The sequence below is a fragment of the Chroicocephalus ridibundus genome, chromosome 20 (genome assembly GCF_963924245.1).
Source record: "Chroicocephalus ridibundus chromosome 20, bChrRid1.1, whole genome shotgun sequence".
NCBI lineage: Eukaryota > Metazoa > Chordata > Aves > Charadriiformes > Laridae > Chroicocephalus > Chroicocephalus ridibundus.
This window is the reverse complement of record NC_086303.1, coordinates 4,279,787-4,348,563: the sequence shown is the minus strand read 5'-3', so window position 1 is coordinate 4,348,563 and position 68,777 is coordinate 4,279,787. Positions and strand designations below refer to the sequence as shown.

The following is a 68,777-nucleotide window of genomic DNA, read 5'->3' as shown; positions in this document are numbered from 1 at the left end:
CAAGCCTGGTCTCCATCTGCAGTGTATCTGTCCCAGCGTGGTCCTGGGTGCTACTGGAGTGCTGCTCGGGTCACCAGCCCCAGGCATCTCTCCTCCCGTGCCCCCACCCACACTGATTGGAAAAGCTCGATGGCACCTGCCAGGAGCCTCTGCAGGTATTAAAACCTCTGCACCTAAGAGCACCTCTTTAAAAATTAAAGCCTCAGTGAGAAAGAAATGAGTCATGACAGGGAGAGATGAAGCTCAACGGCATCTGCAAGTCGCTGAAGAAAGGAGAGGCAGCAGCAGGGCTAGGGCTGGTGGGAGCCATGGCCATCTCCGACGTGCTGGGTGAAAGGATGGAGATTAAATGGAAAGCAGCCAAGGCACGGGACACCCTAAGGGACGTGCTAGGGGAGCTGGATGGATATTTGGGTGACAGCCACTGTACAGGTGAGGACACCTTCTCTCACCCTGTCTCACGTGTCCCCACCAAGCTGAGAGCAGAACTTTTCTCCGCAGCCCTGCAGACGCCGAGCCCTGGCTCGGCATCCAGACGCACCAGACTTGGAGAGGCAGATCCCCACCTCCTTCGGAAGGGTGATGGGGGCCTCCCACCCGCCTGTCGTGCAAGGCACTGCCCTCACACACGGCACCGGCGACGGTCAGGCTCCAAACGCCTCCCCTGGATCCTGCCCAGCCGCCCTCACCTGATGCTGAGCTCCATCCCCAGGCACCCGCGTGAGCGAGCAGCGTGGTAACACCGGGGTCCCCAAAGCCATGAGGATGCCGAAGGCTCTGTTCCCCCCTCCCCAAACCAGACCCAACCTCCTGGCCACCAATGCTTCCCCCTAAGCTCGAGACCCCGCAACGCAGCCGCCTGGGGAGAGAGGCAGTGGAATGGCCTCAAACCCTGGATGCCCACAAACAGCACTGCGGTGCCTGATGCTAACACCCGAGCTGGAATAGCTTGTGCTGCAAATATGGCACAGATGTATCTCTCTGCAAGACGTGCATGTGTCTCACATCAGCGGTGACGCCAGCAACTTATTTCCCGGCTGACTGCTGAGACGGCTGATCCGCTCCTCAGCTGTGACGTGTGAACCTGCCCTTAATTTCCAGTGGCACCAATATGTTTTCTTCCTTCCCTTTTTTCTCTGCCAGCCCCAGTTTGCTCCATGTAGGACATGACAGGCAGAGATAAAGCACCCTGAGTGATGCTGGGAGGCCCAAAGGCTGTCACATCCCAAGCTCCTGAGGAGCAATTAGCTAACGGAGGCCAAGGGCTGGGCTGCCCTCACCAGCCAGCAGTGTCCCTGGCAGCTCATGGCGAACCCGGGACATGCATGACACATCGCATACATAAAGGATGTGAATGCATTTGCCTAGAGCAGAGCTCCCAGAAAAAAAAAAAAAAAACCAACAAAAAAATCCCAACAGCTCGCACTTTGGGTAGGGAAGCCAACAGGGTGTGTAGGCAGGAGGGTGAGTGAGCATCCCTCCCTAAGCCCAAGCACACAGCTGCATATATAAATCCAAGGGGATATTGCAGCAGACAGGACAAGGGATGAAGCTGCATACATCTCTGCAGGCCTGGGATGCTGCGTGTTTATGTTTAAGGGTGCTTATATCCAGGCCAGGTCGTGGCCGGGACGCTCGAGTGCTCGGCTGACTGGTGCAGCAGTTGCCAGGGCTGTGTGCTGTGTGGTCTGGCAGCCGCGGAGCTTTGTACGCGTATTTGTAAATACATTTAGCCCATGGTTTGCAGAGGAAGATGTGAGCCAAGGGCCTGCAATTGTCTGCACGGGAGCATAGCCTTTGGGGAGCTTAGCCTTTGCGCTCTTTACCGAGCTCCACAGAAATGGTTCTGCTCTGCCGAGCTGGAAATTGGCGTCAGATAACCATCACCCAGGCGTCGGGTCTGAAGAATAGACTCTCCTTTCAGTCATTAGCCATGGGCAACGCCACAAGCAGATGGGGAGGAGGAAAAGGACTGACGCGGTCCCTCGGGTCCACCTGAGCAGCAGGCGTGGGCTCAGCTCTCCCCGTGTAAATCCAGCCGCAGGAGGAAACAAGGCGAGGAGATGTTTGCAGCAGGGAGAGGAGGCAAAAGTGCCTGTGTGCCACCAAGGAGGGTCTGGGAAGGCTTGAGCCCTCCAGCCCTGCTGGACTCATGGCCCCATCACTTATCCTTTGTCCTGGTCCCCCTCCGAGTAATCTCCTCCCATTCATCCTGCCCTCCTGCTTCCATCCCTGCCCGCAGCCCCAGCTGACCTGCACGGGGATTGGGAACGTGGCTTTCAACCCGAATCCTAGAGCAAACCAAGAGGAGACAAAGCCACCACAGGACCGAGCTGACTCCCTCCGGCAGCTCAGGAGATCAGCGTCCAGCTTTTTGGACAGATCGGATGCTTTTTTGTCATTCGTTATCAGCTGATGAACAGCACAGCAGCAGTTGGGCAACTGGAACCAGGGGAAGGAGCGTTTTGCCGGTAGCGTAATTCAGGCACTGCCTTTAAAGGGAAAGGGCTCGGCGGCGGCTGGAGGGGCCCGTGGAGGCAGCACCATCTGCCCGCGATGACTAACTCGCTCCCTCACACACCCTCTGCTCCGGGGCCGTGGCAGGAACCGCTATCAGAAAGCAGAAGCTTGTTCCTTCCCTCTTGCTCCCCACTAAGATTTTCCAGTGACCGATCATTCTGCAGCGCTAACGGAAACTTGCCCAGTCTCCGGCTGTTTCTTCTCCAGGGCGTTTGTTTTGGGGTGGTTTTGGTTTTGTGTTTGGCCTTTTTTTTTTTTTTTTCTTTTTTCTTTTTTCCAGCTGACTCTGAGCATCATCTGCCCTGAACTGACTGCCCTGGGAGGACGAGCATCACCTCTGGCATCTGTTGCCTCCGAGCAGGGGACTGGCTTGGTTTTGCTCCGAGCACAGGAGACACACAAGGACAAGTGCCCCATTCCCCTGCACCCAGCTTCGACACAGGTCACGGGGGGTCCCCAGCGGAGGGGACCATCCCTGGGCACCGCACGATACAAAGCACAGCCCACCATAGCGGCTGGGGCTGGCTCCAGCATCACCTCTGCTGAGGGCAGGATCCAGAGCTGCAGCGCAGAGCAGCCGGGGAGCAGGGCGGGAGGTGGATGCAGCAAGCTCCCCCTTCCCTGGGATTTGTTCGGGTGAGCCAGGAGCAGCAGCACGAAGCTGCCACCCGAGGGGACAGGCAGGCCTCCAGCACCCAAACACCCGAAAGGGACAGACCGGTTTGCCCCTGCCCTCTGGGTACCAGTCTGATAACACAGGGGAGAATGCAGACACTCGAGCACATCTGGGCAGTCTGAAAAACAGCTGGCAAAAGCCTCACCCTTGCTCCAGCTCCCCGACAGAGCCTGACCTGCCCAGCCGGGCGCCCAGCAGCCCCCAGCCACCTTCACCCCTCCTCCTCTGGCAGCAAAAGGACTCCCAGCCTGGCTGGACCCAGCCCGACCCCTTGCCCAACATCACCAACGCAAACCACAGCAGCATCGACAGCTCCACAACTCACCCTCACGGCGAGCCCGCTTCCTCCAGTGCGCTAAATCAACCCAAATCAGCTCCTCAATTATGAATTAAAAAGCCCCACAGACTGTAATCCCCAGCCCCTGCTCAACTAGAGGCAGCCAACAGCCAGAGAGCTCTCCTAGTGCTCGTTCCCTAAATCTGTTCCTAATTAGGAGTGGACTTACCCCTGCAATTAATTGCTGGAGTCATTCATTAGATATCACAGATGATCTGTTTGGAAAAGGAGGCAGCAGAGAGGCTAATCAGCTCTTAATGAATGGAGAGAGCGTTAAAACAGTGGTAAAGCCTCTGTACCTGGCTGGGGGACAGCGGAGGCTGGAGGTTTCCAGCAGAAAGTGCCTGGCTTTGGGACAAGTGGGATTTGGGATTTTTTTTTTTTTTTTTCTTTTCTTTGCGTGGCTCCGAGAGTGCTGCAGAGATGACGCTCGTGGGGGCTGTCACTGCAGACCGAGGAGCTGCACCCAGCGTGACGCAGAGCCCGTGTCCCGGCTGACCCCGGCCCCGTGTCCCCGGCTGCCCGCTCCTCCTCACCGCGTCCAGGCCCCGAGGGGAGCTGGGACTGAAACAGCCCTTCCAAAGCAATTACTCTGAACCAGCTCTTTTGACTCCTCTCCAGGTATCAGCAAGCCTTTGGGAGGGCGATTCTGCCCAGGGCCGGCGCTGGGGTGCAGGACCCCCACCTTCTCCCTGCCTTCCCACCAGACACAGGGTTTTCTCTACAGACCTGGGAAATCAGCGGGGTCACCTCGTGTAACCCGGCATCAGGCAAGGACAGGGAACGTCCCCCTTTGTGTGGCATCGCCAGCCTCACAGGAGGCAGCAGAGTGACAGAGATGGGGGGTAAGGAGAGCGCAAGCCCTTTCCTAACCCCCCGCCTTAAACCAGCTTAAGGTCTTCCATGCCTCAGTTTCCCCAGCTCCCCACCGCCCTGGAGGTGCAGGAAGCCTGTTGGCTGCAGTCAGCGCCGACAGCGTTGCATGCTATTATATCAGCCTTAAGGGAAGTGAAAGTGTTTCTGGGTCTCAGCATTTAATTTTCCCTCCTAATACAACATGCGTGGAAACAAATTAACCCCCCCTACACCCAGACCTGCCCAGGACACCACCAGCCTGCAGGTGAAAAAGCTGCAGGGCCATTCCCTGGGCCTGGGGAACAGCAGCTCAAGCCTCCCAGTAGGTCAAGGCTGCAGCGATGACTGGTTTTTAGCAGTTTTACCATAATCAGGCTGTTTCGGTGATGCCCAAGCTCCATGCTCCCTCCACCGCTGCCAGGTCATGGCGAGGGAATAGAGCCCTCGGTATCTTTGCTACCAAAGCAGTTCCGCGGTTTCTCAGATGAAGATGTTTAGCAAAAAAAAAAAAAAAAAATAAAATAAATAAAATGTGTTAAGCGACAGAGGAGTCGAGCTGCATTCTGGGCTGGTGAAATTACATTAAAAAAAAATGGAGCAAAGCAAACCCTTGAAGGTAGACGACTGTAAACAGGGAGAGAAACTGGGACGCAACTTCTAAGCGGGAATAGCTGTTTATTGCTGGTTGACAGGGGAAGAAGCTCGGGTGACTCACGCTGGGGATGGTTGAGAGGTTCCAGCTCTCCTGGGGACTGGTTCCACTCCAGGCTGAGTGACCGGTGACCAGCGGCCCAGTGATGGGCTCTGTGACAAGGACCCGGTGGCTCTTGGCCCTGCTCTTAGCGGGGACAGATTTCTGCAGAAGGCAGCGGCTCCGGGCTTGGCCAGCCTCGCGAAACTGCGTTTCCCCCAGCAGCTCATCAACATCCAAACGCTTTCCAGCCACCGTGAGCCAGGCCGGGGCTGAGCCGGTCGCCTCGGGGCAGATGGGCTCTGCAGTCCCTCACCGTGTCCTTTGGGGAGCTCCAAAGGAGGGTTATTTGCTGCTTCTGTCTGGCAGCTGAGGAGGCAGCTGGGGACAGCGAGGGTACCCTGGAGAAAGCGCGGGAGAGCACTCGGCCAGGGAAACAGCGTCCCCTAAACACCCCCTTCAGCCCCACGGCAGCACGTGGGGGGTGGGAGGTGGAGAAATAGATGCTGCGGGGAAAGCGGTGACTGATGAAGGCGGCTGGGCATAAGACAGAGAGAAGTGGGCAGAGTGCTGGATGCGGAGGGACAGAGAGACGAGAGGGCGGCCGGACAGACGGCTGCGGGGGCGGAAAGGCATTGGGTGCAGGGTCCGTGGGTGCCCTGCGCATGGAGGGGAGAAGGGTGGGCAGAGGCGGCGCGCGAGGGGCACACTTTACCCGTGCTGCCTCCGGAAGAGAGAGCCACCTGATGAATAATAATGATGAATTATGATAATGAATAAGCATTCAGGCTCTGCTGGGCGTCCATGCCAGGCTCGTAGGGGCTGAGGGAACAAGGTCGGCTGCAGCCCTGCCCGCCCGCTGCTGTCCCTGGCCCCGTGCCTCAGCCAGCCCCGAGGCCACCAGGACATTAACCCGCTTTTCCACCAGCGGCTGCTGGCCACGTCAGCCAGCTTTTAATTAGACCGAGCACTTCCGAGCATCCCCCGTAGCCCTTTTGGGAAGATCCAGGGGCTGGCAGAGTCCAGCCTTATGGCCAGAGCCTGCACCCGAGCAAAGGCAGCGCTCGGGACTCTTTGCGGCTCGGTGCCAGGTCTCCAGCAGAGCTCCATGCTCTGCCTTCCCCTCCTGCACCCCCAAACCTGCCCTGTCCCCCTTCTGAGGGCATCCTCTCAACAACCGCTGCCTTCCCAGTGCTTCTCAGCGTTTGCTGCTCCCTCTCCCCGAGCTGGGACGGTGCCACGACCCGCGGCTGACTGTCGGAGGAGCCAAGCTGCGAGGAAATCTGGTGCATCTCCCAAAGCCTCCGGTCCCAGAGCCCTGTGATTATGGGGAATTTCTCTTTCCTTTTCTTCACTTTAATTCCCCAGCCTCTGCGGTTGCGGAGCTCCGCTCCACCCAGGAGCGGCGGCAGGTCCCTGGGAGGGAGGGGAAGGCACCCACCCCGCCAAGGCACACACCCCGAGGCAGGGCTCAGCCGACACAGACCATCCATCCCTCAACCCCCCTCTGCAAATGGGACCCCCCACACACACACCCCAGCCACCTATTTTCTGTGCCGTGCCATGCCCCCCCCCCCCCCCCCCCCGCCCCATGCCCAGCCCCACGTGCCTCTCAGGGGAACTTGGCAGCAGGTACCCACTTCTCACCGAGTAATCTTGCTCCCTGCCACCGGCCAAGGGCTGACGGGAATAAACACATCCCCGAGCCCGCTCGCGACATGCCTTTCCATAAGGGGAGCGAACCTGCCGGCCCCGCACGCTGCTGGCGGAGGTGCCGCTCTCTCCCGGCTCGCTTCCAGCCCCGCGGGTCAGCGGGGGCCAGGCGGGGAAGGGGCAGCGGGGGCTCCCGCAGGGCCCAAACCCACAGTGTCTGCTGGGCACCCCTTGCAGGGTGCTGGGGGTGAGAGCCCACCCGTGGCCCCCATCCTCCCAAAGGACCCCCCCAGCAGCGCATCACCTGTGGTGAGTGCAGCCCCATTGCTCAGCACCCCTGAATCCAGCAGCAAAGAGTGACCCACTGGGCACAGCACCACATGAGCTGAATGCAAAGAGGACATTAAATAAACTAATTAACGAGGCTGTTAATTAGAGATGAGAAGGCTCTGGGAGAGCAGGTGGGAGGGAAAGGAGCTGGCTGACCTGTGTGCCCCTGGCAGCAGGGTCTACGGGACCCCCCTCATGGGCCGCTCTTGCTGCGGCAGGGACACAGTGGGGCAGTGGAGGGGATGTGGAGGGGACACAGCGGGGGGCGGCTGGGACCCCAGGGTGCCACAGTGGGTTCCAGGTGCCACCTCACCCTTCAACAGGGATTCCCCTGCAAAGTCAGTGTTCGAAGCATCACTTCCAATATCCGTCTGTTTTCCCACCCTGCCATGGAGACGCCTCCTTATATAAACCCTGTTAAGTAGGACGGCCTTTTATATCTCTTTCTGCCATCGTTGCTGGTGGCTGTGGAGGCTCCAGGCCTCCGAGCTGTCCCCACTGCCTGCTTGGCAGCCGAGGACAAAAGCGATCCCAGTGTGTGCAGCTGGGCTCCCCTCGCACCCAGCCCCAATGCCATGGCTGTGCCAGCGCTGGAAGGGGCTGCACCCAGCCCAGGCACCAGCCACCACCATCATCTGGGTGCATCCAACACCGTGCTGGGTCCCAGAGATGGTTTTGGGCCGGCAACAAGGGATGAGGAATTAATTGAAGTGGCTGAGCTCATGCAATACCCTCCCTGGGGCAGGGGGTGTTGTAGCAGAGCGGATGGAGTGGGTGAGCATGAGATGGTGGCATCACCATGCTCAGATGCCTTTTGATCCCCCATACTCACCAAGGAGAACCCCATCACTGGGGCAGCCCCCTGCCCAGGTCCATGGGACCTTGGCATCCCCTAATTCACAATCCTTTATGGCTCTCTCTGGCCAGAGCATCCCCCCCTTGCTGCCCTCTCCGTGCCTTCCCACTGCCTTCCCCCCAGCCCTGTCAGACATCTAAAATGATGGCTTTAACAAGGGTAAATTTTTGATGACCAAGATATTAAATATTTGTGGCTGTTGCTTGAGCTTTCAATTATTCAGCATGAAAGTGCAGGCAAGGTGTAGGCAGCCCCCGCAGCGGTGTCCTGGGCTGCCGCGCTCTCCCTGCGGCAGCGAAGGACGCGGTGGCCGTGTGGGACATGGATGCGCTGGACGCGGCTGGCGAGGCCAGGCAGAGCCAGCTAGAAACCCTCCACCCCGCACTGCGGGGAAAAACCTCCGCAGACAGAGCTGCTTCACTGGCAAAATCATTTTAATTCCCGTGAAAACTCTCCCAGGGAGAGAGAGGCCACTGGAGCTGGGCGAAGCCTCGCTGGGACGGAGGCAATGCTGCGACATCTTGCTGCAAACTTAAATTTGCTGCCTGGTTTCCACGCTCATGTGTTTTCCGCTGCTCCTTGGATTTGCTGCTTGGGCTGTGGAGTCGCTCCCGGCAGCACAGCTCCGGGCTCACGGCGTGTCCTCATCCCCAAGGCTTGCTCTGAGTGGGACCTGTGGGGACAGCGGGAGCTGGGACACCGATCCCCCTCCTCCTGAGTCTGGACAAGGTGAAGATTTCCATTGCCCCCATCTCTGGGCTGGTCTGGCAGAGCTGGCAAGCTGGGCAGGGGTCTGAGCCGCCTGTGAGGAGAGGCCAGACATCCCTGCTCATCTCCTGCCTGGGGGAGGTTTGGGAAAGGCAGGAAAAGCGGCAACGTGACAGACATTCGGAGGATGCTCGTTGTGTGCTCGGGATGCCCAAGGCCACGATTACATGGACTGCAGCTCATCAGGGCACTGGCCAAAGTTGTCTCTGTTCCTCTGGCACCTTCCTGCCCGGTGGGACAGGGGCCAGCATGTGGCCGGCCAGTGTCACCCACCGGGAGAGCACAGGGCAGTCCCCAAGGGGAGTACGCCGGGCCATCCTCGGGATGCCAACAGCTCTGCTGGGTTCCCAGCTGACGATCAAACCCCGGGCACTGTTTGAATCAAAATCCCATTTTCAAATGCCGTCGTTTCCCACAAAAGAGCGCTGCGGAGCTGTGACCAGCTGGAGCCTGGGAACAGCCCAGCGCCGCATTGTTTGCAGGGACAGGGGCATCCCACCCTGCCCTGGGCACGCTCCAGCCTGCGTGCTTCTTATTTCCCTACCCAAGCTGCCGCTTCCATTTCCTTCCCGTTGGCATGTGAAGGATATTTAACAGCTCCCGAGCCTCACCCCTCCTCTGCCTGCTTCCAGCTTTTGGCAGAAGGATGTCAGCATCCACAGGGAGCACCGGGGAGGTGCAGAGCATCCCAGATCCCCCCCATCCCTCGCTGCAGCCAGCGGTCCTGGGGAGAGCTGCTGGTCCTGCGAACTGGGCTGCGTTATTGGGGGAGCTCATTATCGCACCGGGGCTCCATTGTCAGCCCTCGTGAGCCGACGCTGGGGGCACGGACACCACCCAAACCCGGACCCCGCTGAACTCGGGGCCGCTCCTGCTCAGCGCTTCGCAGTCGGTCAGTCCTGGAACATACCTGGGGGAAGCAGCCAAGAGGCATAAAATCCCTGCTGAGCCTCTGCCAGCCAGAGGAGCGGCAATTAAAACAAAATGATTAATCACAAACAGTGAGTGGCTATAAAACTTTCCAGTAATAGGAGTGAGAGCGGGATAAGCAGCTCAGGAGCCGAAGAGGCTCCCGGCTGTAGCAGGGGAGTGGTGCTGGGTTTCCAGCAGGTTTAGGAGATGAACGTTGCTCCCGCCGAGCGGAGGGATGGTCCCCAGTCGCTCACTAAGTGCCGAGTTCCCTTTTGGCTTCGGAGAGAGCCGAGCTCCTTGGCTGGAGACATCCCCTTGGCCAGGAGACGGCGGTGCTCGCTGGGCTGGATGCTCTTCGCCACGGCGCCCATGACATTGCCGTCTGCTCGTGCCAGGGCCGCTCTGGTTCAGCTGGGCCGAGGGGGAAAGCCAAGGGTTTTGGTTTAGAACCTGGGGTTTGGGTTCTATCGGTAGCGGATGCTTGGGGAAGGCATATTCTGGATCACCTTTCCCTGAGCATCACGTCGGCTGCATCCACACCCAAGCTGCATCCCCATCCACGGTCTGCTCGGAGCCCACGGGAGCATCCTGAGCTTAATTAACCCCAGTGCGGTGCTTGATTGTCCCCTCCACGGGATGGGGAAGGCAGGGATGAGGGCAGGGGTGTAGTGCAAATAGACAATCAGTGACCACAAAGGGCAGGACTGGCCTTGGAATCCCGTGCAGCTGCATCACCCAGCATCAAGTAGCAATGGAGAGCAGAAGCGAGACTCTCTCCCCCTCCTCGGGACGGATTCAGTTTGCTTTTACTCCAGCGTGTGTGTGTGTGTGTGTGTGTGTGTGTATGTGTATGTGCAGGCGTGGGAGGGCTGGCAGCGCAGAGACCGAGCATCCCGCCGGGCCGCTCCCGCCTGCGGTCAGGTATGCAAACTTTCTTCCCTTTGAAGAAAGGAAACCCAAGGATTAGCCGAGCTCTTTCATTGCCATGACAACCCTAAAACATTTATCAGAGCTAATTGCTGAGAGGCCCGATCCTGATCTACTCCGGGCACAACGCTGCGACAGGTTGCCTTCTGCCCGACTGCTCCTCTTGTCTTTGAAACCTGCATCTCCTGAGCATCGCCATCCCCGCTGCTGCTGGGCTGGAAACTGCAAGCAGGGGCCGAGGACGCGTCCCCGACACCCTCCTGTCCCCAGGAGGTGCTGGCAGGGCTCCGGCAGGGGCTGAGGAGAAGGATGCTCTTTCCATTTGATGGCTGGCTTAATACGAGGGGCACCTGTTCTGCCCGAGAGCCTGCCCACGGCAATTGAGCTGCATCACCGTGGTGGGAAAGAAGAATCCATTTCCAACACTTTATTATTCTTATTAATAATAATTTAAAAAATTGCCTTAAAATGGCGGTGCTGACCTTGGCACAAAGCGTGTGCTGGGACTCAGCACCGGTTGGGGTAAATGGGATTTTTGGCTTCATCTCAAGTCATTAACTCCTCCCAGCCAGTCATTAATCCCCAGGAAATGCCCTGTGACTTGGATCGTTGCTGCTTAATTAATACAAGCTCCCATCCCCAGGAGCTCGGGGCCAAATCCTGAAGTCATTCTGTGCAAAGCTTCCCCTCGGCTGCGGGAGCTGCTCTCCAAGGCCATGGTGTCCGTGGTGCCAGCAGGAACCGAGACGGTGCTGAGGGATGCGGATGCTGCAGGATGCGGATGCTGCGGGATGCGGATGCTGGTGTGGCCAGCACAAAATCACCCACAGACTGGAGCCAAGGACAGCATTTTCTTGTGGGTTTATACAACACCAAGCACCACGCCACGGCCAGGACAACCTCTCTGAGGCACGAGCACGACCCCGAGCAGTGCAATGTATTATCCTAATAACGGAGTTGTATGGGAAGCCTTCACACACGCTCGTGTTCCCTCCATCCCCAGCAAGGGACACGCAGCAAACGCTTATTTCTTCCCCTCTCTCTTCAAACAGCTCTCGTGCAATTAGCTTTATCCCCCTTAACTTGTCAAAAATAGAAAACGCAACACCTCCTGTTCCCCGCTCTTCCTTGCCCTGGTCTTTCACGATCCCTCTTCTTAAAAGAGAAATAAAACCCCATTTATCACAATAATGATTTTTATTTCCAAGCATCGCTGGTGATTTATGGACCTGTTTCCCGAAGCCGCTCTCTCCCACAGCAGAAATAGATGAATGTATTTTAGGGGTGGGCTGGGGGTGCCAGTGGGGGAAACGGGGATGGGTGGGAGGGAGAAGCGGGGATGCCGTGGGTGGGCACGTGCCAGCGAGTCCCATGGCAGCATGAGCTGGAAGAAAGGCTTAAAATAAAAGAGGTGGTCTGATAGGAAAGGGAGGTGCTGCCCATCCAGCAGCCTGAAACAAGCCCCTGGTGCCATATGGATGCTGGGGCACCATGGGATGCAGGAGCATCACGGGGCAGCCCGCACCATCCTGACCGTGCCCATGGCGTGGGCTGGGCGGCATCGCCCGACCCCGCTGGCATTTGAGGCCGTGGCGATAAATGAGCCTGTAAAAACATGGGTGGTAAGGGGCCATAAATCCCCTGCACGAACCTGGGCAGGAGCCGTGCAGGACGCGCTGAGAAAGGTCACGCTGCCTGGCATTTCCCAGCGCGGTCATTACCGGTGGGCAGAGGCGATGCGAGGCTTAAATATCAGCAGGATTTCAGTCGGGGAGCAGTCACAGCGCTGGGCAGCCGGGCAAAATCCCACCGGCCCCATCCCACAGGTAGTGCCACTGCTCGTCCTCAGCCCCCTGGGCCACTGGAAGCCTTTTGAGAAGACTCTTTACCAGCCCCATTGTAGAAGTCTCCAAATCCCAGCTCTTCCCAGAATTACTAGTTGCTTTGCAAATTTAGGCTGCCTGTATATTTATTTTTGCCTGCATTTATTTGCCTGCATCTCTTTTTTTTTTTTTTTTTTCCTGTTTGTCTGAAGTTATGGCTCAATTTCAGGAGTTAAAGAAAACTCAGTTTATAAATAGTTTGCTCAAAGCGCTGCTTTCCAGAAAACGAGAGGAGTCAGCTCCCAGCGAGTGCCGCTTCCCCAGGGGAGGGTCACCGCCAGGGGAGGGGGGATTTTCATCTTTCCCACATCGTCTCCGCGAACAACCTCTAACCTTCCTGAGAAAGCTGGCAGGAGGATTTTGGGCATCCGCTGGTATTGCGGCCAGCACTTTTCCCTGCTCCGAGCATGACGGCGAAGCCGCGGTGGCCAGGGATGGGCCGACCAGAACGGCAGCATCCCCTCTCCGCACAGGTCACATCGCCCTGCTTCCAGCAATGGAGATACCCGCGAGCCGGCATGGGATGGTGGTGCTGGGAAAGAGGTGGTGAAAGGAGGAAATCCGTGGGGAATTGTCACTGTTGGAGCGTCCCTGCCTCTCCTCCCAGCGTGGGGCTGCTCCTGAGCCCAAGCCGGTCATGCAAGAGCTGGGCTGCTGCTCTTGTCACCCCTTTTAAGGCTGTCGCTGCTGTCCCCGGAGCCGCCCGCGCCGCAGGGCTGGGACCGGCTCCAGGAGGAGGGCGGTTGCGTGCCCACCGCTCCGGCTGAGCCGGGCAGCCGGCTGATGGCTAACGTGCGAGGCTGTCCCCAACCAGACACCCTCTGTACCCTCGGGCAAAGCCCCCCCTGGCCCCAGAGACACCAAACCCTCCGCAGGAGAGCGGGCTGGGGCAGAGGAGCCCCGTTTGCTGCCTTCTTGCATCCCAAACCCGTCCCTCGCAGAGGGCGAGGAGTGATGCAGCCAGATACGAACCTTCAAAGGAGACGGCTTCTTCCAGGACGAGGTTTTTGGGTAATCTTTGGAAATGAGCATCTCGAGCCAGGGTAGCTTATCACTCCACACGCTGATTCCTGAAGCCATCCCGAAAGATTCGGCACCGGGAGGCTGGGATCCAGCCCGCTGCTGCCGTTGAACACATAGGGAGGGTCCCCTAGGGACAGGCCAGCACAGGCTCAGCTGCTCTTACCCAGTTTTATTCCTTTTCCCCCTTCATGGGCAAAATAGCAAAAGCAGGTACATCATTTAAAAATTACTGGGATGGAGGGGGTTTGCGGAAAAGTCACATAATTTGGATCAGGTTTTAAGGACACGAACCATCGGGGCTGAGCGGAGTTGATGAGAAACATATAGCGTTTTTGTCAAAGGAGAATTTATGTCAGCGTGACTAATGGGAGCAATAACGAGAGTGCTCGGGATGAATCATGTAGCAGAAGCAGGACGGAGGGCACTGCTAATGGGAGGAACCTATAGCCGAGATTTTGGGAAGAACAGGTTCATCGCGAAAGCCGATTGACGGTGGAGGAAGCCAGGCAGATCCAGGCAGGTCCCGGTGCTCTGCCAGCCTCTCGGCCACTATCCCGCTGTGCCAGGACACCGGCACTACTTGTACGGCCCAATTTTCCTTCTGACCCCTTTTCCCTTGCTCGGACTTACTCAATTTCCAGGGGCCAGGCTGGCGTTTCCCTGGACTGAGGACCCCGCAGGTATTTAGAGAGCAGCAGCAGCAGCAGCAGCAATGGGCGGACGCTGGCGTTGGGCTGTTGGAGCTGGTTTTATATTAACCTGTGAGGTGGCTTCAATTGGACTTTGCTTTTTTTTCCTTTTTTCTTTTTTTTTTTTTTGGATGCTGTTAACGGGCACCTCTGCACCAGAAGAGAATTCACCAAAAAGCAAATTCAAGGATACATCCTAAAAAAATACTTACGGTCAAGAAACCGAGAGCTCTTCGTAGCTCCGTGGGGTGCCCTGGAGCGAGCCCGCTTCCATGGCGCGTGGAGAGCCAGCGCTGCCGGACGGGGACCGTCGCCCCCACGTGCATCCAGAGCCTTACCCCCGCAGGCCGTGATTCCTCGGGACCTCTGGTTCCCACAGCAATGTGGGAAAAAGTGCTGCCGATAGCCAGGACCACCACTTGCAGAGATCACTGGCCGGCATCCTGCGGGGACCCGACTCCCTCCTGAGCCCCTGCCGGGCACCCTGGATTCGAACATCTCTACCTCCCTCTGCAAAGCTTCAGACCACAGCTCTCAGACCATTTCCCAGCCCAAAAGGCAGCACCTGATACCCGTCTCTCCCGCCCAGTGTTTCACCACAGCCCCGGCTCCTGGCATCCTGAAGTTTCTCAGGGACCTTCAGCTTTTAAACCCCATTTGTGTCTCTCCGGCCCCCGAAGCAGCCAGGAAACTTGCACACAACCGAGCAGTAAAACCCCTTAAACACCCGTATTTCAAGGCACCGGACGCACGAGAGCTGGCTCCCAGCACCCCTCGCACCACCGTCCCGCGCAGCAATTAAAAACACAAATATTTGCTGCAATCTGGTTTCTATCTCCGCATCCCTCCTGGGCTCAGCTCACCCCTCCCAGCCCGAGGAACGCCGGCATCTGCTCCTGCTTAAAACACACTTCTGCAAACTCACTGCCTTGTTCCAAAAAGGAGGGAGATGGGGGAAAGACAGCGCTCGGCTTTGCTGGCTTTTGTGTTTTGTTGGTGTTTTTTTGGTTGTTTTTTTTTTTTTTTTCTTTTCTTTTTTTTTTTTTAAAGGAGGGTTCATACTTCTCCCTCTCTCTTTCTGTTCCTGCTCAGTATGGAAAGTTTTGCTTCAGCTCGCCCTTGTGACTGGAAAAAGAGCCAGTTCATCGCAGCAGAACAAGAGGGCTGTTTCTTCTTTCTTTTTTTAATTCCAGAGCTCTTAGGAAAGCGGTTTCACAGGGAGAAAGGCGGGAGCGAGGTCCCTGGGGAAACCCCTGGCGGTGACCTGGGCTTGAGAAATGCTGAGGACCAAGATGTGGCGGGGATTCAGCCCGGCGGGTTTGCAGGGGTAACGTGGGAGAGAGAAGAGCCTGGGAGAAGGGGAGAGAACCATCGTGGAGGGGAGCAACGTCCCAGCGGCCGTGGCAGAACCGTTGCCCTCCCGGGAAAAATCTTTGCTGGCGTTTGGGGCTGGGGCTGGCAGCAGGGTTGCTCTGCCAGGCAGAAATGCCAGGCGGCGATCGCGGGTGTCCCTGGGGTGTTTGCTGATGCAGGGACACACTCATGTGCGAGGGACACGGGAGGGCTCAGCGCAGGGAAGGTGACGGGATTTGCCCCTGGCCACAGCATGGGCTGTGTCGGAGCTGGAGCAGATGCTCCATCTGTTGAGACCTGGGCTCCAGGGTTTTAACCCCAGGTCCACGTTTCTTCCCCTGGATTTCCCAGGAGGGTTTGGGAAAGGCGACAGGCCCTCCAGATTCCTCCCCCAGATTCCTCCCTTGCCTCCTCCCTGGCAAAACCCGGGGAGAGGCGAGCTTTGCATCAGCACCGAATTTCCGTGCTCTCAGCATCTAACTTCAGGCTGACGGAGGGGTGTCCAAGGGGGAAGGCAGAGCCAGCGTGTCCTCCCCCACCTCCCCTGAGTCCTTTGGGGCCAGGCAGGGATTTCCATCCCCAGGACGTGACCGCAGCCCTTCCCAGGACAGCCGGGCTTTGTGGCCAGCTTCCCGCTGCAGGCGCAGATGCTCCTGCCCCAGGTGCCTGCGCTTGTGGAGTCAGAGACTGTCGCGACGGCAGGAGCTGGCACAAGCCGTTATATGGGGACCCCAGGGGACGGTGACACGTCTGCGTCACGGATGACAACACCAAATCGCCTCAGCATCGCTGCTCAGACCCTCCCCGCTGCTGGAAAACACTCCAGCGGCTACCAGAGGCCACTCGAGCCTTGTCAGGCTGCCAGCGCTTCCCCTCGCCCTGCGAAGGCAGGAGGAGGGGGGAAAACAGGGAGCACAACGGGACGCTTGTAAAGCCCTGGGTTTTGCCCATAATGGACTCTGCTCCTTTTTTCCAACTGCACCCCAAGTGCTGAGCATCCTTGCCCCGCTCCAGGGTTTATCCTCCAGCATCAGAGGATATCCCTATCCCCTCTGTGTCCCTGAGGCCAGGGATGCACCAACCCTCCTCCCCCAGCTGCGGGAGACCCATCTCGCTGTGGGTGCACGGAGCAAGACGGCGCTTTTCCAGCGAGGAGGCAGAAAGCCAGCCGGCTGCGATTCTCCAACCCGCCAGCTATCGCTGAAAAGCGGCAGGAGGACGTGGTGGAGCCTGCCAGGGCTCTGCTCAATGAACCAGCCCCGCCGCTCCGAGCGGGATGCGTTTGTGCCCACTCCTCTTCTTTTCCCCTGCAGCCACTTTAGCATCAAAGGGATTTCCCTGCGCGGGGCAAGGCGACGATCTGCTCTCGTGCTGCGAGCGCCGAGCATCGCTGGCACAGCTCCCCGTAAAGCATTTGTTAGCACTCGAGTTGGAGCAGCAGGAGGCAAGGGGGTGGCACAGGCAGCTGAAATAGCTTCTGGCTCTTCCCTGCGTCCCTCCACCCTCCTAAAACCTTCCCTGGCTTGGAACTGGATATCCCAGCCCATCCCAGACTCTCTAACAGATGCGATTATGGGCTTGTTATAATTGCAGGTTTCTATTTGATTGCAAGGGAGGCATCAGACCCAAAGCCACCGAATTCCATGCGGACACCAAAACCCAGCCCTAGGTCAGCTATAAATGGCCCAGCGCTGGCCACATGCCCCTTCAGGCTGTGAGTGCCACCAGGCTCAGGAGGAGGTGATGTCCCCTTCCCTGTGCCCTGGGCTCTGCTGCAAATCCCTGCACCACTCCAGGACTTGTCCCAAACACCCCAAAACTGGCCACTGGCTTAGATTCCCTTTTTTTCTTAAAGAAAGGAAAGCTTGGAGCGCACTTTGCAGCCTTAAGAAGTTTGCAAACAATCCACCCGCATTCTCCGAATCCTTTCTAGCTCTACAGAGGCATTGAAACATTCGACTAAAGAGCTGCACGTGATCTACAAGCAGCGATAATAAAGAGAAAAACAGGTCAGATTTTGGCCGCTCACCCACACGGCCACCATTTCGCTAACTCAAGCTGAGTCATTAATGCAACGGCCAGCGGGAACCCGACACTGTTTGGGGGTTCCCAGACCCACCTCCACCCCATCTTCCCAAACCCAAACCCCTCCTGCGCCTGGAAAAGCTTGTGCAGAAGCTTGTGCAGGGGAGGAGGGGGCTATTTTAGCATCATAGGATCATTTAGGTTGAAAAGGACCTTTAAGACCATTGAGCCCAACCATAAGCTTGACACTGCCAAGTCCACCACTAAACCACGTCCCCCACATCGTCCCATTTTTTAAATACCTCCAGGGATGGTGACTCAATTACTTCCCTGGGCAGAACTCTTTGAAGGAGTTCTTTGAGTCCAGAACCAGTCCAGAGATTTCTCTGGATCCTCCTGCATCCCTGCGGCTCTGGCTGCATCCCGCTGCGAATTCAGGGAGCCCTCGCTCTGCTCCAGCATCTCCCTCCACCGGGTGCAGCCCGCGGGCTGGGCTCCCCCCTCCTCGCTGGGAAAGCTGAAATCTGGAATTAAGTTATTAGTTTGATTAGTACGTAAGGGGCAGAGAAGGCTGCAAAAATCTACAGAGAGTTGCTCTCGGGACCAGCAAGGTTCCCAAGGAAAATCACTGCGGTGCCCTGGGCTCCCCGCTCCGGAGGCTGCATTTCCAACCCACAATTGCAATAGCTCGGATAAGACACAGACTCATACGGATGGAGGAGGTCCCTATTGGAGATGCCATCCCATGTCCCATTGAAGGGAATTATTGCTGGATCAGTGCGACAACAAGATTTTCCAGCGGTTTGGCCACAAAGCATCACCCGTTGGTACGGGAGAAATACCTGCGGTGGACAAGACCATCCACCAGCATCCTCTCCCTGACCGAGGGCAGGAAAAATGCTGCAGAAGTAGGACAAATCAGAGAAAAACAGCACAAAAATGAGCTATTCTGCCCCCATGTAGGGTCCCCTGCCAGCCCTTAATATTTGGTGCCTGTAGATGAAGCAATTTCCGCACCAGGAAGGGATTGCTGGTATTAACCATCCTGCAGCGGGATGAAAAACCATCATCGAAAAGAAAGGAGAAAGGACGTGGGTTGAAAAATCCAGAGCCCAGGCTGGAACGAGTTAATCCCCGTCTGTCGCCGAGGTCCTCCCCAACCATTTCAGAAGGATTTCAGCCCCCTTTCAAAAGGGGATTTTGCAATACATTTACTTACATTGCAAAATGAAAAGTAATTTGGAGCTGAGAAATGGATTATGCTCTGCCGAGAAAGTGTTCAACTGGGGTCTTTTGACAATTTGGAAAGCTTTCCTTTTTCTTCCAAAAAAACATGTTGAAACAGAAATCTGTTGAAACCAATATTTTTCTATAAACATGCCGGGTTTCAACAAACCCTCCATTTTTTAAAGCAAAACCAATTTGTCTAAAAATTACCGACAGGTTCTGCCTGGGACTGCTCTCATTCCCAGGGCACGTGGGTAGATATTGCCCCCAAAACGTGCACAGCCCCATCACTCCGTGCCCCATGGCTGGAGGCATTTCCGTGGCCGTGGGCTTTTCCATGGGCATTTCCAGGGCTTGGCTGGCAGCTTTTTGAGTGTCGGAGGTGGTTTTTGCAGTGGGAGGGGATGAAGCATTGGTCATGGGCAAGGAGCATCGCTCCAGCTTCTCGGGGAAATCCCGTCAGGGAGGCAATAGCGTCCCTCCTGTGAAGAGCGTACCCAGCCCCGTGGCTGCTCTGGTCCCCCATCCCAACAGCTGCTACTCTGTTTTGGGTTTATTCAAGGAAAAAAAAAAAAAATCTATAGTTTTCACCTGAAAAGTGCTTGACATCATTTAATACCCCCAGCTGCTGGGACTCTCTCGTCTGCGACGGTGAAAGCTGATCAAAGCGCAGCGGAGACCCGCAGCGGCGGAGCCACGGATCGATGGGGCCACAATTACACATTGATTTGTATATTTTATTTATTTTTTTTTTCCCCCTAGGCAGCTACTTTCACGCCAGTGGCATTCCCTTCCCTCCCAGCCCTCGCCACACTCGAGCTCTGCAAGACCAATCAGCAGGATGGGTCGGAGCAGGAATTCCCCCTGCTCGATAATCTCAGTCTTTAAATTTTCTTTAAGCTTTGGGGCAGGATAAGAAATTCCTCCGGCTGCACCGAGCCCTGGCCCCTCTCGCACGCTGGGGACACCATTAGCAAAAAACCCAGTAATTAATGGTGCATAGCCAAGTTTCCAGGCTGGGGCAGGCAAGGCGTTAACGGCAGCCAGAAGCAGGGGCTCTGCCCATGCCGGGGACGGCAAATATCGAGACAACTGTGGTCCCTGCCCCTCGCGGGGAGGATGCTGCGGCTCCAGCTGATGGAAGCAGATTCATGGCATTGCCATATTAGCAGCCCTGCACTCTCTCTCCCCCATTTGTTACCCTAATGGGGATTATTATACTTATTATGGTCTCAGCCGCCAACGTTTATTGATTCTGACACTGCAGCGCCTTTAATCAGGGATCCAAAACACGCTATTATCAGCGCCAAAGGGTCGTCAGCACACAAACAGAGCCACGATGACAAGGACAAAAATAAACCCCTGGCAGAAGGCGATGCTGGGCGGACGGGGAGCTCGCGGACAGGGGGACAGACGAGTGTCCCCAAAGCAGGGTGCCGGCGGTGACGCCGGGGAGGGCAGCGGAGTTGTGAGGTTCGCTCGGGAGCAAGTTGCAAACCAGGGAGCACCTGAGCGGCTGATTTTCACACCTCACACGCGCGCAGACGCAGCCGGCCGCCTCCGATTCGCCTCTCCCCCCACCCCCCCCAAACCCAGTGAGTCACCGAGAGCTTCTTATGCAATTGGGGGGGGGGGTGTGTGTGAAAAAAAAGGCTCTAATTGCAGAGATAATGCCACGGGAGTGACACATGCCAGCACCGAGAGCTGTGGTGTTTGATTAGAAATTACCCACATACGTATTTACAAAGCCTGCCGCTGATTCAACCCCTTCCAGCACGGAGCAGAGAGCCACCGTCCCTTTCCAATGTCCCCGCCTTGAAAAAGCGGCAGCCCCCTCCCCGCAGCATACAGGTCCCTTTCCTGGAAATCCCCTGCTTAAAGCAGCTCTGGGAGCGAACGCGAAATAAATACGCTTAAAACACACATAACTAGAGATGCGGAAGGCGCTGCAGCAGTAAGTCGCTGGCCCTTCCCGCGCTCCCACTGCTGGTGTTCATTAGCAATACAGCACGCACGGGGCAGGCGGCATCGATCCGCTCAGCGATCATTAATTCATAAGCGCAGCCATCGATTTTTGCGCATGTCCTCATGCAAGTTTTATCAGCGGAGCCACGTGAGCCCCCCGCCAGGTCCAGGCATGGCCACGCACGGTGCCGGCGGTGGCGTGCGGAGCAGCCGGCCGGGGAATGGCAAACCCAGCTTTGCTGCCCCAGGGATCCTCCTGGCCTAATTAGCCCCTTGGCAAAGCCACCTAATGACCTGCCGGAGACCAGCTCCCTCTGCTTCTACTCTGCCCACTTACCTAAGGGATGCCCCACTGCAGCCCTGTCCGTCCATCCGAGGAGTCCCTCTGTCCCCAGCCACCGGCACGCACGTCCTCCGTCTCTTCAGCAGACACAAGGCAGTCTGGATGCAGGCAGGAGGTTGGCAGGGAAATGGAATAATTCGTGTTTGAGCAGACAAAAGAGCATTTAAGATACTGAGTGGGACCCTGACCCATGTCACCCCCATCCCTGCTCCGCAGTCCCCATCGCTCCCCTCCCATGGAGGACCCCAAGCCCCCGTGCAGGACTCTCCATCCCTGTGCTGAGCCATGGTTCACTGCAGGTGATTTCCTGGTTGGGGGGGAAACTGAGGCCACGGGAGGGTGTGAGGGACTGGTGTCCTCTCCTGTGGCTCACTGAGTCCTTAGGAGATGCCCCTTTCGCTCTGTGCCTCAGTTTCCCTCACCTATTTCACACCCTCTGACATGAGCGCTGAGAGCCAGGGTGAGAGGGACCAGGGCCAGCAGCCGCAGGTTTGGGTGTGTGACCAGCTCATTTCAGAGCCCTTCTAGGATCCAATTCTCCTTTTGCTAACGAGGGGATAAATCAGAACAATCTGGGGATGGAGCTGCAAGGAAATCCCACGAGAGACAAACCCACCCCCAGGCTGTTCCCCCCCAGGGCTGCTCCACATCCCTGCGGGCAAAGCAACCGCTTTTCCAACTGCTTCTACCTTCCGCGGCTGAACTCGCTGTGCCATCGCCGCCGTTACTGCCCTCTCCGCAGACACAGGCTCTGGGAGGCGATGGGGCCCTGGTCCTCTCAGGAGGGACCCTGGTGTCTGGCGTCTCCCGGGCAGCCACTTGAGATGCAGAGCCCATCCCCGCTTTCGCTGGGGTCATTTTTTTTCCTCTCCGCTTGGCTGGCCCATGCAGACACTTGTCACCCGCTCCAACGGCAGCGCCTGCCTGCTGCGAGTCCCCGGCGGGGGGGAAAAGGCGAGGGGGTGCAGCCCGACTGCTTCACCTGGATGTGGTGGTCCAGGTCAGGGATGGAGCTGCCCCTGCAGCCCTGAACTGGGGGGAAGCGTCTGTGGTGCCCCCCCATCACCCGGGTGACACCGGGAGGGCAGAGCTGGCGTGGTGAAGCCCTGGCCACGCTGGGGAGGGGACACGCAGGGAGGCAGCCGGAGAGCGTGGCGAGGTGGAGGAGAGCGCGCAGGCGATCCATTTGCGATGTGCATCGATTCCTAATGCGGCCGGTAGCCTGCCGGGCTCTTTGGGGAAGCATTACGAGACGATGCTTAGAAAAGCTGTCCACGGCCCACTGCAGTAAAACCCTCGATTACCTCACCGCCACGGCGCCGAGCCCGAGGGGGGGGACGGGGGGAGCGGGCACGGGGCTGGACGTCCCCAGCAGCCAGCATCCCTCCGACAGCCATCCATCCCAGGGACAGGCACGGGAAAAAAATTCCTGTCTGCACGCAGGGGCTCTCCCCATGGGTCCCCACTACCCAAGAGGGTGCTCGTCCTCTCCGCCAGGGCAAGGACATCCTGGGAAGCGGCCACCCAAATCCCCCCCAACACTGGTCCACTGCCTCCTCCCTGCCTGTGGGCAAATGTGGCAGCAAGCCCCCACCCAGCAGCCATGGAAAAAGGCAGCTCCTGGGCTGGGGTGGGATGGAAGCGAGCCCCAAAACCCCGCAGGTATGTGCCCCCCCAGCACGCGGGGCTGGCCCAGCTCTTCAGAGAGCCCAGCGGTGCTGCACAACGGCTTTGGCTCTTAAGCGGAGAGGCAAGGGAAAGCAAAACCTCTCCATCCAGCTGAAAGCACCAGGGGAGTGACAGGTAGGTAGAAATAATTACTCAAATTGGAATTTGGGGTAATTATGTTCTGCGTTCCCGCAATTTTCCCTGTGGGGAAGCCTTTTCACAACCCCCCGATAAAACAGATTTATCATCGGCTGAACACCAGGTCCTTTCCCTGTAATCTTCAAACTCAAACATATATTTCTCTGATCATAAATTAGCAATACTCGCACTCGCTCTCTCAAAGCTGTTTCTCTCTTCCCCCTCTCCAGGTTTTCCACATCCTACAGAAACGGAAGATCCAGGCTCCGGCTTGTTATTTTAAAAGACGGCGATCAATCAGGGTTGCCAAGCTCGGCTCTCCTCCTCCCGCTCAGGGTCCACGGCACACCAACACGCCGGCTGCTGCCATGCTGAGCTCTTCCCTAGGGATGCATCACCCCTAAACCAACCTGTGGCCACCCAATTCACGCTTGAAAGAATCTGGTTTCAGGTCAATTAAAAAAAAATAAATAAAAATCTAAAGCTAGGAGCGGGGAAACCCTGAGCTGGGGGATGAATCCCCGGTCAGGAGACCCGCATGCCCAGCAGGACACTGGTCCTTGTCCCAGCAGCTCTGGAAAAGCTGGCAGCATGGAAGAACCATGCTTATTGGCATTTTTCTCTGTTTCATCATTTCTCCCCGGTCAGACGGCTTGGCGCGCTCAGCCGGTGGATGGGAGCCGGAGCAGGAACAGAGAGTCACCTTGGAAATGATGCTGGAGAAACTCTTCCCTCGGCAGCAACAGGCCAGGGCTGCTGGGGGGCAGGACGCAGTTGCCCCTAGGCTGGGAGCCGCACCAGGGTGGGAATGCCCCCGTTTTGGGGAGATGCCAAGCAGCTTTCAACATCCCCCCCCCCCGCCCAAGGAGGTGACACTGTCACTCCTGGCTGCAACAGGGACATCACACGCCAGCGGCTCGAGCATCCTCCAGACCAACCACATCTCCCTGGGAGAGGTGCTTCCAGCAGAGACTCCCCCTGCCTCGGCTCCATCACCCCCAGCATCCCTGCAGCCCCCCCCCGCCCCAAACCCAGGCCCTTCCAACCTCTTCCCTCTGCAGGAATTGGGTTAAGCTGGAGGGGGGGGACGACGACCCCTCCCGGAGGACACGCGCCTCCCGTCGCAGAGCCTTTCCCAGGCGTCAGGGCTCCTGTTGACAAGACCTAACGCAACGCTGCTAATAATAGCTGTATCCTGGTCGCGTCTCCCATCCCAGAGCAGCTCATGGCGAGGACTCCCGCTTGCTCCGGAGCCGGATGGAGGAGGAGGAGCACTGGGAAAGCCCCCCGGGGTGCTGCGGGCACCCCCAGCCCTTAGGAGACCCGCAGTCGGCTGCATGGAGGGGGCTGATTTTCCACAGATTATTTTTTATGCTAAACATTCACAATTTGAGGGGGGGGGTGCAAAGAGGGAAAGAATGTGTTTTCTTCTTTCTCTTCCTTTTGCTGAGTTTTTCCTCCTCCTTTTTCCAGTGGCGAAGTGGAAAATGGGGAGAGGAAGAGCCCAAGCAGGTTTTTTTTTTCCCCCCTCCCCTCCTTTATTTCCATTGTTGAGTTTCCCTGAAGGGGCTCGGGCAGCTGTCTGCACCCCGGTGATAATTCATGAACAGCCCTTTCATCTCCAGAGCCCTTGCAGCTCCCATCTAATGAATCCCAGCACTGGGATCCTTAAAAAAATTTTAAAAAAATAAAAATAATAAAAGGGGCAGATCTGGAAACCGGGCAGCAACACAGCTCTCCTGGGTTGGCTGCTACTAATTTCTCCATTAGTGTTAGGGTTGTACAACCTCTCAGACCTTAAGGCACCCATCGGGACTTTTCCAGAGGAGCTGCTGTGTAAATGTAGGCAGGAAAACGAGTTTCTGGTCAGTCCTGGGGAGCCTGGTCCCCGGCCAGCTGCCTGGGTTGGGGACAGGGAGTGGGACACATCGAACCCCAGGCAAAGTCCTGCCCCGTTGGCAGGCGGTGGGAGCTCGCCGAGGGCTTCAGCAAACGCTCCAGCCATGAGCTGCACAAACAGCCGCCCTAAATGATCGCACGCTAAGCACAAATCAGTGCCTTGAGCCAACAGCCAGTTAAGTGCTATAAATAAAGCTGTTATCATCCGTGCCTCACTCGCTGAGCAAGCTGGGCCACAGCATTTCCTCCCCAGCAGCGTTTAAGGGTGATTTCTAGTCCGGAGGAGGCCAGCAGCTTGTCAGCATCCACAGTTCAGTGGCCTTTTTCCATCCTGCCATTGATTTTTGCACTTGGCCAATAAATCCACCTCGGCACAGGTTGGGGACAGGGCTGGAATAGACATGGCCACTGTCCTGGACAAGGAGACCTGTGTTATCTCCTCTTCCCAGCTTACCTGAGTCCCAGGAGGGCTAAGAGCCTCCATCCTCCTCCTCCTCCCACTGCTGATTCCTGTTCCAAGTCCCTAAACTCAGCCACCACCTCTCTGCTCCTGTCCTGGTCCCCCTAAACCCTGCACTAAGCTGCCTGCGTTGCCCTGGCTGAGAAGCTGCAGAAGGACAGAAAAGGAGAGCTCTGTCCCCAGGTGGTGGCCAAGGGACGTGGCCCAGAGTGGCACAGGGAGCCCCTGGTCATGCTGGCGGGAGGAGAGCAGAGAAGAAATCTGGGTGGGGAGCAAGAAGAGGGACGGGCATGGTGATGGGAGAGGAGCTCCTTTCCCCCTGTGGGGACCAGGACCTGTGGGAGGAAGGCTGAGCAGCAGAGGATGGAGGCAGCTCGTGGACACGCCTTGCAGCACGCTGTGTCCCTGCAAGGGTGCCACACGCTGTCCCAGATCCTCCTAAATCACCCAAAGGGAAGGAGCACGCTCACGTGATGCTCCCCAGGAGACAGAGAGGCAGAGGAGGGCGAAGGCTGCTGCTCTCCAAGGCTCAAAGACTTCCCCGTCTCTGTTTTGGTGCCGGTTAATGATGCATGGCCAGGGCTGGGAGGAGAGCGTGGAGGGGGAGGGCAGGATGGAGGAGGAGGGGGGCCCATATGGAGATGCTTCTCCCAGAGAGTGGCAAGATGCTGAGCTGGCGTGAGATCGGGAGCTCACCGAGACGTTGGCTGGTAGAGCCAAGCAATCAATATGTGAAAATCCAGCCCAGGCGAGGAAGGTGACCTTGAGCGGCAGAGAAGCAGAGGGAGGAGAGCTGCATGAATGCACACGGAGAGGATCTCTGGGGGAGGGAGGAGGGAGGGAGGAGAACAAGAGGGGCAGGACAGGAGCCCTCTGCTCGGCTGCTGCAGTGCCTGCCGTGTGCCCGGGGAGAGGGCAGCCGTGGATCCAGCCGGAGGGGATGAGAGGAGGGCGGTTAGTGCCCGGAGTTAGTCTGCTCCTCCCTGTCCTTCCCTGCATACCCCATACCGAGGGGAGGCAGCTCCTTGCACATACAAAACAGTCTGGGAGCATCCGCTTGTCTCAGCCATCCCCTCCGACCGGGGCTGCTCCTGGTGCTTCCCCCCATCCCGCATCATTTAACTGTCTCCATCCACGGGGCTGCCGCTGTTTCCCATCACAGAGTACTGTGAAGCCCCGCAGCTCCTGCTGTTACTCAGCAAACGCTCCCAAGATCAGAGCGATGCTTTTGCACAGCTCCAGCTCATGGCTTCTAACACAGGCCCTGCTCTAATTCCTCTCTCGGGCTCCTCTGCTCCCTCCCCTGCTGCTGCCCATCCCCGTGTGCCCGCAGCGGCTCTGGCTTCTCTGCCAGCCCCATTCACTGGGCTCAGGCAGTGCCTGGGGCATGTTGGCAGAAGCAGCACATGTATCTCAGCAGAGATGCACCGTCCCTTCCATGCATATATGCACGGGACAGGCTGAGCAGTCCTATAAAGCCTCCACCACAGAAACGACTTTAAAACGCAGGCGACGACGCTGCCCCTCCGCTGGGTAGAGGTGCGGACACCAGGGCACGGAGAGGAGCCAGGACTCCCAGCTGCCCAGCCACAGCCTAAGGGACAAGGGGCTGTGGGCAGGAGGGGTGACAGAGGGGGTGGCCGGGTCTTGGACATGCTGCCGAGCTGGAGCAGGACTGTCCCGCCGGCAGCGGGGCTCAGCAGAGCCCCTCTAATGCCCACTGACACCTCCAGCCCCGGGGAGGGCTCTGTGCCTCCACGACAGCTCCAGGGCAGGATCCATCCAGCCCCGTTGGGGTGCTCAGGGAGAGCCTGGGGACATCCCATCCCCACGGAGGGGATGAGGTGCTTCAGCGGGGTGGGAAAGGGCTGCGGGGCCAGCAGCAGAAGGGGGCTGCTTTTCCCTACATGATGCTGCAAAGACAGGCACTGGTTTCTTCCCCCCACCCTGCTACGTGGCAGCAACAAGGACACGAGAGCACAGTTAATAGCCGCATCAGCAGGACGGTGGGGCTGAGCCCCCAGCAGCCCCCTCCCAAAGGTAGCCCCAGCACGACACCCTCCAGGGCTTTGAGGAAGACCTGCTGCTGCAGCCCACCCCCTCCTCCCAGGGGTGCGAGGGGACCTGAGAGCCACCCGAGGCAGGACAGCACTGCTGCATCTCAGCTCTCCCCCAGCAAAGCCCCCCCAGAACCACCCCATCGCTCTTAGAAAAGTTCGGTTTCTGCAAAGCCAGCAGCCCCCTTCGCCCCCAGAGACATCCCTCCACCTACCTCACTCTCCTCCCCCACGGAGCAAACCCCCCTCTCCTCTCTGCAGCTCCTTTAAATCCCTCCCCTGCCAACACCGAGCACCTGGGCTATTCCCCAGCTGCGTGGGCATGCCCCTGAGATGCTAAAACCACCCCAGAAGGGAGGTAAAGAGCAGAGAGCTGAGTCTGCAGCCCAAAGCGAAGGTCAGGCATTTCCCACCACTCTGCCTTGCCATCTAGTGGGATGAACGCGAAGGACCGGGGCTCGCCCTTGGGAAAAGTTGGCCAACTCCATCCCGCTGGAGCCCAGCCTGGCTCACGGCCACAGTTCATCCCACGGGAGCGGATGAGATCACCGGCGGTAAAGGACAGTGCGAAGGTGTCAAAAGGATGGATGGGGAAGGAGGAGAGATAGAGGGGTAGACGGACAGGGGATAGATAGATCCAGCTGTTTTGAAGATGACACGACAACAGCACTAATAAATCTTAGCATTTTAGATCTTGCCTGAAAGGAAAGGCTGGAACGCCTCCAAATTCCCATTTACAAAGGTCCCTGGCTTTTGGATGGACATAATCCACATCTGAGTGGGGTTTTGCATGGAAAAGAAAGGCAAGAGGTGGTGCGCACACACATGTGCTCTGTGCCACCGGCTGCCGGCACGCTTGTGCCCGTGCTGTGCCGAGGAGGCAGGCTGGCAGCACCCACGCCCGGCGGGCATCGTGGCATGCCCCTAGATGAGAAGCTGGATCTTCTCGCTTGGTTTTCTCCAGCTGCCTTAGTTTGCCTCCCCGAGCCTGGAGGATGTGGGCTGAGCTCAGTGGTTTCAGTTCAGGATTCTGGATTCTCCAGGGATGTGTCATCCCTCTCATGGTATGCGTGTTTGTTACATGTGTATAAAAATATAGAGGGTGAATACATTATATTTAAAATATCTCACCACTGGGCAGCTCTTTTCGGGTGTTGAAAGCTGGGATGATACAAGATATTTTAACTACCTCCGAGTGATTCTTTCCTGCTGGACCTGGGGCCGTTTGGCTGAGCAGGCTCCGGTGCTGGTCCAGCCTTTCTCCGCAGCTTAAGCAGACCCAAACCCAGGGACACCCTCCCTCTGGGCAGAGCTCATGCTGGAGACCCCGTTTGGTACCAGGAAAGCTCCCAGCCCCAGTGGGGGTCAGGGTCCCCCCAGAGCAGGGGCCATGGGGATGCAGCGGGGCTGGGGTGAGGTGACGGAGGACTCCAGTTGCTCTGCGCCGAGGTTTCCTGTTGAATCATCTTTTGGAGCACACGGGGACAGCCCAGCTGTGGCCACAGCTCACACCTGGGTGTCCGACATCCTCAGGAGCCACACAGACCCACCTGATGGACCTGGGGACGTCTGAGGGGACAGTCCGGTCACACAGGTCAAACCTGATGTGGCCAAAGCATCACCTCTCTGGAGCAATGCAGCTCCCGGCCCCTGGCCAGGAAACCCTGAAAGCAGACACGGAGGGGTCTGCCCAAGGCCCCGGGGGGGAATCGAGAAAGAAATGGGACATGGAGAAGTCTCCGTGTTTGCAAACAAGCACGGTTCACAGGGCAGTGCTGGGCTGGGCGAGGGCTTTCCGCTGCTCTCGCTGTTGAGAATAAGACACCAAATGCATTTTTAAAGTCTCCATTTTATTAAAGCTGCCCACCCCCGGCTCCGTTTGGCCCAAAACTGAGTTCACCCCTACACGGAGGCTCAGCTCACACCAGGGTTAAATGTACCTGCCCTAACCCTGCATTTTCCGTGGGGCAGCAGGGTCTGGGGTGGGGGCACGGGGGGTGCGGGGATGCTTGCCCTCAGTTCCCAGCCTTGGGGCCACGGGGCTCAGAAGAATCGGCCCGTGGGCAGACGGGGCAGGCAGAAATAGGCATTGGGGAAGAGGCTGAGGTTGATGGGGTTGCCATCGAGGCGGATGTCCTCCAGCGCCCGGCGGATCTGGCTGTGGTCTTGGCTGTCGCAGAACGTGTCCTCGTGCATGGTCTGGATGTTGTTGTTCTGGCCAGGGAGGCAACGGGCAAAATCAGATTCAAAGGGATGGGGAGGAGGAGGAGGAGGAGGAGAAGGAGAAGGAGGAGGGGGAGGTGGTGGTGGGCTTTGCTAGACTCAGGTACAGACAAGCCTGGGTCCGGGCTTGTCTCACCTGGAGGTGCAGGGAGCGCAGGCTCTCGGGCAGGGGCGCCGGGATATAGTCCAGCTGGTTATCGGACAGATGGAGAAACTGCAGCTGCTTCAGCTCCTGTGGGAAGAGCAGAGAGATGAACCTCCCTGGTCCCAGCCCCGCTCCAGCCCTCTGCATCAGTCCCACTACCCTTGGCATGGCAGGTTTGGGTTAAAACCAGCCTGGATTTATCCACCGGCAGCCCCAGCACCCACCCGGAAAGCTTCAGGCTGGAGGCCGGTGCTGGGGATCCTGTTGAGACGGGCATCCAGCCGGACGATGCTGCGGGGCAGCTCGGGCAGTGCCGTCAGCCTGTTCTCGGGCAGGATGAGCTCCTGCAGGCTGGGGAGCAGGCGGAAGGCGTCCACGTCCGCCCAGGAGATGAAATTGCTGGTCAGGTCTATTCGCTTCAGCTTCTCTGGTGGGAGAGGAGGGAGGGGATGAAGAGGGACCTACGCAGATCCGCTTATCCCCTCTGTGCCCCATTGCAGAGCCTGGCCCTTCCTTTGCCTGCACGTACTCAGCCCTGTGAAATCGCTGGCCCGGATCGTGCCGATGCGGTTGAAGCGGGCGTAGAGGTAGGTGGTCTCCGGCGGCAGCGGCGGGATGTGCTCCAAGTTGGCGTCGTCGCAGTAGACGGAGGTGCCGATGCACAGGCAGAGCCGGCAGCTGGGCAGGGCTGGGGGTGCAGAGGCAGCCCATGGCTCCCCCGCCCCCCCCCCCACGAAGCACCCCAGCACGCAGGGAGACGGCAGGACATGCCCACCCCTGCCCGTGCTGTGGGTCTTTAGCACCCAGAGCTCTCACCGCCCCACCGCCTTCATCAGCGAAACCGCCCAGGGCACCTCAGCAAGGGAAGGGCCAGGAACTCACAGCCAAAAGAGCTGCTAATAAACGAAGCTGCTCAGGGCCAAACACCTCCCGCGGGAGAGGGGGGGATGCCAAGGTTGCCAAGCACAGCAGCGTTACACCCAGGGCTCGCTTGGCCCCCTTGTTTTTTCCCGCAGAAGGAAACGCTACAAAAGAAAACAGTTTTGCATACAGCAAAACCCCCATCTCGGCTGCGTGAGGGTCCCGGCAAGCTGGGAAGGGGCGACAGGAGGGGTAAAGTCGTGTCCCCCCCATGCATGTGCTCCCTCTCCTCTCCCCCAGCGCCCGCGAGACTCGGCATCCATTAGTGGGGGAGTTCAAAGCAGCAAGGCAACAATTTCCCTTTGCCTCCTACTTAATTTGTCCCAGTCCAGAGTGACAGAAAATGAATAAAGATATTTATCTCTCGCTACAGGATTTTAATTGTCACTAATCTAATTGCTACTCTGTCCGACTGTCGCAATGCCTCTGCTCATTAAAATGTTGCTGCTTTGCTGGAGCTCTTGTTTCCCAGAAATGTCTCGCTGCAGCCCCCCTGCCTGCTGTGCGATAAGGCGCACCCCCAACAACACCCCGGGCCGAGCAAACAGCTGCTGCTGTCTGCTGGTGGCAAAAGGATTTGCTCCCTTTCCTCCGGAACACCGGTCCTGCCACCCCTGGGACGCGTGGCTGCATCCCATGGGGACCAAACCCCACCACTGTGGTGCATCCAGGGGTCCGCACTCACCCTGTGCGGGGACGGGTGCCGGGTGGACGGGGCCGGCGGTGGTCAGAGGCGGCAGCTTCGGGGTTTCGGCCGTGGCGCCCAGGTCTGGGAGAGCCGCGGGGTCCTTGGGACGAGGAGCCAGGGTGCCAACCTCGATCTGCAAACACAGCCTGGGGGTGAGGGCTGGGGCGGCCGAGAGAGTCCTCCCCCCCCGCCCCTCCAGGGCAGTAGGCACTGGCCAAGGGGTCATGGGCACTGGGTAGGTCTTGTTGGAAGTCAGCTCCTCCCTGGAGAACTCTCCTAGCTCAGGGGCTCAGAAAGTCCCCTCCCTGTTTGCCCAGAGGGATGCGGGAAGCCTCATGGTCCTCAGTCCTGACCATGAGCTGCCCTGCAGCGATGCGCTGGCCAAGGGGGGACAAGGAAGCCAGAGAAGGTCAGGGCCAGGTAAAGCCCTTCCAACCACCAGCAAGAGCGGTGGAAGAGCCACCAGGGCTCGTAGGCTTGTGCAAGAGGCTGGTTCTCCAACTGTGCCCCATCCATCTCTTGGACCAAGCCCCCTTCTCGGGGTGCACCCAGAGAAGAGCTGCCCTGTGCACCGGGTGCTCTCCTGCATCCCCCTCACCTTCGGACCAAGGTCACCGTAGTCGTAGAGCTCCTCATAGTTGCTCAGGTCAAGGATCTCGCCGTAGTTGTCCAACGTCAGGTCGTAGTTGTCCAGATCCAGGTTTTCGTAGAGCGCAAGGTCAGCTTTTGGCTTCTCTGCCTTCCTCCTCTCTTCCTTGGCTGGGACAGCCCAAGCTGCCCCCAGACACAGGCTGGTGATGCCCAGCCAGGCCAGGGTCCGCATCCTGCACCCGGCTGGGGTCACCGCTCCGAGGGCAGCACTGGGGACCATGGTCCCGGGGGTCACAGGGATCCAACAGGGCCAGCAACACAGGGCAGGACGGGGCTGGGCGCCCTGAAATGGTTGCAAAGCGGTGAAAGCGAAGAGGGATGGGAAGGCAGGACCGACACAGCGGCCGCAGCCAGCCCCGCTCTGCAGCCGTGCCGGGGACCACGGCCACCGCGGGGGACGAACAGCCTCCGCCCCCGGCCCCAGGAACATTACACTGTCCCTTTTCTTTTCAGCCCATTTCACGCTCGGCTGGACGGCTGTGCAGGAGAGGCCCCCGTGGCCGTGCCGGGCTGCCCTCGCTTCCCGGCTTTCCCAGCCCCGAGGACGCAGTGAGGGAATTGGGAGGTGATGAGGGGGTTGGGGACCTGCTCCAGCCCCTCAAGGCGGTGGGTGAAGCTGGTGACCAGCCCAAAAAACCCAGCAGCAAAGCAGAAACGACACCAGGAGTCCTAACATTCTCCCCTTCGGTCCCCCTTGCTCCTACACCTGGGTCCAAAGCCCTGAGATGCTGTTCCTCAGCCTCCAGCATCCTGGGCAAACCAGCGCTGGGGGGACTGGAGGACTCGACCCTGAGCACAGGGGATGGTTCTACGGGGACACCCCCGGCTCTGCAGCCCGCCTGGCAGCCCCCCACCCAAACCCGCCTGGGGTCCATTCCCAAAGGGAGCCTGCTCCCACCTGAAGCTGGCCCCTGCACATGGGTCCCCAGCACCCCCTGTGCACCTGGCGCGGCAGCATCGCCCACCCAGCGGGCTGCACACCCACGCGGGCACCCAGCAGCCTCCCACGTATCCCTCCCAAACCAAATGCCAAAGCAATGACCTGGCCCAGAGTTGTTGCACCCCAGACTGAGGATGCCGCTCCCTAATTTCTGCCCGTTTCCCGCAGACCAAACTTTTACAAGCATGATGAGCCCCCTCACACACACCACCAGCCCCCAACCCTCCCTGCCCCACAGCTCACCCCAGCCCAGCGGGGCTCTGCTCGGCACCGGCAGAGCAGAAAGAAGACGGCATGAACGTACCCCCTTTCCCCTCTTCCTCGGCGTGGGAGAGCCCTGTTCTGCGCCCAGGGGCTGGTGCACTGGCTGGAGAAGAGCTGCCGGGCTTTTAATGCATGGAGAGGAGAGGAGGGGGGGCTGCACAGAGGGGCTTGGCACGGCCACTGCCGAGGGGAGAGGCAGGATGCGGCCAATCCAGCTGGCAGCCCCCCACGGGGACATTATATTGTCCCCAGGGGCGAGCCAGCCCCAGTGGTGGCTGTCCTCCAACAGCCCAGGCTTGCGTCTGGGGCTGTGGGGGACGGGATGGGATGGGACGGGATGGGGAACAGGCTGTGTTCCCTGCCCTGGTGTCCCCATGGATGATGGGGACGCACAGCCCTGGGCAAAGGGGAAAGAGCCAGCTTCATCCCTGCCCCGAACGTCCCAGGTCCTGCCAAGCCATGGAGCAATTTCCAGCTGTGGCCATCCCAAGGATGCAAGAGCGGCACAGCACCAGGCGCAGCCCCCCCTTGCTGATCTGGGTTTCAGTTGGGTGGGACCCCGGGGCCCGGCAAGCACCCCAGCCCTGGGGAGGATGTGGGGGGACCTGCTGCTCCCCAGGGTTTGGGGTCTGCACAGGCCCACCCCAGCAGCCAGATGGCTGGTGGTATTCGGCTCGTCCGCCCCCCTCGCCTCCTGCGGGGCTCAGCGCTGCTCGCCCCTCCGTGCACTGTTGCTTTGGAAACATGGGGGCGGTTTGGGGAGCAGGAGCTGACATGGATGGGGGCGGGGGGCAATGCTGCTCCCCCCACGGCGGTAAGATGGGAGATGTCCCCCATCTCCGCCTGTGTGCACCCACACACCCTCGGGCCAGGGGGCTGCTTGATGCCCCCCGCAGGGGCTGCTGCCCTGCTTCACCCTCGGGGGAGGGAGGGATGTCACTGCCAGGGAGGTGTCCTGTGGGGTTGGGACACCCCAGGACGGGCAGTGTGTGCACGACAGCCCCACGGGCTCCTGGCGGTGCTGGGCAGCCCCGTGCACACGCAGCCACCCACTGCCGTAAAAATGTTCCTCTCTCCGGCAGGCAGCTCGCAGCCCACACGTTCACCCACCCGAGACGTCGCACCCATCTGCCGGTGCTTGCTGGGCAGGCGGGGACACCCTGACACCCTCCCCCCAACAGTGGGGATGAGCCTTGGTCACCCACCCGCAGCCCCTTCACCCCCAGCCCATGGCGGTCCCCCTGCCAGGGCAGCCCCAGCCCTGCTCAGCGCGGAGCAGAGCAAAGGGCCACCGCTAATCTTCATTAAGCCCCTCATTAGGCAGCTCGGCGGCCACCGTGATGGAGGCGATGTGGCAGTTGGGGGTGGCATTACGGCTGAGCCGGTGCCTCTGCTCCTTGGAGGGGCCGCGGGCGCTTCTCTGGCGTCGGCTGCTGAGTTGTCCCCTCCCTGGGGAGTGGGGGCTTCGGTCCAGCGCGGCCGGAGGGGACCTGGCTTTCAGATGGCACCTTCTGCTCCAGTCTGGGGGGAAATGGGGGGTCAGCTCCTGCCCAGCAGCCCAGCACAGGGGAAACTGCAAAGCAAAAGCCTGGGCTGGGGCTGGCGAAGGTCCCTGGGGGCAGTGGTGCCTGTGGGGCAGCTGCTTTGCTGCCCTAGAGAAGCAGCCGGTGTCCTTGTGCCCACTTTCCCTTGTCCCCAGAGGCAGTGGCAGAAATATCTGCGTGGATGGCATCGCCCAAAGGGTTGGTACAAACCCTCATGGCAGTGGATGTCCCTGCTCAGGCCCCCATAAATGGGCTGGGGGCATCACCAGCTGCAAGGGGGCTTGATTTGAGACCCCTCATCCTTCTCCAAACTGCCTCTCACCATCTCTACCGGCTCCCCAACAGGCCCATCGCCTTCTCCCCACCGCCAGGAAGATCGGCACGTGTTTTACTGGGGAGCCACCCTTCAACGCCCACCCTGGCAGCCCCACTCACCCCCCATGAACGAGGGGTTTCCAGCCTTCCCCATGGCGGGGTGGGGGCTTCCCGCATCCGTGTGCAGAGAGAAGAAACGAACCCCCCCCCGCGCCGCTCTGTTTTTGCGGTGCTCGGCTCCCCCAGGAGACAGGGCTGACTTGCCCGAGGAGGCAGCAAGTGAACGCACACCCGGGAGTGCATGATTCACAGCCCAATCACAAAATACGGAGATTTTCTTCTCCAGCACAAAAACATAAGGGGAACTCGCTGCCTTGTGCATGCTCTGCACACACAGACACACAGTCACACACACACCCCGTCACACACACACACACACACCGTCACACACACGCATCCCCTCCTGCCGCCGCGCACGCTCCCGTGAGCGGCCCCACACCGCAGCCCATGCGTTCGCACCCGCGCCCACGGCCGTCCTCCCTCTCCCCTCATGATTCACGTGGGGAGAGAGCAGCAGCAGCGAGAGGAGAGCTTTTTGAAGCTGCTAGCGATGGGCAGAAGAATCAAGGCGCTGCCTACACCCGTTCTGCTCGTGTGAAAAACAGGCGCGCACCCCGCACAACCGCAGCCCTGGGGATGGATCCAGGCTCATTGCTGGGGCTGGGAGAGATGCTTCCCACCCTGGCTGCCCCCACGCACGCCCTGGAGCCCCTCAATGCTGCCCCCCGGGGCAAACTCACCCTGGGGACCTTTGTCCGGTTTCTCTGGGAGCACCAAGGTGACGCGGGGACAGCTGAGCCCGAGTTCACACAACCTGCCCCGACACGTGGCACACGCAGCCATCGGCTTCTCCCAGCCCCTTTGCAGGGATGATAATGCCCATCAGCTGCAGCCACGACCCTGGGAGCTGCAGCCAAAGTTGGGCTCTCTTAATTAGCAGAGATGCTTGTTAAGACAGGGTCTATAACCCTGTTGCTTTGATGTTGGTGCTGCTTGTGGGTCCAACCCAGCGTCAATTTGAGAGAGGGAACACACCACAAACGACCCCCAAGCCTGCCAGCCTCCTGCTGCCAGGACCCCCGGGATCTCCCAAGCTCCCACTGTTGGGAAAGTTGGTCCCAACGGAGGAAATCTGGTCCTGAATGAAGCGGTGGCGGCTCCCACGCAGCGAGGAAGATGAGGATGGATGAGAGAGGCAGGTCCGACCGCGGCGCTGGGTCCCTTGTGAATCATTTTATTTTCACTGCTGTGGAGAGTAGGAGTGAAAATACCATTAAGTTGAAATCAGTCGAGAACTACATATGTCTCTAGATATATCTGTACAGTCTACCAGTATATATACACATTATATATAAATATATACATAGGGTCTCCGGGTTTAATGTTGAAACCTGTCGAACCCAATAAAGCCCACTGGAGGACAATTTGGAGAAGAGACTTGTATCATGAGAAAACACGCCGGAATCAGCACAGGGGTTTAATGAACCTTCTAGCGCTGGGAAGCAGGGAACACCCAGCTCGCAGGGGTGTCCCCAGGCTGTGGGGAGCATCCCTGTCCCATTCCCAGGGAGCAGGACATGGTGCCCGTCCATGCCCGTCTTGGAGAAGGTTCAGTTTTGGTGGCTGAAGGCAAAGGAGGTAATGGATGGTTTCTTTGGTTTATTGCTTTAATGCTTACTTCAGTTGAATTTTTATTTTTTTTATTTTTTTTTCCTCTAATGCTCAACCTTAAATCTAAATCCTGAGAATCAGGAAGAATAAAAGAGTATAACCCCGCCTAAACCCGGACACCCTATATATGCAGGTACAGCTATCAAAGAGGGAAGCGATACATGTGAAAACAGGGAGAAGGGGGAATAAAAAACAGCTTTTCCAAAAAGACTAATTCTCTCCTTTTCTTTCCTTTTTTCTAAAAAAAACCAAAAACAACAAAACCAAACGCAAAACCAGTCATGTGTGTTTGGTTCAAGAAAGGAACAGAGAATAAAACTTCCAGGAGACGGGAGTCAAGGCAGGAGGGCAAGAGGGACTGTGAGAGCAGAGTGGAGATTTCACGGGTCAACCCAGCCCTGGGTTTACACCCACGTCAGCATCTGGCCCCTGGTACCTAAGTATGAGAGTGAGCGTCCTGCTGGCATTGCTACAAAGCAGCTGGCTCTGCTCTGCCCCCGGGGGGTGTCTTATGCCCAGGGCCGGTCGGTGGCATCGGGGTCCCACAGGCTTTTGGTCCTGCGTGGGGGAGGGCAGGGTTTAGCTGGAAGCAGCAGAGTGCGGCCGATGCGCTGAGCCCCGCATCTCCGCAGCACGGGGCGGCGGGAGGATGCAGGATGCGGCACCCTGGACCGATGCTGCCGCGGGGAGCTGGGGAGGGGGGGAAACCTGGCAGGGGTGAGAGCTGGGGAGGGGGCTGGTCTTGCAAAGGAGGGTGCGAGGTGTGAGAGCTGGGGAGGGGGCTGGTCTCGCAAAGGAGGGTGCGCAGTGTCTTGCCGCGGGGAAGGTGCAACCCACCCAGGGCGCAGGAGAGCCCAGCTCCAGCTGCAGGGGCCGGACCCCCTCCCCGCCCCCTCCTGCCAAATTCACACCCCCGCGAAGGAACGAGCCCCTCGGCCTCCAGAGCAATGCGGAGCCAAGGCCGAAGCCCCCCGGGAGGGCCCAGGCGGGAGGAGCGTGTCCCTCGCCCGGGGCCCCGGGACGTGGCTCTGGCCACGAGGTGTCGTTGCCGGTCCTGCCGGCCACCCTCCGCCCGCACGGATCCCGCTCCCCCGGCCGGCAGCACCCCCAGCCCCAGCCCGGGGCATCCCCGCTCCACCTCCATCACAGGGCATTTGTCCCCAGGGACACCGTGGACTCTCCCAGGGCAACGATACGACCCGAGTCCCGCAGCGAGGTGGCCCCTTGGGCTCCCTCATCAGCTCCATCCGGAGATGCCTTTGGCTTGGACCAAATCCAACCTCCCAAAACTCTGCCGGGTGGAAGGGGAGAGATGGAGCCGGCTCCAGGGCTGGCCTGGGTGAGGGCAGAGAAGGCAGAGCCCACAGGCAGGGAACAGGGGTGAGCGTGGCAGCCACCCTGGGCTGATGCTGCGACCTGGATGGCTGCTGCGACGCGGTGCTGTCCTGCAGAGAGTGGTCCCCAAGGATGCCCATGCCACGCATGTCCACGGCGACCGCAGCGGGGGAAAGGGGGAAAGGCAAGAGGGATGAAGGCGGGGTGTGAGGAGGGGGGAGAGGGAGGCAAAGAGGGTCCCACGCGTCAAACACTGAACGGGGGTCGAGTCTCTGTGCAAAGCCAAGTCCTGGGAGAGGCGCGTTGCCAGGCAGGGTTAGAAAACCACGGACTGCAGGAGGCGGAAGCACATCATGAGGTCCAAGGGGATGGGGGGTTTCAGGAGGTTCCCGTCCAGCCGCAGGTACCGGAGCCGGGGCACGCTGTCCAGGTCGGAGGGGGAGAAGTCCTGGATGGACATCAGCGAGGTGGGGCAGATCTGCGTCCCGTTGATTTCTGCAGGGAGGAGAGGAAAAGCGAGATGCAGGTTAGAGGAAAGGGAAGGCAAAGAGGGATGCTAGAGACCCCCTCCCTGCCTGCCTGTTGAACCCCAAAACGTGATAGCTTTGCCACCAAGGGGGAGAATCCCCAGCCTCTCCCAGGAGACGGCACAGCCCCAGCGAGAGGAAAATCTTGCTTTTGTTCAGAAGTGAAGTAGGTCACGTTCAGCCAAAACGCAGTGAGGGATGCAGTGTCATTTGAGAGAGAAGAGGGATTATTTCAAACATGAAACCTGCCGAGCCAGCCCTAAGCCTTCAGAAAAAAAACATCAAGGAAACATGCTCTGGCACCGTTACGCTGAAGATAACGTCAATAACCGGCTCATTGCTCGCTTCTGGATTTCCACGTGTTTCCCCCCACCCCAGGGCCTGAGTTACGGAAAACAAACCCAGGGATTCTCAGGGCCCAGGGCTCAGGACCCAACTCCAGGGACTGAAACCTTATAAGACAGACAAGCTGGGACGTGACGTGCAGAGCCAGGTGTCCTCTCTCCATGGAAAGCCCTGGCAGGACCCGGGTACCAGTGTACATGAAGCCAGCAGCAGTCACCACCTCCACCCCAAGGTCCCCCTTGGCTCCACTTTGGTGTTGTTTAAATAAAATGTAGATTAACCGGCATTTGAACCAGACATTCATCACTGCATCATTGTTCCCCGGGGAACCAGCTCTGGTGACCTCCTGAGAGAAGGGATGTGGCTTTGTGAGGGTTTTGTCCCCGTCCCTGGCACTGTGTCCCACAACGCTATTAGCAATTGCCTGCAAAGAGCATCTTTCTTGCTCGTCCCTTCCTGGCTCCCGTTCAGATTTTACACTAAAGCTGCGCTGTGATTTTACAGCCCCTCTTCGGCAGCAGATCGCTTTTGCGTATAAAGCCACACACCACCACTGCACAATCAACACTGCAGCGTGGAAGTCCTTGTGTTCCACCACTTGTGGGGACCAGCGTCCTGCCCGGCGGCTGCTTTACAGGTGAGTAATGCCCTGGGTGGGTCCTGCAGCCCCCATACGCCCCACCGCAACCAGAAATAGGAGAGCCCAGCGCACTTTTCCCGGTGCGCATGGAGGGTCTCCGGCAGGAGCGCTGCCTTCTTGCTCCCGTGCAGGTAGCAAGGGGAGCAGGTTGCTGGACCTCTAATAGCAGAAACATCTGGGGTGTCCAGGAATGGGTCTCTGTCTTCTTCTTGAATGTGCTAGCTACGTTTACACATTTCACGGCCCAGCACCTCTCCCATGACATTGCGGTGCTTTGCCTGGAACGGTGTGAAACTGCCCCGGTTGGTTTGCCAAGGCAACCTCCATCACAGCCTTGTTCTCCCTGTTCCTTCCCCTGCGAGGCTCAGCTCGAGAGCTAAGCTGGGTTATTTCTAACCATCTTGACTGCGGATTTGGCATCTGTTCTTAAAATATGTGCGCAGACTCTCCTTTTTAAATATCCCTATTTCTGAGCCCTGCTGGGGAAGTAACTATTTAGATGGCAGGTGGCCCCAAAGAAGAGCTGCCCATGACAACGAACAAGAAAATCCCTGCAGCGCCAGGGGGAATTTAGCCCTGGCCCTCAGCTGCCACCCTTATCCTCGGGCCATTCTTCCCCTCATGCAAATCCATCCCCCGCAGGGACTTGTTCACCTACAAAGAGCCCCCAGCTCCTCTCACCACCGCATCCCCCTTTGAAGAGCTCACATCCCGCTGGGTGAAAAATGCCCTTTTTCAATGAAACGCTTGCCATCCCCAACCCCAGACCTCGCAGCGCAACTCACTTTCGATGGAGTTGTTATTCAGGTAGAGGTGCTCCAGCTTGGGGCTGATGAAAGGGACGTTGGTGAGCTTGTTGTGGGCCAGGTGCAACACCAGCAAGTTGGTGAGGTTGAAGGAGTTCTTGGGCAGCCCCTTGTCAGAGATCTGGTTGTAGTTGAGCCGGATGAACGCCAGGTTGGGGAACTCCTTGAAGTAGTCACTGGGGATGTCTTCAATGTTGTTCCTGTCCAGAAAGAGCTGGTGGATGGCACTGGGCACCCCGGGGGGCATTTTCCTCAGGATGTTGTGGGCGAGGTTGAGTTGCATGAGGTTCTTGAGTCCCTTGAAGGTGTTTTTATTGAAGACCCCATCGCTTAGCTTGTTGTGGTGCAGGTCCAAGAGCACCAGGTTTTCCAGCTTGTTGAAGACCCCAGCAGGGATCTTGGAGATCTGGTTCCTGCTCAGACGCAGCTGCTCCAGGTTGGGTGGCAGGAAGGCAGGCACTTCCTTGAGCTGGTTCTTCTCCATGTAGAGGAAGATGAGGTTTTCCAGCTTCTCCAGGACCCTCCTGTCCACCTTCCGGATGCGATTGTTGTCTAGGTTGACCCATTTCAGCCCCGTGGCATTCCTGAAGGACTCCTCCGGGAGGTCGTCGATGAAGTTGTTCTGGAGGTAGAGGTAGTGGATGCGGGACGGGATGATGGGGACCTTCCGCAGGTTGCGGCTGTCACAGTAGAGGGCGGAGGGGAAGTCTGGGGGGCAGTAGCATTCTCGGGGACAGTCGGGGAAGATGGAAGGGGGGCCCGGCGGCAGGGGTGGGGGCAGCTCCGTGGGCTCGACGGGCTCGATGAACTCGGGAGGCGGGCGGGTGGGTTTCCGAGGAGGTTTCCTCCGCTGCCCGCTCACCTCCGAGATCAGCACAAGAACAAGTGGGAAAAGCAATCTGAAGGCCACCTTCATGGTCCAGATGTTTCCCTGAGGGAAGCAAGGAGGAGAGAATCGTTGGGAAGCGCCTGATTTAGGTACCATATCATCTCCCCCATCACCGCAGTCTCTGACAGGCAGGAATTTACCCCACATCCCTATCAGTAACCTGCTATTTTCTCTCCTTCCCCTTGGAAGTTATCTTTAAATCCAACCCCCCTCTAGAGCATGAGTCACTGAGATCCCCTCTCTCTGGCTCAGCTTTATGCCATGAGGGAGATTGTGTTGTGGTTTGTTTTTTTTTAATTTGGCTTGGGGTTTTTTCGCACACCACCCCCAGCACTGCCTGACAGAGCCTGCCTCCCCCCCGCCCCGGGTACCCCAATATCCCCGTGGCCTGTCCCCAGAGGACGGATTGCCCCTTCAGAAGCCTTGATGGATTAGGCTTAATTTTGCACTTGAGCCAAAAAAAATCAATGATTCGGGAGCAAATTGTCTGAGCAACGGTATCAGGAGGCCAGCAGCAGTTAGCGGGGCAGAAAAGATGGATGGTCCTGTGCTTCAGGGACAAGGCTTTAACGCAGGACAGCCCATTTTCAAGGCTGCGTGATAAAAAGGCCATTTGCAAGATTACGCATGGGCAATACCGAAGGCGTTTGGCTATACAGCTCCCTGTGCTGCCCAAATAACCAATCCATCGCCTCCAGTCCCACTGGGGGGTGCTGGGCTCGACTGGTTATTTGGGGAGAGTCCCAGTAGAAGTGGGAGATCTGGAGGGATCTGGTGAGGTTTCTGCTGGCCACTAGCCAGTTTTCTCCTGTACGCCAGCCCAACACCTTACACATACCACCTCGGCCTCTTCCCTGGGTCGTTATCAAACCCATGGAGGCTGCCTGTCCCATCTCTGCCCTCTCTGCCTGCTCTCTGGAACAGCAGGAATGGTCCCTGCAAGCCTATTGCTGGTGGCTCTCCAGCTGATGCCTTGGAGGATGGAGGGATCCAGCTTGCTGCAGACGAGCTCCCCAGAAAGCCCCTTGCAGAGGGTGCTTTGGATGCTCCGACACTCCCCGGGGCCAGCTGGAGCAGACCAGGCTGTGGGCTTCCTGGGCAGGCAGCAGATACCTCGGGTTGTTTGCCAGGCTTTTCCCAGCGGCATTTGTCACCCCAGCGGGAACAGAGCTGAGCTGGATGCACGGCGAGGCAGATGGAGGAGCTCGGCAGAGGCAGGGTGGGAAAGAGAATCAAGTGAAATGAGACTGGGAGAACGCTGGGAAGGAAGATGAAGAGACTCAGAGGAAGGTGGATCTCCTGGGGAAAGGCAGCATCTGCCGTGGGAGCCCGTGCAGCCGGGATGGGAGCGTTGGTGATGCTGGAGAGAAATCAGGCTCTCTGGGCTCATTGCTCTCTCCCATGCAACACGACGGAGCTGAGCTGGCTTCTTGCTGGTGCACAGAGCTGCTGTCGTGCCTGGGGGGTCACTGGCAATGTGGGCACAGCCAGCCCCCCTCAGATGCCCAGTGGGAGCTCCAAACAGGCAGGGCTGTGCCGGGCACATTGCCTTTGCCTTCGGGCAGCAGCAGGGAAATGTCCCCAGCCCTCATGAGACCAGCAAGCAGCAAGGAACAACACTGCTGGGGTAGCCCCTGCCACACCGACCCCCTTTTTGGTTACAGCTTCCCACCGGGTCCGCATCCCACCCAGGGATGCCTTCAGGGCCCCTGGATGGGCCACTGCTCCCAGTCCGCATCCCACCCAGGGATGCCTTTCGAGCCCCTGAATGGGCCACTGCTCCCAGCGCCTCGCCAGCCCGGCTCCCTTTGAAGCGATGCCACGCATTCCTGGGGCTCCGAGTAATTGACTTTCTGCAAGAAAAGATCCTGTTCTCAGCCCCCCCTCTCCAGGCCCAGCCTCTTACTTTCCTTTTTGTCTCGCTCTGCTCCCATCTGGCTCTGTTTAACCCTACAAGCCTCACATGCTTGCTGTTTTCAATCAGAGCTCTGGCATCTTGCTGGGGGGAAGGGAGGAACAGGGGGGGAAGAGCAATGGGGCCCGAATGCTGCCAGATATTCAGCTCAGCAGTGCTGCAGCAAGTCCCCTTTGGGGATGTACGTGCGTGCTTCTGTGCTGCAAGAGCTCAGATTCAACGGCAGGCTGCAGAGGACGGACAAATTCGTGACAGGGAGCTGCTCTACGTGCAGTCCCTTCCCTGGCCCTGCAGCACCCCGCTCCTTTCCCACTTTCCCAGCCACATCCCTCCTTGCACGTGGCTCTCCTCCCCCCACCTTGTCCCAGACCTTTCCACGGGATTTTTGCCTCCGCTCCAAAAACTCAGACCTGGATTTTAACACCCACAATGCCCGGGGGAGCAGCAGGGGCTGAAGTCTGTTTTTGGCCCGTTGTAGAGGGGAGGAGGCAGCTGAGACATGATATTCCAGCCAGTACATGCTGCGATCCGGGCGTTTGGCTCCCTCCGCTTGAAGGGCGATGCTCAGCTCGGGCCACCCAGCAGCCGCCCTGGGCAATGTCACAGGGAGGGTGGAGACCACGGCAGAGCTGCCACCCTGTTGGTCTCAGGAGCTGGCCGAGCTCTCGGCCCTTCCAGGAACACATTGCGCCGTCCCCTCCGCAAGAGGCTTCGACGCTGCAGATGTTTAGGGACTCGGCATATAGCAGAAATAGTCAGCAAGGCAGAAATTCAGGCTGGAGGGCGGCAGCATCATGTGGCATTTGTCAGCACAGAAGGAAAGTGTCAGGAGGCAGATGCAGCCCCTTTTATCCGCTGTACCGCCTGCAACCCGCTGCCACATCCCCGTGGGGACTGTCACAGCCCCTCTGCCCATCGCAGCCGGGCTGGTGGCGTTGCCACCATCCTTCTTCGCTGCCGGTCCCCCCCAGCCTCTCCCTGCAGCTCTCCAGCCTGCTCGGGGAAAGCAGGACCCACTTCCAAACAATCTGCAGGAAACCAGCTCACAGCCAGCGGTTCCCCCAACAGCCCTGCGTCCAGAATAAGGGGGATGCAACAACCCTGAGGCCACCGCACGCTTTACGATTGCCTCCAACACGCTGGAAGGTTCAAAGCCAGCTCTGCCTGGACCCGACACAGTCGGCAGTCTGTTCTCCATCCAGTTTCATGCAGTTGAATTTACTGGCGTGAACGCAAGAAGGCAGATTTCAAAACCCCACACCCTCATTCTCCATGAGCCCCGGCTGCTGAATCCGCGGCCAGAGCCTGCTCCGCAAACGCTCCACTCGACCTTTCCCACCACTCCCCGACGGACGGGACAGCTCGGATCCCGGGTACCCACAAAGAATCCATGCAACTGGAATAAAGTTAAATCATGAAGCAACGAATGCATTCAGGAAACCAACTGCCTGGTGTGGAGAAAAGGCTCGATCACGGACAAAAATGGTTCTGACACCTCCTGGGCTGAGCAGCTTGGCCTGGGGGCAAGACCAAGGCACCCAACAGATGCCAGCCCAAGGTTTTTCCCAGAAAGAGGCAGCTGCTCCCTCGGTCATCCCGTTACAGTTGACAAAAATTCGGCACAACAGCTGGAAATTCCAGCCCCAAATGCCACTGGTGTTTGATTTCCACATAGTTTATCTACTCTGCGTCTCGCTCGCCCACAGCTCCCAAGCGCTGCTCGCTGCCAGCCCCGCCACTGGTGCCAAGGGCAGGCAAAAATCGCAACCTCCGGGGCAAGAGCGAGCTATGTAAAGGTCACGGGGGGATTTGTCACGGGCAGAAGTCCCAGCCTTCTCCCTTGGGGTGCCTCCTGCCCTCCACGCCTCCCCTCGCAGCAGTTAGACATGCAGAGAGCAGCAGCTGGCTCCGGGTAGCTATCACCGATCCATCGGGGACCCCTGCTCCTCCAGAGGGCCTGGGAGGGATAAAGGGAGCTTTTAACTTTGGGAGGAGGGGGGAAAGACTAGACGGCTGGACCAGGGGTCCTTTCCAGCCTGTTGCCCGTAACCCTGCTAGCTCCCTTCACGCCTTTCCTGCTGGGACCCACAATTCCCATCATCCCTGCAGCCCCCAGGCTGGAAAAATGCTCCCACCCAGCCTGGGAACCTGCGTGTTGGAGCAGAACAGGGAGGGCAAGCTAAAAATAACCCAAAGGAGCCAGCAAAGCTCCCTCATCGGCTTCCCTCCGCGTCCAACAGCTGGTTCGTGTCTCTGCGAGAGTCTGGGTCCGATCAGCTGTAACCAAAACAGGGAGCTCTTTATCCAGCGGCGCTGGAGAGCTGGGAATGGTGGAAGAGGGCTAAACACAGCGCAAGCCTGTCCTCCGAGGGGAGGGCAGACACGCTGTCACCCAGGCATCCCCAGGATCCCCTGGGGAGCACAGCCCTGATGCAACGACCTGCTCTTCTCGCCCTTTCCCGGCGCTTTCCCAGGGAGAAACGGAGCCGTGGGCAGCCGCAGGGGCTCAGCCTCCCGCCGCGGCTCTTCCTGCAGGGACAGAGCTGTGTCCACCCAGGGGGTGGGTGGCTCAGGAGACCCTGCCAGAGAGCAGCTCGGACATGCTCCCGGGCTCTCGAGCAACATTTTTGGGCTCAGCCCTAGGGCTGCAAGACACGGGGACGGCAACGCACGGCTCCCGCGCATCCCTCTGCGTGCCAGGAGCGTTTCCTCACTGTACCACAGTCACCAGACTCGTTGCGAAAGGCTCATTGTGTTCTCTGCTCCCTCCAGCAACCTCCTCCCGCAGCAGGGCCCGTGGGAAGACAGCCCTGGCAGAGAACACCTTTCTGCTGCCTTCTCCATGTCAGCAATTCCTCCCTCCTCCTCCTCCTCCTTCCTTGCTGCATGTCCCGACCCTTCCCGGGGCTGCTCCCGGCACAGCCCGCCCGCAGATCCCTCTGCCACACACAGTGGAACTGGCTGGACACAGACAAAAGAAAACCATGGGAGAAAATGTTGCCAAAGCGACCACAGCCTGGCCCCCGAGCCTGCACCCCACGCACACCCTGCTCCCCTCCAAGTGGATTCCTCGCCCTGGTCCCCCCACCTCTGCTTCCTCCGAGGCTGGGAAACCGCTCTGACGCCTTATCAGCTGCCGCTGCCTCATCCTTCCCCTCCAGCCACTTCCCCAGGGCAGAGGAAACCTCCCACAGCTGCACTTTTATCTCTTCCCAGGTGAAAACACTCAGCCCCTCATCCCCCCCCTTCTCCGGGGGAGCAGGGACACCCAACACCCGGCGTTTCTGGCTCGGCTCGGCGCTGCCTGTCCCGGGCTGGCCGAGGAAAGGGAGCAGCTCACGGGATGCCCTCAGCCGAGCACCACATAAGGCAGGCCCACGGTCACAGGCTCCCAGGAAAGTTTCCAAGCCCTCACATGCAACATGCTTTGCGTTCAGCTGCCAAGGGGATCATTTCCCACTTTCTACCCTCTAGCTGCTTTTTCCTAAAACTCTCAAACAAGCGGGGAAGGGCAGGTTTGGATGAGTCGCTTCCATGCGACAAAACCCTTTCCCCAGGACTTCAGCGAAAATCGCTGCCCTGGTGCTTCCTCCCATCGTCTCCTGCCGCTGCCGGAGCGGAGACAAAGAGCCGGGACCCCCACGGCAGCTCTCCCCATGGCGGGGTGTGGGGAGGGGGCTGTACCTCTCCGCCTGCCTGCAGCAGAACGGGCTCAAATCTCCGCGATCGAGGCAGCAAAAGTGGCGTCACACGTTCTGGGAATGGTCTATACGGTCCAGGCAGGCGAGAAGGGTTTTACCACCTACGTTTTGGGCAGAAAAGCAGCTTGCTGAAAAGTGCCCCTGAAGCACCGAGGTGCTGTTTGGCTGCTCTCTCCCACCTCGCTCTCAAAGCAGCGCGATGCTGGTCCCCTCCGCAGGGCAGGGAAAATCCCGGTACCTGCTCTGGCATGGGGGCGAGGGGCTGCGCACAGCCCCCATCCCACGGGAGCAGCCTCCCCCCAGCCCTTTCCCCAGCCCTTCTACGGATCCAGCTGCAAACTGGGAGCCTGTGCTCCGCGCGGGGAAGTCACGGTGACCCGATGCTACCGGAGGCTCCCGGGTAGCAGTCCTGGCTCCGGAGGTGTCGGCTCCCCCCTCAGCCTCCCCCGCTCCTTGCACAATTTCCCTGCTGCTTTCCAAGGCAAGGGACTAGCCTGGGCATGGCTTGGGATGTGCAGCCCCCCCAGGACCCCCAGCTCTGCCTCCCTGGCTGTAGAGCCAGAGCCAAGCATGCGTGGGGTTGTGAGCGTGTGAGAGCACAGATCGGGGAGGGGGGGGACGGACACAAGGGGGTCCTCACTCTCCCCCACAGAAAGCGCCTGGCAGCAGCTGCAACGCTATCACAGACGGGACTTTCCTCTGAGTTTGCAGCGTCCCCCCCCACTCCAGCCCACCCTGCCCCGTGCCGAGAAAAACTCTTGCAACAAGAGGAAAAGAAAGGAACAAAGACTCCAGCTGCTGAAGAACAGAAAAACCAAGAGGAGAGGCGGGGTGGGGGGGGGAAGAGGAAGGAAGAGCAGATGCTGCTTTGCATGTCAGAGAGGCTGGAGAGGGCAGGAGCATCGTGGACCAGTTCAGCGCCCTGGGTTGGAGGGTCAGGCAAGGCGAGAAGAGCCTGGGGGGAAGCACCTGCCCACAGCTTACCTGTGTGCACCTCTCCCTCCTCCTGCCTCTTATTAATCCCCAAGACAAGTTTCTCTCTGGCTGTCTCCCTCCTCCTCCTCCTCCTCCTCCACCACCTCCTCCTCCTCCTCTCGGTTTCTCCACGAGCGAGCCTCGGCCGAGCGCGGGGGTTTTGTTCCCGGGAGCCGCTGGCCCAGGGTGGGTGGGAGCGCGGGAGGCGGAGGGCTGGGACGGAGGCACGATGACAACAATAACGTCTTTATCTGGCAGCCAAGCGCTGCGGGCTCCGCCGCGCACACATGGCCTGCCTGCCGGAGGGCTGGCGTTTAATCACAATTCCTTCTGCTGCGGAGGCTGCTCGGAGCCCGTGTTTAAAAACAAGGCTAATTAATAATTTAAATAAGCCCTTCCCTTGCCACGGCCCCTGTTTTCCCGGAGCGCGTGTCTGGGACGGCGCTTTGCAGCGAGATGGCTGAGTCTCAACGGAGGTGCAGAGCACGGGGGCTCGGCGGGTGTCACCCGCCAGCCTGTCCCCAGGACTGTCCCACCCAGGTCCCCCACCTGCACAGGGTGACTTCCAGCTGTCCCCCGTCCCTGCTGAAGGGAGCCAGCCCCGTGCCGGGGTCTCTGCTCCTGCCTGGCAGATGGCACCCCGCAAAACATGATGCAGGGTTCATTTGCTCCCAGCTGGTGATAAGCTTTAATTTAAATCCTGATGGCACTTACTAAAGAGAAGGGAAGGGAGCCGTGACGGTGCTGTGCAGACATGGGCATGGAGCCTCGGACAGGTCCTGGGCTGGAAAACTGCTGTGTACCGAGGGGACACGGCCCTTGGACCCCTGGGACACCCCACGTTCGTGGACGCTCAGGGGGGACATTTCTGCTCCAAGGAGCTCAGAGGCAGCCTGGGACCTGTTGCATATTCACAGGTCTCAGACACAGCCCAGGTGTGGGCGAGGAGTCCCTGGGGTCACAGTGGCCATGAGGATCTCCCTCCTACGGACATCCCTGTCCCAGGCATCTCTGGGATGTGGGATTCGGGGGGCAGGGGGTCCTCTCCCTCCCCGCGAGCAGTTCTCTCTCCAACCAAGCCGATCTGCAGCAGGGGGCCAGGAAACCTGAGCTGCTTTGGCTTATTGAAAACCCATTCCAAACCCTACCGGAGGCTGGCAGCCATCCCAGGAGGGTACAATCCTGCACCTCCACACCCAGGTGACGGTGGCTACCAACAGCAGGTTCAAACAGCCAAAATCAGAGCCTCCCCAAAAGTTCCCACCCACTGGACTTCCCCATTTTGACCTGGGCTCCCTGCAACCCTTAAATACATTCATGCCCGACGCAGGCCCCTTCCCCTTACCCCAAAACCAGAGTATTGCTGGTGATTGCTGCTCACTGACTGCCGGGAGCGGGATGGTCCGAGGGCACAGCCCTCGTCCTGCAGCGAGCTGGGGCATCGGATGCCTAAAAACCAGCAGGTAGCTCGAGTGCAAGCCAGGAAAAGGAACGAAGAACAACCACATTGGTATTTCACATCCCTTAAACAAAGGGTTGAGACAGAGACATGTGTTTGCCAGCTGGAGAAGGATCAGAATCAATAAGGAAGGAATATGCTGTTTGGAGATTCATGCCAATTGCTTAAAAAACTAGTCAAAAGTCCCCAAATCCACAGGGACATGTTTTGTGGGTTGTTTTTTTTCTGCTACCTAACAGACACACAGCTGGGCACTGAAAGAGGGAAACTGAGGCACCAAATGGGGCAATTGCTTGCACAAAAGCCACCCTGCAATGCCAGGCAGGGAAAGGTTTCATACCCTAGACCTTATCCACCACGCTTGCCTGACCCACGGAGCTGCTAACACAGCTCCCATTGCAGGGAGGCACGAAAACCTTCAGCGAACCGGGTGAGTATAAATTTTGCTCTCAGCCAAGGGACTTTGTTTGTTGAGTTTTCTTCCTGCAGGAATTTCTTCCAGCGTCCAAGTTTGGAAATCCACCTTCAAAGACGTCCTTTTTAATTTTTAAGACGCAACAGGCTGCAGCCTTGGACGTGGCTCTGGGCACCGCGCACTCGGTTTATTCTACGTCCGGAGCAGAATCTGGCCCCGCTCTTGCAGGTGAAGGGGATGATGGAGGGTGGCCATGGAGCAAAACTGCTCTCAAGGCTCTTGTTGGCTTGGGGAGATCCCAGTTTGAGTGCCCCTGCTGTGGGCTAGCAGCATCCCAGCCATCCCTGGTCCCGCATCCCTTTGGTTTATCCCCTTTCCCAGCCACGGCCCGTTTGTTCTGCAGAGGTTTGTAACAGAAATACCGCTTTGGTCTGGCGGAGGTAGGAGAGGAAATGTTTGAGCGTGAAAGCACCGGGAGACAGAGCCAGGGCTGCGAGAACGGCGTGTCTCGAGCAAGGGCAACACGAGGGACAGCCGTCGAGTGGGTAAACACGGAGGAATGTGGTCCCCAGCGAGCCCGGCGGCTGCATCCCACCAGCCCATCAGGCACAGTGAGGTTTCGGCACCCGGCCATGCCCCGGTCACTCCAGCCATCCCAGCAAGGAGTCGATGGCAGCTGTGCAGCCACCCCTAATGAGGAAACACAGACAAGAGGCAGCAGAAGTTTTAAGGGGGGGACACGAGCCAAAAAAACCCCATTATAGCCAGTGGCTCCCTCGTCTCCAGCTGGGAAATGTAATAGCAAGCACCTGCATCCCTCATCCTCTTCATCCTCCCTCATCCATGCCGGCCAGACTCCTCGTGCACCGCATCATGGTGCTCATCCGTGCGAGTGGCTCGTATCAGTTAAAATAAGCATCCCCTTCCCCCCGCAGAAGGTCCCACCCTGAACCTCATCATGTTGATCTCCATCAGCGCAGCCTCCCCGGCCGTTCGCAGCTCAGGCTACCACAGCGTCTCCATTTCCCCCTGGCCGGGGGACAACGCGGAGGGGCCAGCCCCGGGGGACATCACAGCACGCCGAGAGCTGGCGGTCCCAGCCCCAGGGGTTTGAAGAAGGGGAATTTTGCAGAGCAAAGCAGTGCTGGAGGCTTCTCACACACGGCTGAGCAAAGGGCTGTCCTAAACTCGCCTTCCCCACACCACAGCCTGGGCTCCTCAGGAATAGCAGCTTAAAATGTTTATTTGGCCAAAGGGAGATGCTTATTCTCTATGTTATCCCAGCATCAGCCGCCCCGTCCCAAGCCGAGCCTCCGCTGTGCTCGGTGCTGTACAAACACACATGATTTATGGCGCAGCGGTTCTTTCTGACGGCCAGATCTTAAAACTCCCTTTGGAGAGCTAAAAAATTTAATTTCAGGAAACCTGAGGTGCCCCTGCGGCCGCTTGGTCAGAGCAGCGTGTGCTCGATGCAAAACGTCACATCTCAGGCTTTCGGCAGCAAAGCCTCGCAAGCCAGCCGTGCTCTCCATCTTCAGCCACGGGGACACTGAGCAGGGACAAGGGGAGCCCAGAGGTCCCCCCAAGACGGTGGCTGGTGGTTTGGGATGGACCCATTCCCCCGGGACCGTGGTGGGAGGGTGTTGCACTGCCCTTCAGGGGAGCCATGGCTGTCCCCGGGCTCCGCGTGCCTCCCCACCGCAGGGTGTTGCCACTGGTGATGGGTGGCCACCAGCCTGGAAAATTAAACTCAGCTTCCCCCAAACCTCGCTGGGAGCTGGGGATGGGCTCCTTCTCGTCCCGGCCCCGGGCTGCAGCCCCCTCCTCCCCGGGGGGAGCACACAGCAGCCTCCGCACGCAAGAGCCAGGGAGCTGGGAGAGCGTCACCATGAGCCCGGGAGAAACACTTGGCTCCGAGCAAAGCGCTGGAGGGGGAAGTGAGCGAAGGGGAAAAGTATGTTGCTGTGTAATGCATGGATCCCGCTCTCATGTTGCTGCGATGCTGCATGATGTGCTTCCTCCCCCCCGAGACCGCGTGTGGGGCAGGGGCAGAGCGTGCCTGCTCCATGCCCATGTTTCCACCTCCAGCAAACATCTGGGAACGTGCTCCCTGAGTGTGGCTGCTGATGGGACACGAGGAAGGTGCTTGAAGCCCCCCTTGACCAAAGCAGACCCCAGCCCAAAGCACTCCAGAGGCACGAGGACCTGTGGGTTCGGGTCGGTGCTTGGCCGTGGAGGGATTTTGTGTCACTTTTGTCACCCCGGCACAGGGATCCCAGAACACAGCAAGGGAGGGAGGCGAGAGGATGAGGATGAGGTGGCCTGCATCCCTTGACCCTTCTTTCCAAGCGTGGCCTGGCCTCTCCATCCATCCCTGTGCATCTCACGCTGCTTGAACTAGGGACCAAAGCCCCCACAGACCCGGACACGCGGCATCACCAGTGTGGGTGGACAGAGACGGAGCCAGGCTGGAAAGAACAAGCTGCGCTCATTTCCAAGTGAGAAACGCAACCGAAAAGCCCAGCTGACCTCTGCCCCAGCCAGGTGTTTAAAAGAAAAGACAAAAAACAAGAAATAACCCGTTTTGAGCACAGCTGCTGCTTTGGTCCTTAAACCGACGGGTAAATCTCCCCTGGAGAAGAGCCGCATGTGGCGGGTGCCCGAGCCCAGGCGCTGCAGCAGCCAGGGGAGGGTTAGGGAATGGAAAATGCCCGTGAGCCGCTCGCCCTCGGCGCTGGCTCCCAGTGCAGACACAGCAGAGGAATGCGAACCCCACCGTGGCTTCCCGCCCGCAGCCGTAAACCCCTTTCCGCTCGGGTTTTGCCAGAGACGTGACACTGCGTGAGGAGCCAGCGAGCACCACGAGCCAGCCTAAATCAGGACGGTCCTGGCAGCTCCTGCCCCAGCGCCAGGCACGGCCCGCGGCCGGTCCTGCCCCCCGTCACGGTCTGAGCCGAAGACGCAGGAGGGGAGAAAGGGGGATCTGCATCCCCCATCATCTGCAGGGGAAACTGAGGCAGAAGGGAGCTCTGTGCTCGCAGGGCCACGGAGCCAGCTACCTTTTGTGTTTAGACAACCCATAGTATTTCCAGAGTCGTGCAAAGCTTTTGGGTTTATTCCTTTTCAGCCGTGGCACGGAGGGGCTGACGCATGCACGCACATCCCAGCCCCAAGGTTCATCTGCATCCCCAGCACAAACCACGCTGCCCTCGCCCAAACCGTCCACTGCCCGTCCCGACAGGACCCACTCCATCACCCCCGTCCTCCCAGGAATAAGGTCAAACTGGAAGGAATGGTCACCCCATTGGGAAGGAGCAGTCCTTCCAAGAGGAGCTGAGACCCAGCAAACTCATTGCTGGGACAGCCTGGGGGCGCCTTGGTCACTGCCAAGTGAAAGGCAAAGTGGAGGGAGGGGGCTGGGACCAGCCCAGCAGTGGGGAATTGGCATCGTGGCACACAGGGACCTCATCCCCACTGCCCATCACAGACAGGGGGACAGCAGGGCCACCCTGTCCCCAGTGGTGGCCGTAGCATGGCTACCAGCTCCGCTCGCTCTGTGCCACAGCCACTGGCCCCCCCAGCCCTCCCTGCATCCCCCCAGCCCCTTCCTACCCCACCTCCCATCTCCTGCGCTGTTCTCGTGGCTGCTTTAAGCGCAGGGAGTGGAGAGAGAATTCATCAAACCTCACATTTCTCAGGGATTAAATCATCCGACTCATTTCTCCGAGGGAGAGAAGTCCAAACCCCCTTTTTTTTTTTTTTTTTAACTTTTTTGTTGTTTTTTTTTTCCCCTGTAAGGCCGAGCAGCCGCTCATTAGCTCTTGGCAGCGGGGCCGAGGGCTGCTGAGCACATCAGCTCACGGCCACAGCGCCGGGGGCCGAGCATCACCGCGGGGCCCTGGGAACCGCAGGTGCGGGAACCAGGGGGGGGCTCTCCTTGCCCTGGGGTCCCCCCCCAGCACGGCCCCTGCCGTCACTGCAGAACCCCAGTTCAGAGGCAGCAAATCCCAGCACCACCCAGACTGGCCTCTTGCACCACATACCCCCCCACCCCCAGAGAAGAGCCCCCCCCGTATGCCCCAGCTGGGCAGCTCTGGGCACGGTACGGAGATGCTATGGAAAGTCCTGGCTTTCTGCTCATGTAATATTAGGGCTGACATTTTAAATAAGCGAAGATAAAGTGATCCCAAGCTCCCCGGGGAGGCTCCCAGGGCTTGCGTTTCACTGTGGGGCTGTTCTCTCGGAAGCAGATATTTGCATCCTCCCCCAGGAACGCTGCTCCATCTCGGAGGTCACATCCCATCTGCTGACCCCAAAGCTGCCCCCAGCACCCTGCCACCTACTTCGCAGAAGGGAAAACTGAGGCATACACGCAGGGAACCGATTTGGGAGCAAGAAGACGGCCTCCTGCGCCCACCCTCCCCCAGGGTCTGCAAGAAACACTACAAACTCCAGCACATCCAGCTTCCCCAGCGCCAAGCCGCTTCGCTCCAGCCCTTGGAAAGCAAGGACGTCCTCTCCCCGCTCCTTATTAGCTCCGGCGGTTTGACCTGTCACTGAACCAATTCCTATCGGTGCCGGGCTTAGCAGAACATCACGCCGGGAACGAAACGTTTTGGAGCTGAGTGAAGGAGCTTTCCTGGCTGCTGGTTTCCCTCCCCCCAGCCCAAAGCAGCAGCAGAGCCGCTGCCCCGTCCCCAGCATGGCCAGGAGCTGGGGGAGCCCCTGCCAGCCCCCCGAGGAGCGATCCCGGATGGGACCAGCACATCCATCACCTCCCAGCCAGGGGCTGCAGCTCCAGCAGGGCTGGGATTGCCTTCGCCACCCCTGATTTTTCCAGCCACAGACCCCCTGAAACCCCCAGGGGAGCAATTTAGCCCGGGGGTAAACAGTGCCAATCTGGGGACCTGCTTTGCACCCACTTTGCCCCTCTCATGGACAGGGCACCAAGGGTGACCCCCCCATCCTGCCCCACATGGGGATGGGGCCGACAATTCCAGCCAGCAGCTCCTCGGTGCCCCCCAACATGGGGAAGGGGCCGCCAGCCCCTCAAGCTCCCCCCACACGGCCCTGCGTGCCCCACAGGGCCGATAGAGGGGGGGAAAGAGCACACGCCATACCACGGCCCTGGTCACTTCTTGCAAGGCTTTGCTCACTTCTTGCTCTTGCAGTGCTTTGCAGAGGGCCCCGCGCTGCCACCCCGAGCTCTGCAGCTGGCTGCCCGCCCCCAGCCACACTTTATTTAGCTTTTAAGCAAAAGAGAGGACAGCTTTCCCTTCTCCTCCTCGCTATTCACGCAGGACAAGAGGTAGCTACGTCCCCCTGGCACGTCTCTCACAGGCTCAGCCAGGCACGGAACGCTTCAGACCACGCAGGAGGCAGGGATGGGGGGTACCGCGCTGGCAAGGCTTCCTCCAGCCACGACAGCACTTTCGATGGTGGAAGGGTTCGTGGTGTCAGCTCAGCAGCGGGAAGAGCTGCCAGCGTTGGTTAGAACAGGAACAAGGGGGTGATTCAATGAAACTCCAAATGAAGCGCGCTGAAAACCATGAAAGCAAATATTTCGAGCCACACGCACAATTAGCCGGTGGGACCCATCACCACAAGATGCCGCTCAGGCCAAGGGTTTAGTATGGTTTTAAATAAATGCATAATAAAATACGCCAAGGACTGCCCACACGCAGGGAGACTGGGGACATCGGGGTGCCAGCAGTCAATGAGGACAGACTTGGGCAATCTGAAAGGCGCCGGGGACGCAGAAGAAGAAGGGTCACCAAGGTGCCGTGGACATCTGCCCTGCCTTCCTGGGTGACATACATCTGTCAAGGCTGGCTGGGGCTTGCTGTGCCCCTGGGAAGCCCCTGTGGAGGTGGGAGCAGGGGGTGCCCACCCCGCAGGTACCCCCCAAGCACTCGGGCTGCCCAGCCACTGTAGCGGTGCCCCAAGCCGAGGGCCTCCATCACCTCCCTCGCACTGTCTGGGCTTCTCCGCCGAGCTGCTGTTTGCAATGGAAACACCTGAGTCGTGTCTAGTCCTCCCTTGGGTTTGGCCTTCATCCTCGCCGCCTCCTCCTGGTCCAGTATTTTTCCTCTCCGAAGGCAGGAGCCAGCCATACTCTTTCCTCGCATGACATCAGCCACCTCGGGAGCCCGACTGCATCCCCCGGGGAGGGGACACCCACCACCGCGGCTGGGGACAGGGCACAGGCCCAGGGGTCCTGCTCCATGGGGCTGCTCCTCCTTGGAGAAATTAATTGGGGCGCTGTGATTTAGGGCTCACGGACCATTATGGTAAAACCAGCCCTGTCCTGGCCGGCAGCCCCCACTGGAGAAATTACTCCTTGTAATTGCTCTTTTCTATTAATAAATATTCTCCTCCTGCGCAAGAGTGAAACGCCACGGAGCAAATTCTACAGCAAGGTAATATAACAGTGCCTTAGCCTGGTGGAAACCCAACAGTGTCCCTTCAGCCACAGGAGCTCTTACAGCGAGCTTCTTGCCCGCTCAGCTGTCCCCAGGCAAACCCCAGCCCGGAGACAGTAACCTCCAGAAGCATTTCAGCCACAGCAGACAAAAAAAATCTGGGATGTCCCAAGCTGGAGACAGAGCCTTGGGTGGGGAGATCTCCTACATGTGGACCGCACCGAGTACACGGGGCTTGGGCTGCCCCAGCAGCACGGGGCAGTGGCGGGCCCCGAGGTCCCCGCGCCGGTGTCGTCCTCCACGTGTGCACAATAGGGAGGCAAAATGAGAAAGCACAGATGGGCCAGAGGGACTCGGGATGATGGATGCACAGGCCTGATCTGGGGAGTAATCTCCACAGCCCCGTTCTATTATTGCATATTACACCCGGTGTGGATTTGCCTATATTGCTTGGCAGCGTGCAAGGAGAAAACAGGCTCTGTCAAAGCCCCAGAGATATTCAGAAACTGCTCCAAATATTACAGCTATAAATTCAGCTCATTTTTCTAACAGCTAAGAGCTGCCAGGGGCTTTGACTTAATCCATCTCTCCCTAACCTTTGTGCCAGACCCCTGCAGGCACCCGTCCCTCCGCAGCTCCTCGCCCGCGTCCTGTGTCATGGACTCTGTCTGCCCACGTCCTGCCCGGCTGGCAGAGCTGTCCCCACCACGGGCAGCATCCCATCCCATCCCATCCCATCGAGCTGCCATCCCTGCTTTCCCACACCCGGACACCCTCAGCCCCCAGGACCTGCCCTCTCCCGTCGCCCCTCCTGCTGGGTTACCCCCCTCCCTCCAGAGCCACAGCCGTGTTTGCAGAGGTGTTGGGGCTATTCAGACACACTCGGGCTGCAGCAGCCCGTCCCTCACCCTTTCTGCCTCCCTTCCTCTCGCCACAAAACCAAAAAACCATCTGCTCTGCCCAGCACCCTTTCTCCCGCTTTCCCCTTTGCAAGCAAACGCTCCATTTTCTCCTCGCAGCCTCTTTCAAGGAATAAAGATCCCACGGGAAACAGGTCTCTTCCCTCCCCATGAAATGCCTGGTGGGGTTTTCCCCCCTTCCCTGAGCTGGGGTATTTCATTCTCACACTTGGCTATGTCCAACCAGGAGCAGGGGTGAATCCATCCCTCTCCGCTCCCCTGCGGCAGGATGCTCAGTGCTTGCAGGGAAGAGTTAACTCTTCCTCGCAGGCGCTGCACATGGGTCAGCTCTAGAGCAGGGAAGCATCGGAGGCAGCATCAGATTTCCAAAACCATTCCAGGAGCGGTCCTCCAAGGGCTGTATCCTCACACCCCCCTCCCCATAAACACTTTCCTTCCACCCTGGGGAAGAGCAGGGCTGTAATTAACCCGGGATCATCCCCAAGCTTGGTAAAGCTGCGAATCATCCAGAACATGGACTCATCACCCAGCCCTTCCCCTGGCTTCGTCTGGCCACTCACCACCCAAATATTTGAGACTCGGTTGTGCAAAGAGCTCATTGTGCAAAGGGATGGAGCAGAATTCTGTTCAGCCGCTCGCAAGGGGAGGTGGGCACCGAATTCCATCCCGGATGGGGGGGTTCAGCATCCCCTGTGTGGAAGCAGCAGCACCAGGAGTGTTGCCTTTGGGTCTGGGGCTCACGGCTCCGATTTCCCATAGGAAACATCCCTCTGCTCCCTTCCTCCAGCCCCAGCCTTTGTCTCGAAATGGGGCAGCTGCTTCAGGGGGGACAGAGTTTGGCCGAGCACCCTGAGACCCCGCAGCCCCCGGTTCGCATCGCCCCAGGGAAGGGAAACGGCCGCAGGAGCCAAATGCTGCAAAAACTATTAAAAGCAGGTGAAATCGCATCCCTAAAAACATCCCATGGCATCTCAATGTCCCATTAAGGGCTTTACTGAAGGTAAAAATAGGAGTGAAATATTTTCATTGTATTAAAAAAAGAATAAAAAAAAAAATATGTTTCCTTCAACTCCAAGGGAGACTTTTCCAACAGTCCTGTATTACGGGAAACTTCTTATTTTTGTTTTTGTATTATTTTGGAGTGGAAAAAAAAGCAGAATATGGGGCATTTCCAGTGAAACTGAAACCCCCACTCCCGTCCAGCTGCAGCCGCCGCTCTCTCTTCTTTTAAACTGAGATCAACCAAGGACCAGAAATGGAAAAGGCAACGCACCGGGAGAGGCTGCTGTGACGAGGTTTCTGCCTCTCCTGGCAGCACAGGAAATCTCCTAATGAAAGTTGTCTTGGTGAAAATCTCAGCTTGGTTTAAACAAACTCCAGAGGCCCCGATAGTCAAGATTATCCATCACAGCCCAGGTCAGGCTCCAGGTTTGTTTTGCTCCGGGTCTCTTTCTGCATGGAGCCCGTCCAGTCATTGCACAAGCTTCCAGATAAACTCTTCACAAACCATGATGAAAACTGGAAGAAAAGGAGATGAAGGGAAACAGCAAATAAATCAAGCTCCTCCCGTATTTTCCACCTAGCTGAGCTCCATCCCTTATCTCCCTGTCTCTCCCTGCTTGCTCCCGGCCTGTTTCCAGCCATTCCCTGGCGCAGCTCCATGGGCATAGCCTTTATGTTGCCTCCTGCAGCTGGAATATCTTTCTCCTCTTTCCTTTCCTGTTTTTCCAGGTGATCTGGGGTGAGAGGGAGCAGAAAGTTTCCGACGCTGGTGTTCCTCCAGACCTGCCCTTCCTGCTCTCAGAATAGGGGCGACAGGCTCCGATGCCCATCAGCATCCCGGGCTCTTCCAGGTCTTTTCAGGCCGGGTTCAATGAGGGATGAAGCAGTTCAGACACTCTCCAACCAAGTAGCTCCGCTGCGCAGCCTGCTTCCAATTATTCCCCCAGACGAGTGTAAGGGAACAACGACCCCGAGCCTGGGAGGGTTTAACCCCTTCGAGCAGGGGAGGATGGGGCTGGAGGCTGCATCCGAGCCCTCCATCTCCAGTGGGGCCAGGGATGCGGAAGGTGAAGCTGGGCTAAAACAGGGGGTTTCCAGAGTTTTGCATGGAGAATCTGGGAAGGCAGATCTCCCCATGGTTGCTCAGTCACGCCCAGGACACAGCCAGCTCCAGGTAGCTCCCAAGGCTCTGGGGAGGGAGAAGAGGGGGAAAAACAAGGTGCATTTGCAGAGTCTGGGAGCAGCTGGAAGGGATGGACCTCCTCCCTCCACCTCCATCCTTATCCCTCCACCTCTTCAGTCCTGGGGTCCCCATGCAAACCCACCGTGGCCCCCAAAGCCCCGGGGGGCAGCTGGAGCCTTCCTCATCCCAAAGAGGACAGGGGAATCCTGCCACACTCCCGCATGGACAAGAAACAGGAGCAGCCTCTGCATCCCGCCAGTCGTCTGCCAGCACCGCCCGAGATCCAGGGGTTAAATCCCCAGGCTGGTGAGTCAGAAAATCTTTGATGCAGCCAGAAGGAGCTGAGTAATTTGTGTCTCTGCAGAGGTCACATTGCCTCCTCTCTTTTTATGTCTGTTACTCATGCTGCTCCTTCCCACTCTCCCTCCGCAGCCTGGACTCTCTTCTTAAACTCACCAGCTCTTTTGACTACCATTGCTGTTAATTGCCGGTATTAGAGGAGCCCCCGGCAGCAGCTGCCCACCCCACTGGGAGCTGGTGCCCATCGCAGGCAGAGCAGCAGTCGGTGCCGGAGCCTTCGCAGTTGGTGCTTGCCCTTCTCCTTTCATCCTTTCATCTCCCTGGCTCCTCCCGGGATGGGACACCCATCGCTCTCTGCTCTGCGGTTGCAGCTCAGGCCCGAACAGCAGCATTTCTATAGGAGAAATCCTGCCATCGGGACTCCGGATCTTATTTTTCACAAAGTCACTTAACCCCTGAGCTACAAGCCTCACAAGACAGAAGCACAGCCCTTCGCAGCTCTAGTTTCGAGCCCGTTGCCTTGGCTGGGCACCGGGGCACACGCCTGGGGCTCTGCTGTGCTCCCACAAGCCAAGCGACAAACAACAGCCCCGGCAATTAACCACTGCAAAGTCAGAAACGAGCTGTAGTTAACAAGGCACATCTTCAAGAACAGCATCTCCCAAGTAACAGTTTCAATAATCCCAGGTCGCTACAAAGCACCGGGGCAGCCAGAAAGACTTCCCTGCATTTAATCAAATCACTTCATTAGGTTGTTTAATAAGCAAGGGAGCTCTGGGAACACCGGGGTTTCACCGCTCTCAAACGGCATTTGGAGGAGGAATTTACGGCGGAGCTATTAAGGCCCAATCAATCTGCCTTTAATCCTCCCGCAGCCTCCACGCCGCATAAAGCGCCCCCGCTCCCGCTGCCCGGGGTGAGGGTCGGGACACCCCAGGGGAGGGGATGCTTCCCCGGGAGCTGCCGAAAGGGACGGGGATGGTCCAGGCACATCCTTGAACCATCCCCACCACCGGCGTCGCCCGGCTCTCGCGGACCAGCAGCAGGGACAGGAGTTTCTGCTTGTGAACCGGGGGCTCTGCAGCACACGAGGGATCGGGGAGGAGAAGCACTGAGCCCCGCGGGGTTTGTAGGGCAGTGGAACGGGTCACGCATCAGAAACCGCAGGAGGGGAGCCGTGCGGTGCCTCATCCCGCACACCCAAAGCTAATTGGGCTTTTGCCCAGGGGTGCCAGCACCAGAGCAGGTCCCCCCCCGCTCATCCCCACTGCCAAGCGCTGAAATTATTTCCCTGTAGCGTTTCACTGCCTGATTATTATTGGTACTCCCTGCCCCCTCGTACTGCCTTCACGCTTCGGGACAGTTACGGCAATTTAGCAGAGGGACAGTGATGGATGGGCAGCAATCGCTGCGCCCCTGAGGCGCCTTCGTGGCCCCGGGGCTGGGACAGGAGCCCCGGGAGGGCACCCCGCAGCCGAAGGGAGTATTGTCGGCCCGGGGATTGCAATCCCAGCTGGCGCCCGTGGGATAAAGCAGCTGCGAGAGCTCGAGGCTGCGGCCAGAGACCCGGGTCAGCTCGACAGGCTCCTGCCAGCCCCCGCTCCTGGGTCTTACGGAGCCAAGACCCTGGCTGCTTGCTCAGTCGGGAGCCGAGCAGTTTGGACAATGTGTCTAGCAGGGATTGAAGCTGATGGAGCCCCTCTGACCTCTGAGATGCACTGGAGCAGGCACCTCCTGAACGCCTTTCCCAGCCCTGCTGCCCCGAGGAGCTCACAGCATCCGCAACGCGCTGCTGCCATTCCCTGCTCCCCTCCAGATGGATTTGCTTTGCATTTTCCGAACTGGGCCTTTGCGTTTCCTGCAGATTTTTCTAACCTCTCTGTCCTCTCTGGTATTTGCAAATCCTCCCAGTTCTGCATCCTTGGAGGATTTTGTGCATGTGTTATTTCCTCCCTCCCGAAGCCCAGTAAACACAGCCGGTCCCCGCAGACCACCACCAGACCTGCACTTTCAATCTTCTCTGACTTGCGGAGTCCTGAAAATTCTCAGATGAGGACACAAGCATTTCCACAGCAAACTCAAGCCCATGAACCCCGAACATCTGCCGGCCACAGCTAAAAACCTCTGTGCAAGACACCAAACCCCACCTGATGCGGTTCACCATGGGCCCGAGCATCCACCAGCCTGGCGTGGGAAGCGTGACCTTCGCTGGCTCATCCCCCGATGCCTCCGCAGCTCCCCCAGGCTTGAAAACTGGCTGGAATTACTGGCTGAAGGCGCAAACTTTCATTCCTCCATCCAGAAGTAAGCGAGCTGCTGCCAGCAGCTCGGGGCATTTGATAACTCCCCGGCCAACGCAATCACTTGCACTCAGTAACTACAGCTGCTTCTCACCCCACACCTGGGAGGACCCGAGACGTCGCTCGGAGGTGGGGTGTTTGCAGGCAATACCAGCTCTGGGTATCTCTGTGCCTTTCCTTTGGTGTGTCAGACCTCAGCCAGACGTGCTGGCAGCTCACATCGCTTTTTCCAGCCCCTGCTACCCTCCCTGGCCCCCTTCCCCTCTCCCAGCATCGCGCCTGGCCATGGGGAAGCCCCATCCCCAGGGAGAGTTTGTTCCCGTGGCCCTCAGCCTCCAAAGAAAACCTTGGGAAGTTGTCAAAGCAACACACCCCAGCCTCATCTCGTTTCTTCCCTTTCTTTTTTGCCTTTCTTCTTAAGGGACAGTCCCTGCCGTGGCCATCGCAGCCTGTCCCCTCTCCCCGAGGAGCCGGCCACGGGCACTGTGGCTGGCGAGCTGTGGCTGCAGAGCCCTGCCAGGCCTTCCACCACCGACAAGCACCACTATTCCATAATAAATACATAGCTCAGGGCTGGAAAATAAACATCTTTCTGTTTCTCTCTGCCCGGGGAGTTCGGCTCGGATACTTTAATATTGCACATTTATTTTGATTGAAGCAGAAGCGAACGGAAGGCTGAGCCAAGCTGCCAACACTGTAAAATCAGCTGTCAGGAGCCTTCCCAGAAGCGACCGTCCTCCGGCTGTGCCCACCACCGCATTTGCCATGGAGGGACAGGCTGGAGCTGAGCCGGAGCAAAGCACAGGCAGCTCTGGAGGGCAGAGCAGCCAACCTGGGGGGCATCACCCCCCCCAACATCTTCCTGCTGCGGCAGCACCATCCGGAAAGGCTGCCTTCTGCTCGCCAGGGTAGATGCTAAATTGCAGCACGACCAAAAAAACATTAACCCCAAACTGGTGAAAAATCTGCAGCCCTGGGGGGTCTCTGGTGGAGCTGAGCTGCAGCCGATGCAGGGACCAGCAGGGCTGCCCCCATGGAGGCACCGGCCTGGTGTCTTCAGGTTCGGGGAAGGCGGCTGGGCTGGGATCCAGTGCCAGACAGCTCAGCTCTGCCCTCGCAAGGGCCGGCTTATTGCAACAGATCAGCTGCTCGAAGCACTCACCCCTCGCCCAGAGACCTCTCCCACGGGTGACACAGACTGTGGGCACCATCAGAGCCATCGGAAATGAATGCTGAGGACCCACCAACTCAGCGCACCCGTGGAGCCCGTCCCCCAGCAGGCCAGCCACATCCCAGGCTGCAAACAACCCACCCAGGTCTGGTCGGGTGCTGCCGGCCGGGATAAACACCCTGTTCCCCGGACAACAGCTCGGGACGGCTCCTCTCCAAGCTCCCTCCCGGAGCCAGCGCTGCCCCACGCCGCTGCTTCATGCCTTTCAGCGGGATGAGCAGCGTGTGTAATGGCTCCAATTAAAAGTGCCGGAAAGCTCCAGGGAGCTGCGGCTCTGCTTTCCCAAATGTCAGGTGGAGGTGGAGCGGCAGAGGAAGTGTTTTCATCTCGAAGGCATCTGAGCCGCTGCTTCCAGCTGAGGCAGATGCTCTGGTAGCTGCTGCCGTAGCCTCCGAGGATCTGTCTCTCCTGTGGGTGGAGGGTTGCAGATGCCGAGGTCCGAGAGGGCTCCAGGCCCTTTGCTGCGGTCCCCAGCATCTTCCCAACGTGACAAGGGGACACAGCAGCCTGGAAAAGTGTCACTGGTTCCTCCTCCTTTAGCCACCACCAAACCCTGCCTGAAACAAGGCAGGTTCCCGGGAGGGAAGGGGAGGCACAGGGCAGCAAACGGCGCTGGCCCGATGGGTGTCTGCAGCAGACACCGTCCCCCTGCCCCCGGGGCGGGGATTCAACACCTTTGCCCCAAGCCGACCCCAGCAGCGGCAGTGGGGCCCGTGGGGCAGCAGGGGCTGTGGGGCAGCGAGGGCCGTGGGGAGAAGGTGGCTGCATCCCGCACAGCCTGTTTATTTTTCAGCACAGACTGGGGCTTTGCTGGAGCTGGAGGAATTCATCTCGCTGAAAGAGCCTTGTTTTTCATGGAGGAAATGAGACAGCGCGCTTTTAATAGGAAATAAAAACACATAAAATAAAGAGAAACTGAGACACAGGCCTGGAAAAAAGCGGAGCCATCCAGCTGCGTCTCGCCAGCAGCCCAGCCCCTGCCAGCAACCCCGGCGGCTGCATGGCCATGGCCACCCTGCGCTCGTCCCCCCGGTCCCTTGCTCCCCTCGCCCCCCTCGCCCATCCCCAGCATCCCACAGATCTCCATCGTCTACTTGGGGATGACCTCCCTCCCTGCCCTCCCACCCTCCTTCTGCGAACACCGGGTAGCAAGGGTTGCTTGGGGGGTTGACGGATGGATGGGTGGGTGGGTGGATGGATGAAGAGATGGGCTCGTGAATGGATGGATGGATGGATGGATGGATGGATGGATGGATGGATGAATAGATGGGCGGATGGATGGATGGATGGATGGATGGATGGATGGGTGAGTGGATGGATGGATAGATGGGCTGGTGGATGGATGGATGGATGGATGGATGGATGGATGGATGGATGGATGGGTTGGTGGATGGATGGATGGATGGGTGGACGGATGGATGGATGGATGGATGGATGGATGGATGGATGGATGGATGGATAGATGGGTTGGTGGATGGATGGATGGATGGATGGATGGATGGATAGATGGGTTGGTGGGTGGGTGGGTGGATGGATGGATAGATGGGCTGGTGGATGGATGAGTGATTGTATCAACGGATCAATGGATGACAACATCAGTAGATCCAACTGTTGTCCTCCAAGGAAATCGTTGACGTTTCACAACCAACCTCCCTGACATTTGCAACAAGGAACATTTCAGTAAGCCCCCGAAGGGTTGACTCTTGCAAATGTGCCACCAGGGTTCAGTAGGTTTCATGCAGGACTGGAAACTAACATTGATATAGCTCAGCATGTCCGAGCCTGGCCAACCTGCCAAACCTGAGTGGGGGCTGCTTGCAGGACAGAGGCATCACACAGAAATGGGGTTATTAAAAATATGCCCAGCAAGGAGTGCAGGGAACGGACCGTGCAGCTCGGGGCAGGCGTGGAAGTCCAGGACATCAGTGGGGAGGCAGATGAGAGCACATGAAAACAGCACAGAAGGAAAAGCCCTGATGATTTTCCAGCTGACGGGGGCACCCAGTGCCCTGAGTCGTGCCCTCCGATATCCCCAGGCGAGCTGTGCCAGGCACCCTGGCGCAGGGCACATTGTGGGTGGGATTGCTGGCACCCTATGGACAAACAGACACCCCCCCCCAGCAGGTACAGCCGGTCTCTGGAAGGGGAGCAGCTCTGCTTCAGCAAACACGCAAGGAAAACCAGCCAAAGGCTGGGGAAGAGTTTTTCCAGCTGCACGTTTTACAGGGATTTGCACCGGGATCAGAGACCATTCATGGCTCATAACTCATTTGCATTGATTAAGTGAGGCAATTAAACAGCATGGGAAGGGCTTGGTGGCGGGAGATGGTGGCTGTAGGGGAAGAGGCTGGGGAATAGCCCTGGAAACGCGCCCAAGAGCAGTTCACGGCTTTATGGTCTCACAGTAAATATCTGATTAAATCAGAATGAAATGCACATCTGGAGGCTGCGCTGGGCAGTGTTTGTCCCCCCGTGTCCAGGAGCCTGCGGCCTCGTCCCAACGGCACCGCGCAGCCCCACGTCCCTTGGACCCTGCAACCATGGCCAGGATGGGCAGCAGGACATCCCAGCCCGGTGGCTCCTTGGACCATCTGCCAAGCCGCGGCTGGGGCTGGCACCGTCCTCTGCTCGGCAGCTGGAAATTGTCCCCAAGGCCCAGGAGGGACCATCCTGAGCAGCAGCTTTACAGCCGGCATCTCTCTCATCTCCTCTCTGAGCAGGCAGCCAGTGGCCCGGCCACACCATGAGCCTCACATGCCAAGTCCCAGCTCCCGAATTCAAGGCTGAGCGTTCCCCATCATGCCGGCATTCCTCGCACACCCACCCAGCTGCCGCCCGGTTTCTTTCCATCAGCCACTGTCCTGACGTATGAAATCAAACTCCCAAACTCCTCCTTACGGAGCTGTTGGCTATTGAAGAAAACAGCCGTAGCTACGGATGCAAACAAGCGATGTTTCCATACCGGGCTGGCTCCAGCCCTCTCCTGGTTGTCTGCAGAGAGACGCACCCAGGGCTTGACCCTTGCACGAAGGGCTGGGAGGTTTGGTGACCCTGACCAGCATTTCTTCAAAGCCTGGGGACGGCGGTGCCTCGGGCCGTGCCATCCCCATGCCCAGGTCCCGCTGGCAGCGTGCAACCACCCCAGAGCTACAGCAGCTCCTGGCAGCGGCGCGGAGCCGGTATCAGAGAGCGATGAAAGCCTTTGAAACCGCTCCTCAGAGGCAACCCGCCGGGGCTTTCTGAAGCTGCGGACACTTCAAGACAACCTCGCTCGGAAACATTTAATTGGGAGGGCTGGGAGGGAGAGGGGAGGAAGCCCGGGGCGTGCAGCCGGCAGGGAGCGGGGAGAAAAGCTGGGAAGGAGTTGGGAGTGGAGGCGCTTGGGCTCCAGGGGTTCCCCAGCAAAGGGGGATGCTCCCCAAGCCGTGCAGTCTGCAGCCATGGGGCAGAGCTGTAAATCCCACAGGGTCATTTTTGCCGGCCGGGGAAAAGTTGGGAGAAGGAGGCAGGAAGATAAACCCAGAAGTTTTCAAATTATTCGTGCAGCCGTTCGCCCAACAAAAGCCCTCTTCAGTCCCAGGGCGGCCGGCCCCTCGCGTGCAGCCAAGGGTAACATTTGTGCATGTGGAGCTATAAGGAAACGTGTTTATTTTTCAGCACATTCGCTGAAACGCTGCGTTATGGGATGGGGAGAGGTATAGCAAACAGAGGCCGGCTCCTCTGCTGGTGAGAGCAGGCAGAGCTTTCACCATGTCGGTGGGACCGGTGCCAGCTCACACCAGCTCCGAAACCCACCCCGGAGCCCCTGCGTGATCCCGTCCCCTTCCCCGTGACACCCACATCCCTTCTTCCAGCGGCGACGGCTGTGCGCGAAACGCTCCATCCTTTCGCAGCCGCACCGGAGTCAGGTGGGAGGAGGGATGGTGGGAGCGTCCCCAGCGCCTGTGCTGACGTGCCGAAAAGCCCAGGGCACATCACCTCCCGGGGAGCACCAGGAGTGGGGACCCGAGTGGGGCCCCCAACCCCCTCCCGCTCACCCACGGGCCGTGTCCGCTAGAGGGAGAACGTGGCAGCTGGTTTCCATCCCCGGCACCGCGCAGCACCCTGGCATGGCCGGCAGAGCCGCGGGGCACAGCCGGGGATGGGTCCCCCTGCAGCCCCCCAAAAGCTGGGGTCCCCACACACACGCCCCCCCCCCCCCCCCCAGCTCCAGCCACGCATACGTCGCCCACCAAACCCCCCGACTCGCACCCGTGGCCCCAGGCAGCCCCATGGCGTGGGGCAGTGGGTGCTTTCCCCCTCGGGCTGCGGGGTGCCGGGTAGGGTGCTGAGCCAGGGGTCTGCCAGGGGGCAGGAGGGGCTCGTCCTCCCCCTCACTATGCACCAGCCACATGAGTCTGCAGCTGCTTCCTGGCCAAGGGTGAGTGTAATCACTACCAGACCTCATTTTGCTTCTCACTAATTAATCCCGGGCTGCTGCGGTTTCCCCTGCAAGACCCCCGGCCCGTTGACTCGGGGAGCAGAGCCAAGGCGGCCGCTGCAGAAGCCCCCCCACCAGCATCCCCAGCGCTTGCGAGGTTAAACGGGGGAGTGAGAGGAGCGAAGCCTGGGAGCAAACAGCACGGCCCCCCCCCCCGCCCCGGCGTCAAACTAACGCTCTCCCTGGCACCATCCCCGGGGTCAAAGCTTTTGTTGAGTTTAAAAACAAGCAAACACGTTCCCACCCCTCCCGTGTGGCAGCCGGAGAGAAGGACCCCGCTGGGAGCAAGGCCATCTTTGGGGCTGATTCCCGTTTAAATACCTGGGGGTCTCCTGGAGATTGCACCAGCGGTGATGGGTGTTTGCTCATGGTTTCCTGTTAAACACACCTGAATGGAGACATTTACTTAGGATTTCACATTATTAACAGCCACAGCAGGAAAAGGTCGGGGAAAGAAAGAGCCGCTGTTATTTCCCAGAGGAAATGCTCCATGAGAGGATGCTGCAGGGGTTTCCTCCAGCAGCTCCAGAGCAAAGGAGAATTTTCCCTTTTAAAACACTCTGAGAAAGAAACATCCATAGAAATTGCTGGAGGGAAACCCCCTGGGGTGAGCGGGATGCGGCTGCTGGGGCCGGGATGCTCCGGAGCCATCGCCGGGTACCGCTGGCAGCCCAAGCTGTGCGTAACCATTCATCACCAGCCCTCGGGGGCGTTACGTGAGAGGATTAATTAAATTTTACACACAGAGTTTAGCGCAGGGCTGGGTGTGATCATGTATTATTCATGCGTTCAATAACACAGCTGATTTATTAATGAAAAGGTCAGACTCCCTGGAAGTGAAGGCTTGTTGGAAAATTGCTTTTGAGCCGGGATGTTTCGGAGGAGCTGCTGGAGCGGAGCCGGCTCGGGGGCTCGGCATTGCCGGGGTTGCACCCGCTGCCGGCCGGGACAGGGACGGCATGGTGAGAGCTGCCCTGTTCCTCACAGCCCGTTAATCCCCGTGCTGCTTTGGGGACGCACGTTCCTGCTCCGGCACAGGCAGACAGCAGCGGAAATATATATATGCAGGAGCCTGGAGGAGTATAGCGGCGTCTATAGGGGCGGCTTCCTGGCTGCCTCCTCCCGGCAGCCGCTGCTTCAGCCATGGAGGACCTGGGGAGCCAAAGAGACCCAGCGCTTACACATCAGCATCTCGGTCTTGCAGGGAAAAGGGAGAAAGCCGCAGGCAGCCAACCCCTCCCTCCAGCGCCGTGCC

General features: G+C 58.7%; 2 protein-coding genes and 1 long non-coding RNA gene across 3 annotated transcripts; all 3 read right to left on the bottom strand.

Annotated features, from left to right (window-relative positions):
- Positions 1-11,844: 11,844 nt before the first annotated feature.
- Positions 11,845-14,148, bottom strand: LOC134525611 (uncharacterized). The gene is made up of 3 exons (XR_010073816.1): positions 14,062-14,148; positions 13,381-13,615; positions 11,845-12,940 (listed from the first exon to the last, which is right to left on the bottom strand). It is a non-coding gene; the product is annotated as an uncharacterized LOC134525611 (long non-coding RNA).
- Positions 14,149-29,122: 14,974 nt separating this feature from the next.
- On the bottom strand, positions 29,123-32,884 carry OPTC (opticin). Its single transcript, XM_063356604.1, has 6 exons — positions 31,831-32,884; positions 31,243-31,365; positions 30,153-30,336; positions 29,848-30,050; positions 29,615-29,710; positions 29,123-29,469 (listed from the first exon to the last, which is right to left on the bottom strand). The coding sequence occupies exons 1-6, from the start codon at positions 32,311-32,313 to the stop codon at positions 29,299-29,301; spliced, it is 1,260 nt and encodes a 419-aa protein (XP_063212674.1). The 5' UTR covers positions 32,314-32,884; the 3' UTR covers positions 29,123-29,298.
- Positions 32,885-36,208: 3,324 nt separating this feature from the next.
- PRELP (proline and arginine rich end leucine rich repeat protein) lies at positions 36,209-48,092 on the bottom strand. The gene is made up of 3 exons (XM_063356716.1): positions 47,820-48,092; positions 40,310-41,261; positions 36,209-38,507 (listed from the first exon to the last, which is right to left on the bottom strand). The coding sequence occupies exons 2-3, from the start codon at positions 41,244-41,246 to the stop codon at positions 38,329-38,331; spliced, it is 1,116 nt and encodes a 371-aa protein (XP_063212786.1). The 5' UTR covers positions 41,247-41,261; positions 47,820-48,092; the 3' UTR covers positions 36,209-38,328.
- Between the last annotated feature and the right edge of the window lie 20,685 nt (positions 48,093-68,777).

What these genes read in the sequence shown, in the direction of transcription:
- OPTC (XM_063356604.1), bottom strand. Translation starts at nt 32,313, where the DNA reads ATGTTCCTGGGGCCGGGGGCGGAGGCTGTTCGTCCCCCGCGGTGGCCG. An exon ending in GCCCCGTCCACCCGGCACCC is followed by an intron (nt 30,337 to 31,242) that starts GTCCCCGCACAG and finishes GGGGCGGGGGAG; the next exon opens with CCATGGGCTGCCTCTGCACC. An exon ending in TGCGCTCCCTGCACCTCCAG is followed by an intron (nt 29,470 to 29,614) that starts GTGAGACAAGCC and finishes CTCCCTGGCCAG; the next exon opens with AACAACAACATCCAGACCAT.
- PRELP (XM_063356716.1), bottom strand. Translation starts at nt 41,246, where the DNA reads ATGAAGGTGGCCTTCAGATTGCTTTTCCCACTTGTTCTTGTGCTGATC. An exon ending in GAATAACAACTCCATCGAAA is followed by an intron (nt 38,508 to 40,309) that starts GTGAGTTGCGCT and finishes TCCTCCCTGCAG; the next exon opens with AAATCAACGGGACGCAGATC.